Raw genomic sequence first — 72,089 nt, 5'->3', positions numbered from 1 at the left:
TCAGAAACTTGGTAAGAACGACGAATTCATCTATTTACAGGTAAGATTCCTTCGGAATAATCTACGAAACCTTAAACAAACCCTATTTCTACATATTGTATGCATACAAGGCTCCGAGATCGAAACCTGGCCGTGAGTTGACCACTCAAAGTCAGAAACTTGGTAAGAACAACGAATCCATCCATTTACAGGTAAGATTCCTTCAGAATATTCTAAGAAACCTTAAAAAAAACCTATTTCTGCATATTGTATGCAAACCAGGCTCCGAGATCGAAACCTGGCTGGGAGTGGACTACTCTAAGTTAGAAACTTGGTAAGAACGACGAATCCATCCATTTACAGGTAATATTCCTTCGGAATATTCTACGAAACCTTATACAAACCCTATTTCTGCATATTAGATGCAAACCAGGCTCCGAGATAGAAACCTGGCCGCGAGTGGGCTACTCTAAGTCAGAAACTTGGTAAGAACGACGAATCCATCCATTTACAGGTAAGATTCCTTGGGAGTATTCTACGAAACCTTAAACAAACCCTATTTCTCCATATTGTATGCAAACCAGGCTCCGAGATCAAAATCTAGCCGGGAGTGGACTACTATAAGTCAGAAACTTGGTAAGAACGACGAATCCATCCATTTACAGGTAAAATTCCTTCGGAATATTCTACGAAACCTTATACAAACCCTATTTATGCATATTAGATGCAAACCAGGCTCCGAGATCGAAACCTGGCCGCGAGTGGGCTACTCGAAGTCAGAAACTTGGTAAGAACGACGAATCCATCCATTTACAGGTAAGATTCCTTGGGAGTATTCTACGAAACCTTAAACAAACCCTATTTCTCCATATTGTATGCAAACCAGGCTCCGAGATCGAAATCTGGCCGGGAGTGGACTACTATAATTCAGAAACTTTGTAAGAACGACGAATCCATCCATTTACAGGTAAGATTCCTTCGGAATATTCTACGAAACCTTAAACAAACCCTATTTATGCATATTGGATGCAAACCAGGCTCCAAGATCGAAACCTGTCCGCGAGTGGACTACTAAGTCAGAAACTTGGTAAGAACGACGAATCCATCGATCTACAGGTAAGATTCCATCGGAATATTCTACGAAACCTTAAACAAACCATATTTCTGCATATTGTATGCATACCAGGCTCCGAGATCGAAACCTGGCCGCGAGTGGACTACTAAGTCAGAAACTTGTTACGAACGACCAATTCTTTTGTAGGTAATATTCTTTCGGAATATTCTACGAAACCTTAAAAAAACCTATTTATGAATATAACATGCAAAACAGGCTCGGAGATCGAAACCTGGCTGCGAGTGGACTACTCTAAGTCAGAAACTTGGTAAGAACGACGAATCCATCAATTTACAGGTAAGATTCCTTCGGAATATTCTACGAAACCTTAAACAAACCCTATTTCTCCATATTGTATGCAAACCAGGCTCCGAGATCAAAACCTTTCCATGAGTGGACTACTCTAATTCGGAAACTTGGTAAGAACGACGAATCCATCCATTTACAAGTAAGATTCCTTCAGAATATTTTGCGCCTTAGTCACCTGAGCCTTTTTTTTGGACATAATATTTTGTTTCACAACTCTTATAAAGGGTTGTCTTAAAATTAGTATATTAAATAACCACAAACTTGACAGAACTTGTGATAGTGTAGGAATGGTTAGTGGTGTAGACTTTCATGCAGGAGGCTGAGGATCAAATCCCCCAATCCTCATTTCTGCCAACGTTCTATATTTTTACTTCAACAACACTTATAAGTGTTGTTATGCATTTTTATTAAGAAAAAAAAACAACCAAAACTTGTGAACTGTAAGGATGGTTGATGTGCTAGACTTCCATGCAGTAGATTCATGTTCGAATCTCCCTTATAATCTCATTTTTTCTAACATTCTATATTTTTACTTCAACAACACTTATAAGTGTTGTTATACGTTTTTATTACAAAACAAACAAAACAAAACAAAACAAAACTTGTGAACTGTAAGGATGGTTGATGAGCCAGACTTCCATGCAGTAGGTTCATGTTCGAATCTCCCCTCTAACACTATTTTTCATCATCATATTTTGGTGTTCTTCAACAACTCTTGTGAAAATTGTGATAGGCTTAGTCACTACCTTTATGGAACAGAGTTGTTATAGCTAAATGTCGTCACAACGTTTTTGCTTAAGGAGTTGTCGTTTGTTTTCTTAGCGCAAACCCTTGTTTCCTAAGGGTTGGCAGTGATGATATACGACAACTCTTCCTTTGATACCAGTTGTAAAACATATGACTTTCTACGATGTTTAGCGAAGAGTTGTAAATCTCCAGTTGTAGATGTATATTTTTCCCGTAGTGTTGGTTTCATGGACATTTTTAAAAATGTGGTCATGGATTACCAAATCTTCAGGTACAAATCTCCCACCTGGTCCGGTTCCTTTACCGATCATCAGAAATCTATTCAGCCTCGGAAAAAAACATCCTGAATCATTGGCTCGGCTCACTGAAGTTTATGGACCATTAATGTCAATCAAACTTAGTTCTTCAACAACAGTTGTTATTTCCTCATCAACAATGGCAAAAGAAATTCTTCAGAAGCGTGACCATTCGTTTTCTAGTCGTACCGTTTCTGACGCAATTGCGGCATATGATGACCATAAATCTTCAATGATTTGTCTATCTGTGTGTCTTCAATGGAGAAATCTTAGAAAATTAACAAATTCACACATTTTCAATGCTCAGAAACTTGATGCAAGTGAGGACCTAAGACAACAAAAGTTAACTGACCTTGTTTCTCACGTTCACCAAAATGCAAGCATTGGTTGTGCGGTTGATATTGGTCAAGCAACTTTTCTTACTATTCTTAACTTGATATCAAATATAGTTTTTTCAATTGATTTAGCTGATTTTGATTCAAATTTTATTTCTACGTTTAAAACTGTTGTTAAAGGAGTTATTTTGGAAGTTGTGAAATCAAATCTTTTTGATTATTTTCCGATTCTTAGATTTTTGGATGCGCAATGTATTAGACGTCGTATGAGGGATAATGTTCGAATATTGGAAGACATATTTAATAAGATAATAGATCAGAAATTGTTATTGTTGCAGTATAGAGTGGGGAAAAGTAGTAATTCCGGTGACTTGCTTGATAGAATTCTTGATCTATCTTCTGAAAATGATATTGAGCTTTAGCATCATGAAATCAAAGATTTACTTAAGGTATGTTTTGTGTTCATTTGTTGTTTGATTAATGACGTCCTTGTAGGAGTGAAATATCGCATATGTTATCAAGCATGCGAAGTAAAGACTATATAACTCAAACAAGGGAGATCGCACACAACAAGGTTGAGATGACGCACCGGATGATGTCAGCAAAGTCACGAGTAAAATGTGAAGATCTGTGCGAGAACGAGTGATTTTATATGAGCGAGTGTATCGCATAGTGATTCCGAAAATAAAGGATCTCTTAGCTGTCATCCACTATGTAAGATCTTATATAAAGAGTAGAGGTTATTACTTGTAGGGGGATTCTTTTAGTGAGTGTTGATGAGTGCCAAATATTGTATATATTTATCCCTTTTTGTTGGCATTTAACTCATCTTTTATGCATTAATTCTACATTTTATCCCATATTCTGTATTTTCATTGTTTTCAAGAATAAATATTTTTCTTAATTAATTTTGCATTTTTAGGTAATAAATAAAGTTCGGATGAGTCGCGGAGCAAAAAGAGCAGAAAAGTAGTGAAAAGCCGGGAGAAATCACGAAAGGAAGCCGCGAAGAATGGTGCGCACAACCTCATTTTCTACACACAAAAACGCCTCCGTTCTCAGCCATCAGATCAGTTCTCAGAAGAATCCGACGGTCGCTCCTTCATAGAGCATCAAAATATGAAGTCTCTGCCAAGCACCACAGCGCTGAAATTCCAAGCCTTCAGATTAGATGGTAGTTGAATCCAACGGTCGCTCCCTTGCTGTGCATCGAAGTTCGATATCTCCGACTAACACTACAACACCTAACTCCATCTGGCATCGTTGATTTTGTTGTATTATATAATCCAGCGGTCGCTACAAGCTTCACTTCACATCACCGTCCGATCTACCTACCAGCTCCACATCTCACGGCTTAGTCTCGCTGAACATCAAAAATCGATGAAGCCGCCACACACTGGAGCACCCGAGCCCTACCACCTAACCAAACACCCCCCTTCTTCCCAAAACAGTCGAGCCCCTCTTCCTTCCCCTCTGCAGCTCTGCAAACACCATGTCCTGCCACCACCAGAACACCACCTCTGCCACTGCCACCACCACACCTCCACCATCATCACCCTATCGACCAACAACCAAAACCCATCTCCCCCTAGCCCTCTAGTTCCCTATTTTCTCACTTTTTCACGCTTCTTTTCCTGAAACCCTAGGCGTGAAGAACTGATAAATTAGGTAACCTAGAGTTGCAATTGGCGCATGAGAAGAGGTCAGGGAGCAATTACAAAGCATGGGTCGAGTTTAATTTGATGTTGCTACATCAAATTAGGTAAGAATTTACCAAACCCTAACTGTACTGTCATTGGAGAAATTTGGGGATTTTTATTGTAAACCCTAATTGGGTATTGGGTATAAATATGTAGTGTGGGATTGGTGTAGAAACTTTATGCTTGGATTAGCCGGCATCCAGGACTTTCATGTCCTGTTAATGTTAATGTTTTTTTTCTCTTTAATGTGTTTCAGTTCAATTTCATGTTCATGTTAACTATGTTCTGTTAAGGTTCTCCTGTTAATGTTCAATTTTAGTTTCACTGCATATGTTAAAAGTGTTATTTTCCTGTTAATGTGCTTATGTTAAATGTGTATGTTTTAATTTCTTGTTTTCAATTCCTGTTAGTGTTGTTCACTGTTAATGTGTGATGTTCCTGTTGATAGTTATCCTCATTGCTTTGTCACTGTTAGTGCCATGTCTAGTTTAGTGTTAAGTTTGTGCACTGTTAGTTTGATGGAATGCTAGGCTAGATACATTTGAAGCTTTGATTTGATTGTGCAATGGAAGAAATCAGTGCTCATAGCAAGCTGATTATCTTGCCATTCCTTGTGTATGCTTAGGTTGCACTGTTGATTGAGCATTGGGAGAAATTAGTGCTCATAGCAAGCTAATTCTCTTCCCATTCTTTTAGTATGCCTGTATTCTTGCCTTAGTTTTCCTCACTTTCAGTTTCTCCACATCCCTGCCCTTGGCCTTAGGCCTTGGTTCACTTGCTTTGTTCCTTGTTTTTGCCCTGTGTTGCTTTTGTTTGCTATTTTCTCCTGTTGTGCATTTTCTTCACTGCCTTGTGCTGCTGCTGCTTGTACATTCTGTTGCTTGTGCATTCATCTTGCACTGTTTTCTGTTATTTGCTGATTTACCTCTATTGCTGCTACTTCTTTTGGCTTGCTGCAACTCTGTTGCTTCTCTTATTCCACTGCCCTGCAGCTGCTGTGCAGCACTTGTGCTGCTGCTGCATTGCCTTCTCTACTCTTGCTGTCTGCTACCCTGCTGCTGCTGAGCCCAAAACTCACTTCAAAAGCTGAGCCCAATTCAGTTCATTGAAACCAAAGGTTTAAAGCCCAAGGCCCAGTGCAATTCCAAAGATACAAAGCCCAAGGTTTAGTTCATTAAGGCCCAGAAATAGGTTCAGAACAAGAAAAGGCCCAGTTCAGCCCAAGCCTAAGTTTAAGGCCAAAGCCTAGTGTACTGATAGGCTAAAGCCAAAGCCAACTTCAATCAAAGCCCATTTACACTTCAAAGACCAACTGAGCCCAAGCTCAGTTCATTTTATTGTTATCAAACCCATTAGTACACTAAGCCCAAAGCAAATTTAGAGCCCAATAGCAATTTAGGAACCCAAAATAGCTAAACACACAAAACACACCCGATCTCTGTGGATCGACCCGTACTTGCACGAGCTACAACCGACGACCGTGCACTTGCGGTATTACTGTAGGCCCCCGTTTTTATTGCGCTTCATTTTATATACTTCTCTGGGCCCACCAAGTTTTTGGCCGGGGATAATTTTTAGGAACTTTTACAAGCCTACCAAGTTTTTGGCGCCGCTGCCGGGGATTGGTGCTGTGTTTTATCTGTGTTTTTCTTTAGCTATTTTGTATTTCATTTCATAGCATTTGCATCTGCATCTGCTTCACTTCATTTGCTGTTGGACCTGCTGTTCTGAACCTGTTTTTCCTCTGCTGGGACGCCACCAAGGAAAAGAACCAAAACCCAACTGGGTTTTTGCAACAATATCAGAGCAGCTGGGCTGTGCTAAAAAGGTAAGCCTAAACCCATTCCATTGAGAGAACCCAACCTGTGGGCTTCCAAATTTCTTTAATTGTGGGCTTGTAATAATTAACCCAATTTTTTGGGCTTTTTATTTTTCTATTTTGGGTTTGTAATAATTTATTTGTGGGCTTGTTGTTTAATTTGTGGGCTTGTATTTATTTTGTGTGGGCTTGTTTAAATTCTTTCATTGGACTTGTATTTTGGACTCTGGGTTTAAACCCAGCTGAGCTTGTAACCGATTGTGGGCTTGTTTCCACTCAAGAGTGGACCTCGAAACCAAAGTTTTAAAACAAACGTCGGGCCTTAACCAACTGGGCCAAATTAAACTTTCAAAATTAAAACTTAGTGTTTCCTGGGCTGCAGCCTTCCTTCCATTCCATTAGAGACAAACAGTGGGCTTGCTCCCATTTCAAAAACCAAATTTTATTTTCTTCTTTTTATTATTAAAAAAAAAAAAAAAAAAAATTACGTTACTTTTTCCCTTGTTTTTTTTAAAAAAAAAAAAAAAAAAAAAAAAAAAAAAAAAAAATTCTTTTGCTCCCAATTTTTAAAACCAAATTTCTACTTTGCTCCCATTTTTAAACCAAATTTTCTTTTTCGTTTTCCCATCAAAACCAAAATTTGTCTTTTTCCCAACAAAACCAAATTTTTCCAAAAAGTCCAATCCCATTAAAAAACCAAATTTTCTTGTAGATAATGTGTTAGTTTAAATTTCCTTTTGTATATATTTTGCTAATCCAATTGATCTCGGCTGAAATATGTTGGATTTTTGCCTTGAATAACGGAGTTTTAATTCTGCTTTCGCCGAAATCGGGTATTCTCTCTCCTTTTACTCTACTCAGCATGTCCCTTTCCATATGTTGCACTTTAATTCTTTCCATATTTTGAAACATTGAGGACAATGTTTAGTTTAGGTTTGGGGGTATAGAGCAGATACCATGATATTTCATAATTGAAAACGACTCCTTCTTCTTTTTGAAAAAATTGAAAAATTCCAAAAAAATTGAAAAATCAAAATTCAAAAAAATTAAAAAAATAAAAAAAAATCATAAAAAATGGAGCTCATTTACCTTGAAATGTTGACTCTTGTGCAAATATGTAATTATTAGGAGTCTTAGTCTAGATATTTAGGCACCCTGATTCTAGCACAATTCACATAGTGATAAGAAATTTGCACGCGCACGATCTACCAATACATGTATGGCCTCGATCTTCAAGGTGTTTGATAGGAAGTTACGATTGCCAATCACTTTAGAATACTGAACGAAACTTGACTAGCTTGTTCTTTGGTTGGTTGGGATAGAAGGTGGAGGTTACATTAAGAAAGACAACCATCGAATTTAACTGGGTGCATCAAAAGGGCTACCTCTTGCAAAGTTCATGTAATCTTTTGTTTCCTTTTGTTTATGTATCAAAAGTGTTTCCTAAAAAAAAAAAAAAAAAAAAAAAAAAAAAAAAAAAAAAAAAAAAAAAAAACGATGTTATATTCAGAAAAAAAAAAAAAAAAAAAAAATTTATCAGAAAAAAAAAAAAAAATCAAGTATTTATCAATTCCATCCTCTCTTGTTCCAAAAATAAAAAGAGAGTAATCAATGTAAATAAGAGTCATGTAATTTGTCATCTTTTGTTGTTTCATTGTAATAAGCAAGGAAGGGTGTATGCCATTGATGTACAACGCGAGTAATTGTGAAATACCTCCAACTCATTCACAATTCTCGTAAAGTCCGGACAGCTAGCTAGATTTCGACCTCAGTTCTTAGCCTGAGAAACTATCTCTTGGTGATTAGTAGTCATAACTTCAGATCTTTCTTTACACATGTGTAGATACACTTTACACTCTTATCACATGTCCTTATTTGTTATCAGTGCTAGGATTGTGCCTTCGATAGCTAGATTGACATCTCCATTTTCTGTGAGCTTAAACTGTTTGCACATGTCACGTTTGATGGAATCTGAGCTTATATTTGTCCTTAGGTTTTGTAGGCACACCTCTGGTAAACCTTCACGAGACTTCAACTCGTCCACTAGGGACACTTAGTGGTTTAAAAGGCTTAGTGCATACGCTAAATGCATTCGAGAGACCAGCGACAATGGTATAGTTAGGATTTCCTTAGTTTTGTTTACTTGAGGACAAGTAAAATTCAGGTTTGGGGGTATTTGATGAGTGCCAAATATTGTATATATTTATCCCTTTTTGTTGGCATTTAACTCATCTTTTATGCATTAATTCTACATTTTATCCCATATTCTGTATTTTCATTGTTTTCAAGAATAAATATTTTTCTTAATTAATTTTGCATTTTTAGGTAATAAATAAAGTTCGGATGAGTCGCGGAGCAAAAGAGCAGAAAAGTAGTGAAAAGCCGGGAGAAATCACGCAAGGAAGCCGCGAAGAATGGTGCGCACAACCTCATTTTCTACACACAAAACGCCTCCGTTCTCAGCCATCAGATCAGTTCTCAGAAGAATCCGACGGTCGCTCCTTCATAGAGCATCAAAATATGAAGTCTCTGCCAAGCACCACAGCGCTGAAATTCCAAGCCTTCAGATTAGATGGTAGTTGAATCCAACGGTCGCTCCCTTGCTGTGCATCGAAGTTCGATATCTCCGACTAACACTACAACACCTAACTCCATCTGGCATCGTTGATTTTGTTGTATTATATAATCCCGGTCGCTACAAGCTTCACTTCATCACCGTCCGATCTACCTACCAGCTCCACATCTCACGGCTTAGTCTCGCTGAACATCAAAAATCGATGAAGCCGCCACACACTGGAGCACCCGAGCCCTACCACCTAACCAAACACCCCCCTTCTTCCCAAAACAGTCGAGCCCCTCTTCCTTCCCCTCTGCAGCTCTGCAAACACCATGTCCTGCCACCACCAGAACACCACCTCTGCCACTGCCACCACCACACCTCCACCATCATCACCCTATCGACCAACAACCAAAACCCATCTCCCCCCTAGCCCTCTAGTTCCCTATTTTCTCACTTTTTCACGCTTCTTTTCCTGAAACCTAGGCGTGAAGAACTGATAAATTAGGTAACCTAGAGTTGCAATTGGCGCATGAGAAGAGGTCAGGGAGCAATTACAAAGCATGGGTCGAGTTTAATTTGATGTTGCTACATCAAATTAGGTAAGAATTTACCAAACCCTAACTGTACTGTCATTGGAGAAATTTGGGGATTTTTATTGTAACCCTAATTGGGTATTGGGTATAAATATGTGTGTGGGAGTGGGATTGGTGTAGAAACTTTATGCTTGGATTAGCCGGCATCCAGGACTTTCATGTCCTGTTAATGTTAATGTTTTTTTCTCTTTAATGTGTTTCAGTTCAATTTCATGTTCATGTTAACTATGTTCTGTTAAGGTTCTCCTGTTAATGTTCAATTTTAGTTTCACTGCATATGTTAAATGTGTTATTTTCCTGTTAATGTGCTTATGTTAAATGTGTATTTTAATTTCTTGTTTTCAATTCCTGTTAGTGTTGTTCACTGTTAATGTGTGATGTTCCTGTTGATAGTTATCCTCATTGCTTTGTCACTGTTAGTGCCATGTCTAGTTTAGTGTTAAGTTTGTGCACTGTTAGTTTGATGGAATGCTAGGCTAGATACATTTGAAGCTTTGATTTGATTGTGCAATGGAAGAAATCAGTGCTCATAGCAAGCTGATTATCTTGCCATTCCTTGTGTATGCTTAGGTTGCACTGTTGATTGAGCATTGGGAGAAATTAGTGCTCATAGCAAGCTAATTCTCTTCCCATTCTTTTAGTATGCCTGTATTCTTGCCTTAGTTTTCCCCACTTTCAGTTTCTCCACATCCCTGCCCTTGGCCTTAGGCCTTGGTTCACTTGCTTTGTTCCTTGTTTTTGCCCTGTGTTGCTTTTGTTTGCTATTTTCTCCTGTTGTGCATTTTCTTCACTGCCTTGTGCTGCTGCTGCTTGTACATTCTGTTGCTTGTGCATTCATCTTGCACTGTTTTCTGTTATTTGCTGATTTACCTCTATTGCTGCTACTTCTTTTGGCTTGCTGCAACTCTGTTGCTTCTCTTATTCCACTGCCCTGCAGCTGCTGTGCAGCACTTGTGCTGCTACTGCATTCCTTTCTTGTGCTGCTGCTGCATTGCCTTCTCTACTCTTGCTGTCTGCTACCCTGCTGCTGCTGAGCCCAAAACTCACTTCAAAAGCTGAGCCCAATTCAGTTCATTGAAACCAAAGGTTTAAAGCCCAAGGCCCAGTGCAATTCCAAAGATACAAAGCCCAAGGTTTAGTTCATTAAGGCCCAGAAATAGGTTCAGAACAAGAAAAGGCCCAGTTCAGCCCAAGCCTAAGTTTAAGGCCAAAGCCTAGTGTACTGATAGGCTAAAGCCAAAGCCAACTTCAATCAAAGCCCATTTACACTTCAAAGACCAACTGAGCCCAAGCTCAGTTCATTTTATTGTTATCAAACCCATTAGTACACTAAGCCCAAAGCAAATTTAGAGCCCAATAGCAATTTAGGAACCCAAAATAGCTAAACACACAAAACACACCCGACCTCTGTGGATCGACCCGTACTTGCACGAGCTACAACCGACGACCGTGCACTTGCGGTATTACTGTAGGCCCCCGTTTTTATTGCGCTTCATTTTATATACTTCTCCGGGCCCACCAAGTTTTTGGCCGGGGATAATTTTTAGGAACTTTTACAAGCCTACCAAGTGTTAGACAAGAAATTAGGAGAGAGAAATTGAATCTAGGAGCAAGTAAGATTGTTGTAATACTTGTATCCATCTTGTAAACCGACTTAAGTCTTTATAATCAATGAAGAGTTTAATGATGATTACCTAATATTGATTATAGTTATAGTGGAGTGTGGTTGTAAGGAAACTTGCAACTACATTTTTGGCGCCAGAAACAGGGTTGGGTGATAAATCCTGTTAGAAAGTTTACAAAATCTTGAAAAAGAAGATAGATCTGAAGATTTAAAAAAAAACTAAGAAAGAACAATAAAGAATCTATGGAAAAAGCAAGAATCATAATAATACAAAGAAGAGGTAGAGATATGCAGTGTAATTCTATAACCAAAGAATCAATCTCTGATGCGGATTTTCAAGCGGGAATAACTGGAAGGATTCATAAGCGAAATCACGAAGGAAAGAAGGTGGAAACGGTAGAAAATGAGTCTCCATTAAAAGAATGGGAAAAAGTGGAGATTACATTTGAAGCAGATGAAATTCCATAAGAAAATCTAAACCAAATAAATCCATTGGTAATCACAGTTACAGCTGAACGAGGAGAAAATATTGTGATCAAAAAGAAATCAGAGGAATGGATGATCGATAGAACGCTGATAGATACAGGAAGCGGAGTTGATATCTTATTTTATCGCACATTCAAAGCAATGGGATACGAAAATGTAGAGATGAAACGTCCAACTTATAAGATACATGGATTCAATAAAGCAGTCACAAAACCAAAAGGGGAAACTGTGATGCGAATATTACTGGGAGAAATAAAAACAAAGATAACACTATGTGTGATTGATATAGAATCACCGTACAACATGTTATTGGGAAGGCCATGGGTGCATGCGATAAAGGCTATAACATCAACATTGCATCAATATATCAGATTCCCAATTCCAAGTGGTATAGGTGAAATTAAAGGAGATGTTATGAGTGCGAAGATTTGCAATCGCACAGATGTACGAAATTATGAAGGAAGAGCAAAAAAGCGAAAAAAAAAACGATGCAAAAGCAAAAGAACTAAAAATGGAGGATGAGCTTCGGACATATATGATCAGAGAGATGGAGGGAAAAGGAATACCAAGTGAAGGAAGGTGAACAGATTAAAGAAATTAAAGAACCAACACCATTGGGAGAACAAAAAGCAAGCTTTACTGTAGTTGAACCAACGAAAGAGATAAACGTTGGATCCAAAGACAAGCCAAAGATATTAATAATAGGAATTAAAATGGATAAAGAAGAAGAAGAAAAAACGATAAATATCTTGCGAGAATATAACGAGATCTTCGCATGGAGTATGGAAGAAATGCCAGGAATAGATCCGTCTGTCGCATGCCATAAATTGGACATTAATAAGAATGTAAAGCCGTTCAAACAAACAATACAAAATATTACAATTTATTATCATCCTCAAATAGAAGAGGAGTTGCAGAAGATGCTGGATGCAGGAATTATAAGGCCAGCAAAATATCCAGAATGGATAGAAAACATGGTAGTCGTACCAAAAAAGAATAAGGGGATAAGGATCTGCATAGACTTCACCGATTTAAATAAAGCGTGTCCTAAAGACAGTTTTCCTTTACCAGATATCCCTCAAATGGTAGAATCGGCATCGGAAAATGGTAGAGTCTCGATGCTGGAAGGGTATAAAGGATATAATCGAATCCCTTTGGCTGAAGAAGATCAAGAACATACTGCTTTCTTCGCACCAAGAGGTTTATACTGCTATACGAAAATGATGTTTGGATTGAAGAATGCAGGTGCGACGTATCAAAGAATGGTAGAGAAAGTATTTGAAAAGTGGATACATAAAACATTAGAGGTCTATGTAGATGACATGCTAATTAAGAGTAAAGAAACGAAGGATCATGTTGACAATTTGCGATAAATATTTGAACAGATGCGTTAAATATTAAAGTGAATCCAGAAAAATATGTCTTTGGTGTATCATCAGGAAAATTTTTGGGTTACATAGTATCCAAAAAAGGAATATAAGTTGATCCAGAAAAAGTACAGGCAGTTAGAGATATGCCACCCCCTGCAACGGTGAAAGATGTTCAAAAACTAAATGGGTTGATAGCATCGTTGGGAAGGTTTATCTCGCGTTCTTCGGATAAGTGTAAACACTTTTTCAACATATTAAAGAAGGGAACCAAATTTGAGTGGACAGAAGAATGTGATAAAGCATTACAAAGCATAAAAAATTACTTGGTGAATTTATCCATTATGCAAAAGGCGAAGCCAGGAGAGGAATTGTTACTCTATTTAGCATCAACATCGCATGCATTAAGTGCAGTATTGTTATGTTCAGATGAAGGAATAGAAAAACCAATATATTGTATAAGTAAAACATACAACTCAGCTTAGAAAAATTATTCAAAAATTGAAAAATTAATTCTCGCACTAGTGTATGCATCATTCAAGCTTCGCATTTATTTTCGAGCTCATAAGATAAATGTATTAACAAGAGTACCAATTGAAGCCACAATGAAGAATTCAAAAAGAGCAGGGAGATTTGAAAGGTGGAATACACAATTAGGAAACTATGAAATTGGTTATGAAATTTTATCTTCACCAAAATCTCAAGTTATCGCAGAGTTTCTCGCAGAGTTTCCAATAGAAGAAGATGAATATGTAGAAGATATGATGGAAGTGGATGAAGAAAATGGGAATCCTAAAGACTTATTAACTGATCGAAATCCAAATAGATGGGACATATTAGTCGATGGATCATCTAATGGAGAAGGGAATGGAATTGGTATTGTACTCATTCAGGTTGGAATTCGCATCCACAAATAATGAAACTGAATATGAAGCAGTGGTGCGTGCACTAAAACTAGCCATTGAAATGAAGATAGAAGATGCGCGAATAACTAGTGATTCCCAGTTGGTAATTCGTCAAATAGAATGTACATATAGTACAAATGAACTATCTTTACAAAAATACAGGAAGCTGGTTATGGAGTTAGCAGTGCGAATTCCAAAAATAAGATGGAGACATATAGGCAGAAAGGACAATAGACTCGCATATGCATTGTCCTTCATACCATCCATGTTAGTATATCCGGTTGCAAGGGACACCAAAATACAAACACTTCTTTTACCATCTATAGAAAATGGTGAAGAAAAACAAACAGATGTGATTCTAGTAAAAGATACGGAGGAGGAAAATGTGAGTAAAGATAAGGATTGGAGAACTGAGATCCATTTGTATTTATAAAAGGGAGAAGTACCAAGAAAAATTTTAGAAGCACATAAATTAAAAAGACGTGCGACAAATTACGAATTAAGAGATGGTGTGATTTATAGAAGATCATTTCTTGGACCTTCGCTCAGATGTCTTACGCGAAAAGAAGGCATGGAAATCTTAAAGGCATTACACTGTGGAGATGCTGACAATCATAGTGGAGGAAGGTCACTCGCATACAGAGCAAAGATTCAAGGATACTATTGGCCGTACATGCATGAAGACGCAAAACAAGTCTCAAGACGATGCGAAGAATGTCAGGGTCATGGAAAAAAGATACATGCACCCGGAGCAATGTGAAATACATCAACAAACATATGACCCTTTGGAAAATGGGGAATAGACATTGTTGGACCGTCATACCAGGAACAAGATAAAAGAGATACTTAATCGTCGCAACAGATTACTTCACAAAGTGGGTAGAGGTAAAGGCGATTCAACATATTCGAGCCAAGGACATATTCACGTTCATTTTTGAAAATATTATATGCAGATTTGGCATTCCTGCACAGCTGGTATCTGATAATGGGAAACAGTTTGAGGGAGAAAATATAGAAATGTTGCTTAATGCGTTCAAAATTCAAAGTGGAAAATCTACTCCTTTATACCCACAAAGCAACGGACAAGTAGAGGCAACAAACAAAACGATCGCAGAGACTTTGAAGAAGAAGTTAGAGGGGCATAATAAAGGGTGGTGAGAACAAGTACATAATGTAGCATGGACTTACAGAACAACAAGGAGGGAAGCAACATGAATGTCACCTTTCTGTTTGACATATGGGGTAGAGGCAGTGTTACCAACATAAGTCATTATTCCTACTACAAAGAAAGAAGCCTGAGAGAAGAATCTAAGCGCAGATCTAATTTTAACAAAACTGGATGATCTAGAAGAAACAAGAGAAGCCGCTTTACAACATATGAAAAATTATCAAAGAAGACTAGCCCGAGAATACAACAAGCGTGTTCAAATAAGAGAGTTTCATCCAGGTGAATTAGTGTTACGCGAAATTCCAATTTACCAGAAAGGAGGAGATGAGAAGTTTTAAAAGAAGTGGGATGGACCTTATATAATAAAACGGGTAGTTGGAAATGGATCTTATCAGTTAATGGATCCAGAGGGAAGAGATACAGGTCGTAAACTAGATCGACCTTGGAATAGGCTATACTTAAAGAAGTATTATCCATAGAAGCTTGCGAGATAAATCGCACAGATACAAAGTTAAGCAAGGATGTAACATCGAATATAATAAATGAATGCACATATTTTATTCAAAATTAAGAAATTTTTCTTAAAAGAAAAATAAGACATTGATATAAGGCAACAGAAATAACAATTATTATCAGATAGACTAGGAATCCGAATGTGGCGTGCAACCTAGTTCGCATACATGCAAGAGGCAAAAGAATATATAAAAATAAAACCTATAGCACGTCATAGTTGGATAAACCTAGAAAGCATGACTCAAGGGAAAGCAACACCGACCCTGGAACTTGAGTTGTGGAGATTTGGGGTGAGAATAAACGAAAATGCCCATCCGGGAGAGATACCTTAAATTTTCAGTCTAAGATAATAATCTTAGATTGAGATCCTAAGTTGAGAAATATCTCTCAAGGAGTGCGGAAACTCGATCAGGGCGCCGAGGTACCCGGTTAAGTCAAGAGTGCCCGGGGCGTCTGGAGCGTACCTTGCCACTCTTGACAAGTCCTGACTATGATGCGCTCGGCCCGAAGATACCCCACCTAGGGTGAAGTCTCGCAACCATAAACCTCATCGGTAGTGTATGCGAGACTGCAAAATCAATTGGTTTTTGAATTACCTGATGGGAGGAGCCATAACCTTAACCCGGTAGACGTAAGCTTCCTTGAAAGGGTAATCAGAGAGGAAGATAAGGACGACACCCTCCACGGGAGTATTAAGACTTGTCATATTTATGCGATAAAACTTGAAGAGGTAATAATACAAGAAAAAGGTAAGACAAGATCAATGGGTCGATACACTACAGTGTAAAGGCTGCTTGCAATCTCGTCGCACAAAAATAAGGCAAGCTAAGACCTTTACATAGGAAGGCAAAATAAGACCTCATAAGAAAATTTATATAAGTTAATTATCATTTTGCAGGTAATTCAAATACATAATGCTGCACACTTTTTTCATACAAGAAATATAATAAGAGGCAAGTATGGGAATTGAAGTAACAAAATATTATCTTTCTTATAACAAACAAGTTTAAAACATAAGTACATCGAAACAAAGAAGGGAAATATGGATGAAAATAAAATTAAGAATGCTCAACAACGACATTTTGTACATCCAAGGACTTTTCAGCATCCATACTGGGCCTAGGTTCCTCAATTTCAGCATTCGTTTCGCTCACAGGCTTGTCCTTCTAAAGATAATCTTATTCACTCTCTTTCTCTCGTTCATCATCACTCACAAAGTCATAATCACCGTCTTCTTCGGGATATTCTTCATCTTCTCCTATGGTAAGAGAAGGGAGCTTTACTGCAGGAAGAGAGTTGCTTAGAAGAATTCCATTGATTACAGATTGGGAATTGGCATGAGCCTTGCGAATAGCTCCTCCTTCAAGGTTTCTAGCATTGATCTCCAAAATGTTTTGTTGATATGCGAGTCTTCTTCACGCTCTGCCACGAGAAGCAGAAAGACAAAGCTCCAGGTTCGTACATTCTTTGCGAGCCTTGGATAAATCAGATCTCAATTGGGTAACAGTGGATTGATGCAATCTTTCAGAATCTGCGAAGAGTAATAAATAATACTCAATAAAAAATCTACATCAACAAGATGCGAAGAAATGACTAAAGAATAATGAGGCAGTCAACTATAGCTGACTACCTTCGCAGAAGTTAGAAAGAGCAAGGGTATTATCCTTCATATTTTCCATAGTCTTGTCAAACTCATCACCAACTGAACCACGAAGACGGGATCGAATCTTCTTTTCATCAGCAGAGAGAGACTTATTCTTTTTCTTAAGGACATCGTGGGAATGCTTTAGATGATCATATTGTTCTTGAAGCTGATTCTTCTTCACATTCAAATTTATTTTACTTTGGATAATTTTTTCATTCTGGGACTTTATCTCCTTAAACGATGTTTCATACTGCTCCTTTAACGAGCGAAGAGTTCGTGCTTGGTTCTCGTTTATTTCATGAAGAATTGAATATTGGTGCGAAAACATCGCTTCCTTCTTCAAGAAAGAACGCTTCTCCTTAGAAAGAATACGATTTTCTTCTGATTAAGTTTCGTGTACCAGATCAGCTTCGCATGACAATTTAGAAAAGTGGGATATTTGATTATTTAATTCTTTTATTTATTGAATGAGAAGATTATTTTCATGGGTTAAATTGTTAATCTGATCAAGTGAATATGAATGATGGTTAGGCAATTGATCTAGTTGAGTCTGCAACTTCTTATTATTCGCTTGGGTATCCTCAGCAAGATATTGAAAATTATATCTTTCCCATATTCGCTTATGGTTTAAATATTAATAAATGCATGGAGAAATTTACAAAAATGTGGAAAGGGGAAGTAATGTATAATAGAGTACAACAAGCAATTTGGATATAATGATAAATACCTCTAAGATTTCGATTTTCACTACGAAGATTCTCGGCATCAACATTCGCAACTTCGAGTTATCCTCTTAACTTTTACACTTCCTGGAGTTCCCCTTTTAGTCTAGTGACTTCCTTTTCTAAAGAAGCATTCTGTTGCGAAAGTCCCAGCTGGGAACAACTATATTCAAAATGCCCTTCAACTAAAATCATGCGACGATGAGAGTCCTAAATAAGAAAGAAGATAAAGGTAAGAGATTAAGAAGTCATAATTAAAATAAAATGAAAGAAGATAAAGTAAATATATGAGAGATAGTTACCAAGACATCTAGAGCAACGTGGAAACTAGGATCAATTTGAGAGAGGATCTCATTCCTTGTAGCTCTATCAGAAGGGAATTCGCACATAAGCTTACTCAAAGATGAACATATGCGAAGTTTGAAAGGATAATTAGTTAAAGATTGAGCAGAATTGATAATATCGGATAGATCTTGAGAAGCAGATTTCACACTATCCAAAGCTTTCTTACTTAGAGAAAGGGAATTTAGTAAAAAAGGAGAAGATGAAGAAGAAGGAATAGACATAGAAGGAGAAGGCATGGAGAAATATATAGGGATAGACAAATCAGCAGGGTTTGATTGAGAATCGGTATTGATGAATGAAGAGGAAGTTTGATCCATATTCAATACATTTGCAGAGGCAATAGTAGAAGAACCTTTTACCCCTTGATCAGCAGCAGGTTCCTTTTCAGGAAAAAGTTCTTCAAAAGTAACAGAGGCATTCGCATCAGAAGCTTGAACTGGAGAAATAAAAATATTTTCCTTAGGAGTTTGAGTTGTTACAGGAGCAACGGGAGAATTTGTGTGCAAAGGTTGAACTGTTGTTATAGGGGTGACATCTCCGACATTAAAATCGATAATAGAGAGGTTCGACTTACTCACAGTAAGCTTGCGAGATTTCTTAGTTTTAGGTCCTTTGGCATCACCCATCTCAGAATTGGAAGTCTGTGAAAACAAAATAGATAAGAAATAGAGGCAACAATATTTTTTTTCTAAAAAAATTGGGTATTTCTTACATCTTTGTTATGCGAAGCCTTCCTCTTATACGATTCTTTACTCTCGACACCAGAAGAAGATTTAGAGGTTATTCAAAGAGCACTTAGAGAAGAACTTTTCCTGCAATAGCATGGGAATTGGTTAGCCAAAAGTAACAGTTGTAATCAATAAATCATGATAGAAAAAAACAAACTTTGATTCAGGATTCATGATGATAAAATAGTAGCAGGTAGCAGAAATAAAACAACACCAGCAACAGCAAAAAGGAACATCAGCGGCAAGAGAGAGAATAGAAGAAAAGTGTAGTTGCAGACGATGAAAGAGGAAAGGATTATTTTCCAAGAAGAATCAATAAATAGGTAAAAGAATATGACCGGTTGCAAACGGTTGAACCAGTAAAAAGGAAGAAAATCAACACGTGTAAATAGATAAACTTGGATTCCGGAAAATTGTCTGAAAGTAAAATGTGAAAAGACAAGCATATACGATAATATAGGGTGGAAGTTTCTCATATCGCTCACTCTGTAGAATAAGCGAAATGAGAAAGAGGCAAAATGTAGGAGTGAAATATCACACATGTTATTAAGCATGCGAAGTAAAGACTATATAACTCAAACAAGGAAGATCGCACACATCAAGGTTGAGATGACGCACCGGATGATGTCAGCAAAGTCACGAGTAAAGTGTGAAGATCTGTGCAATGTATAGACTGTGCGAGAACGAGTGATTGTATATGAGCGAGTGTATCACATAGAGATTCCGAAAATAAAGGATCTCTTAGCTGTCATCCACTATGTAAGATCTTATATAAAGAAGAGAGGTTATTACTTGTAGGGGATTCTTTTAGTGAGTGTTTGACAATAAATTAGGAGAGAGAAAGTGAATCTAGGAGCAAGTAAGATTGTTGTAATACTTGTATCCATCTTATAGACCGACTTAAGTCTTGGTAATCAATGAAGAGTTTAATGATGATTACCTAATATTGATTATAATTATAGTGGAGTGTGGTTGTAGGGAAACTTGCAACTACAGTCCTAATGGTGGAAAACCATACTAGAAGAAACACAGACTCAGTGTCACCCTTAGGTGGATTTAAGAATAAGTGTTTCTCATAGTTAATTTTGATTTTTTATTTCCCATGCATAGGGGAATTAAAAAAGCTAAAATAAAATCATATCTCCCTCCAAAAAAAAATGGTTTATATGAACTGAGGCTTTTTTTTTTTAGTTGTTGTGCCGATATAACATAAAATGGTTTATATATCAGGATTTATTTATTGCTGGTACCGATGCTATCTGATCCACGGTAGAATGGGTAATGGCTGAACTACTTCACAACCCATGTAAGATGAGAAAAGCCGGACAAGAACTCTTAGAGATCATTGGCAATGATCGACCCGTAAAAGAACAAGATATTGTTCGACTCCCTTACTTGCAAGCTATTGTAAAGGAAACACTACGACTTCACCCGCCTGCTCCATTCTTACTTCCTCACAAAGCAGAGATGGACATTAAAAAATTCATGATCTCGTTGTCCCTAAAGCTGCCCAAGTAGTAGTTAATGTATGGGCAATAGGTCGAGATCCTGCCATATGGAATGACCCAAGTTGTTTCAACCCTGAAAGGTTTTCGGATTCAAGAATTGATTATAAAGGTCATAATTTTGAGTTCATTCCATTTGGATCAGGACGTAGGATTTGTCAAAGTTTACCATTATCACATAGAATGATACATTTAACTGTTAGTTTGCTTGTACAGTCATTTGACTGGAAACTAGAAAATGGATTGAAACCAGAAGACTTGGATATGGAGGAAGAATTTGGGTTTACATAAGCAAAGGCGAATGGTCTTCGAGCTATCCCTATTAACTTAAACTGATATTTATCTTGTTGTTCGTCGAGGAGATGAAAGTTTCAATCTTACCTTAGTTATTATTTGATCCCAATAATTGTTTCAATGTGGGGAGAGTCTCTTGGTGGGATTATTTTGTACGGAAAATGGGTCATTCGTCCAAATATTTTTTAAACATGGTTCAAATGGACGAATAAAAATTAATATGGGTGAAATGGACACCAAAAAAATAGTAAGGATGAAACTGGATTCATCCTGACTTAAACTTAAATAATAACAAGGATGAAACTGGATGCATCCTGATGTAAATTAAAAATAAGAAAAAGTATTTGAAAATGGGTAGGATGAAACTGTTTACATCCTGGGTATTTTTACAATTTTTTCTATTTAAACAGTATCGATTTCTAAATGTTCTTTTTACTCAGAAATTGTTGATTTTTGTCTTTTTAACCAATTTTGTGTATTTTGTATTGTATGCGTTCGTGGCTTTTTGTTGTACATTTATAATCACCATTTCAATCAGTATGTTTATCATTATCAAGCAAGTAAAAATAAAAATAATACTGTATAAGAAATCATTTAATACGGCGACTTCCCAATTTGTGGCTGGTGGGATTATGAATATACTACTTCAACTTGATCACCTATTCAAAGTTCACACCCAGCTAACGTACTAGAAAATTGGCAACTTGACCACCCTAAGTATTCAAGCTAGATTAGACACCAGTTCCATTCGGTTGATAAATAGCCAAATTGAGCCATTTTGGTAAGTCTATATATATTCATGACTTCGGTTGATAAATAGTCAAATTTGTGAGTTATCTAATCCGGTTGGTGGCTTTAACCTTTGATCGACCGACAAATCAAGAAGCCTTGCGTCGCATGCCACTGGTGGCATCATTAATACAATTTATATGTCTTAACGGCTGAATAAGAAATTTCTAGATTTTTAAGCCGGGAATTCGCGCTTCCAAGTTGACATTTTAATCTCCAAAGCTTGTCTTTGAGTTTTCTCTTGATTTAGTTCATTGGTACACGCAGCTAATTTTCTAGTTGATTCGTTCTCATTGCAGCTGGGATCCGCAGGAGCCAACCCTGCCTTCAATATATCGAACCTCTCGGAATGGAACCGATGAAATTGGTAGACCATAGCGGGACAACATATATACCTCGTGCGACTAGAACCTTGTTGCTCGGCTCAACTCAAGTCAGAGAGGAAGCTCTATCTCGAATCAGTTAAGGAAACAATATGTCGCCGCTTCGAATATTACTTGCCAATTGATATAGAGAATCATGACAACTACAACTCACTCAATCATAGATTAGTTAAAGAAACAATATGTTGCTCAGCTAGAAGAAAATTATCTGGTGATGTATACTGAAATTTATTACAAATCAATCCCCTAATGCAGGGGTCAGCACCAATCAAAGCGAACACACTGTGTCTAAATTACATTGCGATTGATCTGAAACTTCTTATTGTAAAGTTTACTACTGCACATTCTTGATTAGACTGTAATTACATTCACTGCAATCGGACTTCTAACTTGGTATAGATCACTTCTCCAACTCATGGATCCGAAAACAAAACTTCCATTACTAGCTTTGGAAGGAATGAAACGAACCCGAAATGACTTCCTTTCACCAGTTCTTTTGAATCTTAGCACACTTGGTTTTACTGTGACTTTAACACCAGATGGGTTCTTAGTAAAAGCTCTGAAAGTTGCTGGGCCACGACCAACATATGTCACTGTTCGTTTAACCGTTACCTTTCCGTTCATACTGGCCACACCAATTGAAGGATAGTTTAAATTGTAAGTGGGAATTAGTGGGTTTTTACAAGTGATTTTCGTTCCAGTGACCATTTGAATTTGCGAAGAGTTTGCACGAGCACCACATAAGAAGTTGAGTATGTCATTGGAGCCAAATTCATATACCAGTCCAGGATCTAGTGCTGCTATGGGATTTACATGCCCGGATCCGTAGTTGAATGGTGACGCTGGAGAATCGGTGGGACTTTCCAATATGGGTCTCTTGGTATTATCCATGGCATTTGCTGTATCATCACAATGCGGGAAAGAATTTGTTAGAAGAGGAAAAATGTAATGACCGATTCCGAATTTAGTTTCAAAATTGAACAAGAGTACTGGTGATTTTAATATTAACCTGTTGTCATTATGGCAGATTTTATAGCTGATGGACTCCACGAAGGGTGGTGACTTTTAATGATGGCCGCGATTGCAGAGGCATGTGGGCAGGCCATGGACGTTCCTGAAAGAACATTATAGTCAACAGATCGTTCTGCTCTCAAACCTACTGGAGTCCAGGCTCCCAATATCCTCACACCAGGTGCTGTAATGTCAGGCTGCAAAAGAAAAAAAAATATTCCACGCTTAGACCTAAACTCTCAACTCCTCCGTCAATTTTACTGTTTAATGGTGAACATATATTCATTAGGCTTTCATGAAAACCTACTTTGATAATGTCAGGGGTGACAGTATTTGGTCCAATCGAAGAAAAGCGTGCCATTTTTGGTGCACGAGTGGTGTTGTTGGCAATTGCTGTCGTTGATGGGAATATTTTAGCGATTGGGCTCCTGTTAACAAAATCAAATATATTTATTATACGCAAACATTGATACAGTTCAAGAAAAACCTTGATCCATTTGAACTGCAGATAGATTTATTTTTCAAGTGATGCTGGAACTTACTTCGCTTGGGTTGCGTATTTTCGAAGAACTTGTATTTCTTTTGTGTCAAGAACAGTAGTTGGAATGACGTACTGAGGGCTGCTATCACTTAGTAGTCCAAGTGAGGGGGCGAAAAGTATCATACCACCACCACCACCATCTCTTACAGCAATATCTTTCCCACTACCATTTCCCCTGCACACCACTATCTTCCCCTTAATCAACTTATGGTCTAGCGTGCCTTCGATGCATGAGCTTAAAAACAGACATGCAGCATGGAAAAATATCAGCAAACATGAAGAATTACGTACAGATTGATATTTATCCTATGAAATGTAATAAGCATATTATATACCTTGCGTTTCCTGCTGAAACACCTGCAGCAGCTGCATCACTTGCAAATATTATCCGGTGAAATTTATCCATTTTTAATGGGTTTATAGAGGATCCCTGAAAAGTTGAAGTTCCCTTTTGGATTATTTGAGCACGGCATATGTATGTGTACTGTGTTCATGATACGGTTAAAGCTTACCTTCAAAATCTTTGAATTTCCAAGCTGAACGTTGGAAATGAATTCTCGGTCGATAGAGCTAGCAGCAACAGTTAGGAGCCAAGGAGCGCATTTTGTTGTAGCAACACCTGTATTTCCCGCTGAAGTAGAAACAAGAATACCTTTCTTGAACGCATGGAAAGATCCAATTGAAATGGGATCATCAAAGAAACCATCTGGAGAAGCAGCTATAGAGATAGAAATGATATCAACTCCATCACTAATGGCATCATCAAAGGCTGCTAGATTATCAGCGTCTGTACATCCACCACCAAGCCAACACGTTTTGTATATGGCAAGTCTAGCACTCGGCATACCGCCCCTTGCAGTTCCACTTGCCATACCAAATAAACTCACATTATTGACAACTGATCCAGCAACTGTTGATGCAACATGAGTTCCATGGCCATCGCTATCACGTGCAGATCGAAAGAATGTTAGATTTCGAGACTCAAACGGTCCTGTAGCTTTTTCATTTCCTTGAGAGTAATACCGAGCACCGATTATCTTCCTACAAAGTTAGATTCCATAAACCAAGCACCGATTATTATTCTACGTGCGTAGATTCAACAAAGTGCATTTTGAAGTTTTTTAATGGATAAGTGCTTACCTGTTGCAGTGCTCAACTGTGAACTGATCTCCAGGAACACATTCTCCCTTGAATCTTTTCGGGACAGGCCCTAATCCGTTATCGTTGAAGCTTTCTGACTCAGGCCAAACTCCTACAAACGCGCATTCAAAACCAACCGTCTCAAATATCTCAACATCATAAACTAATTGTAATAAGCTTAGAATTTCGTAGTCCTCTTACCAGAATCAATGACGCCAACGATCACGTCTGATTTCAATTCAACGTTTGCGTTATTTTGTGGAACATCGTCGATGCCAAGGAAATCCCAGGAATGGGTTGTATGGAGTTGGTTGATCTTACTTTCAAAAACTGATATAACCGATTCTGTTTCTGTAATCCATAAAAAAGAAAGATTAGTGAAAAATGGATTTACTTGTTAGCTTTTCTATGTAAAGTGACTAATGAATTTTCTTACCGCGAAGCTGTTGTGCTTGATCGTCTGTAAGTATCGCTGAGAAGCCTCTAAAGCTTTTACTGTAATGGTGGACTGTTGCTTCTTTGGCTTGATGGATGCTAAAATGAAAGCATAACTTAAACTGTTAGTGTTTTTCTTCATTTAAAATCCAAGATTGAGCATACAACTAGAGGATCTCATTACCTGCAGCCAGTAACTGATGCAAGCAAATCATGGTTTGACGATATAACCGAATTCGAATTCGAGAAAGAGTGATCTCCCATATATACTATATAGTGCTGCAAATTTTTAACAAAATATAAAATAAAATAAAATTATCTGTCTTCAAATTTCATCTCAAAAGTGCACGAACAGAACATACCAAACGAAACTGAGAGAATTGTATCTACCTTCTTGGTTATGGAATTGGCTTCATTTGTGACAACAAACGTGAACAAGAAAACCGCAAGAGTTGTAGCAATCAACTTATTCATGATTTTCACTCAAAGATTTGAATGCAAGAGACAGTATTAATTGATAATAAACATGCACATGATGCACCTTATTTATACCTGTAAGCAAGTGTTAAGACTTTTTCATAGTTGCGAGGACACGGCTTGTCACAGTGGGCAGACCTTCAATTTTAGAAATATAAATAATCCGAGCCTTGAGAGTCTTAGATTGCAACTATTTTCTATTGATTTTTTTGCGTTGTATAACATGGAAACTGTCAAGGTTGATCTGAATCATCCGGGTCGCCACATTCTATGAACGCGCCAAGACATAATTAATTTGCTCTCTCTGGTAGGTTGACTTTTACTGATTAGCGTGATTGATATGCCTGCCACATACGTATACAGCTCTGATAACGATCGCCTCTGAAGAGCGCGTGTGCCACAAGTGCGAAGTCATGGACTATCATCTGATGACCTTTATCTAATCATACATTACATTTTACAATTTCTTTTCTTCATAATTTTTTCTTTGTCTCGCACAATTTTCTTTTTTGCATTCTTCCTAACCACTAAAACCACCGAGCATTATATTATCGAACTATATTATACTATATGAAAAAAATACCTCTGAAAAAGAAAGGAAAGGACTTAAAAAATGTACACATTTTTTTTACATTTCTTTATCATGCTCTTTGACTGTTTCTCATTTCTTCCGATTGGATTGATTTTGATTTTTTAATTGTTTGTCAATTTTAATGTCCAGATTTATTCCCCCAATGAGGGCCTTCAGCATGAACACGCTGATTGGCGCGGAGTTGCGCGAAAGTCGAAAGAAGACTCAGGTCTCAGGTCAATCATGGTGTAAAATTGGTTGTTAGTCCACATATGGGCAAGCCCATATGTTTAGATCAACGCATAGCCCACATTGATACAAGTTCACAAAAGTCAAAAACAAACAAACTCCACTCTTCTGATAAAAAAAACAGTCCACCAGTTATAACTTCAAAGATGTCACTATCCATTTGGGTTGCGCGGATGCTGCATTTGAGCCGTGTTCGTGTCCAACTCGAATCGGAAACGGGACGTGCATTGGATGCTGACACGACGCGTGTCCGACTTACCAATGTGCGCGTCTCGCACGCATCTGATTTGGACGCACTGATGACTCGGATTTGAAGCGTTTTTTTTTTCACATTTTATTTAAACTTCTTCCTTTATTTTTACTATTATTAACTAAATGAAGAAGAGAAACACTTAGGTCTTTATTAGGGTTTTTTAATTGGGAATGACATCATATATACTTTTGGTTGGGCATGTGTTGTTCTAAGAATGCATTTTGATTGTACCATGCGTTTAATAGTGATTCATTGCTTGACCTTCGGCGTGTATAAGCAAACGATCTCTTCTTTTCTTTTGAAATTTATATACATGTAGCATATATTCTATTTTTTAAGATCGAAACACTTAACTTTGCTGTATAAATACATGATTATATATATAAATAAAATATGTATATACGTGTCCGTGTCCTAATTTTTTGAGAATTTTGTAGTGTCATGTCCGCATCTACGTGTCCGCGTCTGTGCAACCCAGCTATCCATCCATAAAAAAACCCATCAAAACAAAAGTAACACAAAAACCCCATCACAACAAAAGTAACACAAAAATCCCAAAGAATTTAATGAAACCAATTTTGGTTTCATCATAAAATTTGATGAAAATCATAGAATTTGATGATTCATCATAAAATTTGATGAAACCAATTTTGAAATTTGGATTTTTGTATAAATTTTTAAAAATTTATGAGTTTTTGTATCAATTTTGTTTAAGATGGAATTTTAATGGATCCCAACATTTGAATAGGGTTTTTGTACCACAAGTTTGGTTACCTTGGATTTTTACGACCAGTTCTGAAAAAAAAAAAATAAAGAAATTCCACTCCTTCATCTTCATAATGCTTACCAATTCTCAAGCTTTGCGCGGTTAGCCAGAAGGCTCTTTTGAAACAATTTCAATTCTCAAAACCGCTTGCATCATATGTCCAAGAAAGAACTTCAAATAGTGAGAAAATACCATGTAGAAATATTGAGACAGGTGTCGGTAGATATCTGGAATGATTTATAGGTATGGGGTAAATGGGTTCAATAGGGGCTCTGCTGCTGCTATAAGTTCCAAGCAAACGCAAATATCCTTGCATGTTACGTTTATCCAGACTACCATGTTGATATCTGATGCCATGCAAGTTAGTTGCAAAAGGCAAACCTTGAGGCGCAGCTAGCTGATCAACCAAATAGGCGAGTCTTCCACCTATTACGGTAAGTTCTCGCAGGTAATTTAAAAGCTGTATATTACATGTACCCAATTGGTTTTGATCTAGCTAGATGTACACTGTACAATGTTATTAAGAAAAGATCTCGATGAGATATGATCATCACATGGTCTGGGAACTTGTTGATCGATGTACTCTAAACGTGGATCAAAAAATGTCACGATCTTATTAATGACGAAGACATTAAATATTTGAGCTCGTACGTAAATGGAATAAGAAAATAGATTTTATAACGACGGTGAATATTATAGGAAGCTAATAGCGAAAGAGAAACTACGCAGAAACAACCTCTTAATATTAACTGATCCATGATAATATACTATATATGTTTGTCACTCTATACTCTTTACAAATTGAAAGTTTGCGTTTGAGAGACAAAAAGAGGAAAAATTAAAGATGATTACTTCAAAATTTCTTTGTTGATTTTGTTTTCTTGTACATTTATCAAAATAATTTCATGGGTAACCAAATCTTCAAATACGAGGAGGTTTCCACCTGGTCCCATACCTTTACCAATCATTGGAAATCTTTTACAACTCGGGAAAAAACCTCACGAGTCACTTACTCGGCTCGCCAAAGTTTACGGACCCTTGATGTTGTTAAAGCTTGGTTCTGTGACAACAGTAGTTGTTTCTTCTCCTGCAATGGCAAAAGAAATTCTTCAAAAACATGATCAGTCTTTTTCTAGTCGAACAATCTTGGAAGCAATTACGGTGTTCGATCACCATAAAGTTTCAATGGTATGGTTACCTGTTTCTCCTCAATGGCGTAATCTTAGACAATTTACAAATTCGCATATCTCCACTAGTCAAAGACTTGATTCAATAAAAAGCCAAAAGTTGGATGATCTATTCACATACATTTGTCAAAGTGCAAGCTCCAGTTCCGTGGTTGATATTGGTCATGTTGCTTTTACTACTGTTCTTAATCTATTATCAAATAGTTTTTTCTCTATTGATCTAGCTGATTATTATTCATATTCTACATTTGAGATCGCGCTTAAAGAAGTGGTATTGCAAGCTGCAAAACCTAATCTTTCTGATTATATTCCTATAATAAGCTTCATGGATGTGCAAGGTATTAAACGCAATATGAGAAATTATGCTAGAATAATGGATGGCACATTTGGTAAAATAATAGAGCAAAAATTGGAGCTTGCTAGAGAGGGGAAGAGTACTAACTCTGCTGACTTGCTTGATATAATTCTTGATGCATGCCATGAAAACGTTATTGAGCTTCATCGTCGGGATATAAACTCTTTACTTAAGGTTAGTACTATATTTTCTTTTCTCCGTGGTCTTGTTAGCCGGTATAAATTAATTTAGCTTTAATTTATAGTTTTGATGTAAAATATATCTTGATGTGGGTCTGATGTGCTCTTAGATTATTATAAATATATATATACACATATGTACATATGTACATACACATTCATTCTGATCCGGACGAAAAAACTTTAGTCAGAAGGATCAGCCTAATGGTGTTGATATTCATTGTTAGAAGGATCAGCCTAATGGTGTTGATATTCATTTTCAGAAATGACTAAATTGTCTTTTTCTTAAAAATGACTAAATTGTCTTTTTCTTAAAAATGACTAAATTACCTTTTTCTTAAAAACTTATAGTGTTTAGGGATAAAAAAAAGGTGTCGTAGTGGTAAGAAATGGCTAAATTATCTTTTTCTTAAAAACTTAATCCAACAAGATAAAATAAAAAATTCAAATCCTCCTCCTGGCTTCTTTCTATTCTTGCCAAACTTTAAACGACTTAATCATCGTGAATAAAAAAAAAACAGTCCATTAAATTTAAAATAATTTTTTTTTTGGTGATTCTTGAAAAACCTAGTATTATTTTAGATTGACCAATTTAATTGGAACCCTAAAAAATGGATGACCTCTTCAGTGTTGGATTTGACGAGTAAACAATATATCCTTTACATAAAGAAAAGGAATATCACAAACTCCTTGATCCCGATCACGTAAGCAGGAAAAAATGACATGTGGTCCATCCACAAAGAAGAAAGGACGGTACTTTCTATCCGGGATTAAAAAAATACTGATTGGCTCATCGAAACGAACTTTTTCCATTTCATGTTCACCGATAGAGATTATTTTGAGGTGTGATAATTATTCTATTTCGATGGGCCAACCTATTGTGTGACTATAGCCAGAAGACGAGAATGATTAAATGAAAACTATACAAATTTTTAGATTTCGCAAGTTTTGTTATTCTCATTCGAATAACATATTAAGGTTCAGATATAAAATATATGTCAACTTAGGCAAACCTCCTACGAAAAAGAAGTAGTCGAACCTTAACATTATTCTTCGTACACGAAGTATACAAATTGAAGTTCAACTAGGAAAAGAAACCCGACTTAGCCAAACATTAAGGTTTACCTAGGAAAAAGAGACCAAACCCCGGTGTTGTTCATCATATGCGAAGAACAAACTGAGGTTCAACTAGGAAAAGAAAAACCTAGCCGAGCCTTAGTGTTACCTTTCATATGCGAACAACAGATTAAGGTTTGGTCAGGATTTTTTTCCCTTCAATGTTTCGGTGTCGCATAAGCTTTAACCTTATAAACTAACAGTAATTTTATTGTTTAAGTTCATTTCGCTTAATCGAATCTGGATATTAACAATCTTATTGTTATATTAATATTAAGTTTTAACCCATAATAGTAAGGACATTTTATCCATTTACATGAACATATGGATAAGTGCCTTTGAAATTTACTTCAAGAAAATGTTATATAGTTTTATTCCAGCATTTCCCAAAAAGAAATAAGAGCATTAATTATTTAAAAAGTGAATAATTTTTTGGGCACCATGGCAGTTTTAGGTGAACCCTTGTCCACTTAGGGATTTTGTTGTGATGAGATAAGGGTATCCTAGTTATAGTAAATGACCTAGTTATCCCTAACTTAAATTAACCTAAACCTAACTCAAAACTAGACTAAACTTATACACTACAAGAAAATTAGGGTATTGCAACATGTGCTCTGCATGGCAAGAACCCATGTTTCATGTGGCAATAGCCTTCTGCAGCATCAAAATCTTTTGCCACACATTGGGCAACAACCTGTGTGATAAGAAGTTATTGCCACACCTTATGTGTGTTGTAGCAAAAAGAAGGTTTTAGCAACAACATATAGTGAGGCAATAATGTGAGGCAAAAGAATATTTAGTTCATTTTAATTATTTAAATATTTGATTTTATTTTTTGTGAAAATACTTTTTCCACACCACTTAGGTGCTATTATAGGCTTCTCTTGCAACAACGTCAAGAAGACCTGCATTAAAGCAACATTTCTTCTGCAAAAGCCTATTAAGAGAATTGTTTTCTAATATTGTTTATAGACCATTGTTGTGGTATATGATTCATAGACGGTAAAGTAATATCTAAATCAAGCATTTCATAAACAAAAACTGATTTCCGATCAAAGATTTCAAATTTCATAAATATAAATATGTTTCAGAGTACAGTGATTTACACAATAATAAAAAATTATAAACTAAATCTACACAATCTCAAACTCTAATAGAATTGATACTTCAAATTACACCTTTTTTGTGCTAAATCCACACCAACAGTCCATTCCCAGGCCACAAAATCCTGCTAAACAATCAAAACAAACACCACCAAGCAGAACACATCAAAAAGTGGTCAAGTTTATTGAAAGCTTGAACTGTAATTAAGATATTATCATAATAACATGCAGACTCAATTAACAGATTAAAGACAAAATAGTGCAAATCAGTTCAAGTTCAAAAATTGAATACCAAAAGTTATACTTGCATTCATGGAAAACAATTCAAATTTGCTAAAATGTACGGAAATTACAATACAAATGACAATTATAACCCTAATTCACATATTTGTTTAAGAAAGTTTTCCAATTTTATAATGCAAAATTAAGGAAGAACAAGTACTTACAATTAGTCTGAGGTCTGTAAAGCTGCACCCTGGGTTTATAAAGGTGATCTAAAGGTCCTAAAAGTTGTTCGGGAGTTGTTAATAGTTGCACTGACTAGCATACTCCATCATTAGACCGCAATGTTAGTAGTTGCACTGACCTGAATACTCCATCATTAGACTGCAGATGATTTGGTTCATGTTGGATGAGTAGCACAAAGGAGAACCGTGATTTAATCTAGGAAATGAAGACCGCTTATAATTCTGGCAAAGGTACAAATTCATATCCACGCAAGTAGGAATCAGTTTGCAATGATATCCCAAATCACATAGGAAATGCTACATCTGCTCCACTTCCACAACATTATTTAAACTACGATCTCTGACAGCTACAGTAAAATTAAAATGAAAAAATCTCCTTAGTCCCTACGAATGTGTACCACAGATGATTGCAGATTAGCAATAAACTGACCACGACTTTAAGGGAACATATTTAAGGATGCCAAAAATGCAAAAGTTGAGGGAAACTGAGAAATTATATTGCAGAGAAGTGCATCATAGAGAAAAACAAAAAACAGAAGTAACGTTAATGTAGGGATGTGTGCATAGTCTTATGGATACATTTTTTTGATGCTGCTGACCAGACCAACCTCATTGGTCTTAACACCGAGAAAAATTTATGTTCTTGTCAGCATTAAAAAGCAAAAGTAAAACAAAAACTTCTTATTTGGGAGACAAAATTAGACACTCCACTTACTGACCAAGATACTATCCTCAGTCTGTTCAAAATCAAATATGTAGTAGCATTGGACACACACAAGAATTTTCCAGTAGGATAAGAAGTATATTAATCATTTGACACCAAATCAGAGCTATCACTTAAGCTACCACCACCACTATGATAGTGTCATGTTAAGCCAATTTTTTCTTTTACAAAATTACAATCCCTACACTATTACTTCTACAATCCCTACACCAAATCATACTGACAACATTTGAGACAATCAAATTTGCATCAAATTGATAAAATCGAAGAACAATTTCACAAACAAATGCATGCATAAGGCCATGAACAAATCCATCCATCCAATCAAAAAAATTTGGCGAAAAAACGAAAAATACCTCATAAATGACTGAACAGGGTAACAGTTAAAAGATCAATATGATTCTTGGACGACCTTCACTGGTATATTGCGGTATATATTCACCTAGATCTTCCAAACCTGTAAAAAGAGGAAAATGTAAACTTATAATTAAATATTGCACAACTCAAATCCTGTATTCACTAGTATTACTTCCGTCGCCCCAAAAAATCCAACACAGAACACATAACACATCAATTAACAGATGAATAAAACCTATAAAAGATTAAACTAACATTAAATCACTAAATAAGTTACAAAAAATTATTTGGAAAACCCATAATCAAAATCCCTAAACTTTGCTCCAACCCTTAACCAAAATCCCCAAATTCAGAAATTGAAATCATAACAAAAACAAACAAAAATAAAAGATTCAATAGATTATACTTGATGAAGTTGATGCTCGAGATTGTAACGAGAATGATGAAAAAAAGAACAAAAATGCTGAAATTTGAAGAAGAAAAGAGTCATCGGTTAGAAAGAAGTTAGGGTTTGATTGTTAATCTAGATGCGATGAGAGTGGTGAAAATAATAGTTTTGTATGCAACGAGAGATCTGGTGTTGACGGAAAAAATGAAACCCATAGGATTCTGATAATCACGAGACGAGAGAACACCACTTGTTTTGGATGAAAACCCTCCATTTTTTCTTTGTGAGATGGTCAGTTTTAAGGGGAAACCTAGCAGTTGTTTTAGGATCCGTTCAAAAAAAAAAAAAAAAAAAAGTTTTAGATGCGGAATTAGTGGGGGGAAATTTTGATTTTTCACGAATTCTTCTTGGAAAATAATTGTCTACGAATCTTTTTTTTTGGAAAATTAGTGATGGACCCAATGTAGTTAATATCGGATATCGGTTCATCTCGGCCGGGACCGATATACTGGTACGATTTTATATCGGGGATATTATCGTTGAAATATCGGTTCTATATTTAGAGACTATAATTTTATATTAAACATTTCTCCACACATTTTCGGATAAGATATAATAGATAACATCAATTTTATCAAAAAAACAAAAGAGTAACTTTAGTAGACTTGCTTCGAGAGCTACATGCACCTCTACTACCACCTGGAAGACTTTCTTCGCCAAAATTACCTTTAAACTTTATAGAAAACGACCAATACCGTCTCATATCAGGAAATGTAGGAAAATTTCGTATCGACCGATACGGCCGATATTTGACCGAAACGGCCGATATTCGACCGATACAGCCGATATTATCGGGCGAATATCGTATCCCCGATATCCTTCTTATCGTATCGTTCTGGACCGATATCCGAAATATCCCCGATATATCGGCCGATACGGCCGATATTGACTACATTGGATGGACCTTGGAGTTTTAGTCGTAATCTTTTTATAAAAATAAAATTTTAATAAAGAAAGACAGTTAAATATTCAATCTTTTTATATGTTTCCACGGTGATGTGGAAAGAATATAATATATTTCCACACCACATAAATATATATAGCAAAAAAATGACTTTTTGCCTCACCTACCCTTGGTTGTGGCAAGATGTCACCCTTTATGCGACACTCATCATCCACTGAGACTAAAATCCACATATTGCCGCATTGTTAATAGGTGTGTGGCAAAGTGTTGCGGCAAAATACTCATTTTCTTGTAGTGTTAATAACCTAATTATTATAACTCTAATTCATAAACATAAAAGCACAATTCTTTTTTTCTACTAACCTATTTTCATTTCAAACTCTTCCTTCTCCTAGTATTCTCTCTTCCACTTTCATAATCGCTTTAAATCTGGATTTTATAAATTTGTACATGAGAAGATACTTTCCAACTAACCCATGTCTTCTTTATACATTTGTGATTGATAAACTGAGTAGTAATCAGAAAAATTAAAGTTGCACAGAGAAGTTAGGTAAGGAATTTTTTGAAAAAACTCTTGTTGAACTAGCCAAGCCTGATGGAAATGAAAAACATGAAGAATAGTTCGGCTATTTTAGAAGAAAAAAAAAATCCTAGGCCAAACTTTCTAATTTTCTAACCGAACTTTCTCTAAATGTATGATCGGCTATTTCCAATAAAAAATAATCCTAGCCAAACTTTCTAACTTCCTAGGTTAACCTTCAAATTTTCTAGCCCAACATTCTATAAATGTATGATTTGATTTTATCTTAGGTTCAGCTAGGAACATGGTGGTCACGACATTACCTAACATAAGTCTGTTAAACACAAAATAGTAATTTAGATAGCTATTATTAAGTGTTCCAAGTCGAACCTAGTCCACACACCATCAAAGAGAATGTTCGTCCACCTGTACTTCTGTTTTTCTAGCCGAACCTAGTCCAAAACTCCATGAAAGAGGATATTCGGCATCATGTAGTTCCATTTTCCTAGCCGAATCTATAACCACTTCGTCGATCTACGCTTTAAAGATTTTCATTACCCTTTTAAAAGTTTTCATTTTAGCAAATCACTCGTTACCGGATCGTTATGAAAATTGAAGATTTGCATTCCTTAAAAATGGCATTCAAATTACTCATTTTGAGTACAAAAATTCCAAAACCTAGTTTTTGAAAAAGTATTCCCATAAACTCTTCTTCTCCTTCGAACGATCTTTAATCTTAATTCTCTTATACAAATCCTAAATTAAATATATAACATAATATTTCTAACATGATAAATTTAAAAGGGTATTTTGGCCATTAATAAAAATATGTAGATAAACGGTGTTGAATTTTACTAAATAATGACCTAGTAAAACTGTGAGAATGGTTGAAAATTGCCAACATCTCACAAGCCCAGGTCCAATTCGCTTGGAGATTTCGTTTTTGGACTCCTCAGAGCAAGGGCTATGGATAGTGTCACCCTTTCAAATAAAAGAGTGCACTACCAATTTGAGCAAATTAAGCTCTCCTGTGGGTAGGTTTCAACCCACTTTTTCCCAAAATCCTTCCAAACACTCGTTCAGACGAACGAGTAGTTGAGAGTTTCACACTAGACGGGGGACTATCCCCCGTCAGGAAAAAGAAACTTTTAGTACAAAACGGGAGACCGTCCCCCGTCAAAAACTTTTTTTTTTCGTTTTTTTTTTGACGGGGGACTATCCCCCGTTTATGTAGCATATTTTTAGGTTTTTTGTTTGACGGGGATTGTCCCGTCTAAGAAGATTTTATTTTTTTTAGACGGGGGACAGTCCCCCGTCTGGTCCAAAATCCAATTTTTTTAACTAAACGGGAGACTGTCTCCCATGTAGTATCTTTTTTTTTGTATTAGCCCACGATAGCTTCGCTCGTTCATATGGACGAGTAATCTTTCATATGGAAGAGTTAGTATTTGGAGACTACCCATAGCCTTTGCTGTCAGTATCAACAATACATAAAGTCCTTCAACAAAAATAATGCAAAACTTGTTAGCGTTGCTGGCTCGATTACTAGCATTTAATATTTGACGGTATGTCATCAATTTTACTTGCTTATATATGAGAATTATTCTTGAAAGCCTCGCCAAATTTATATTGGATCAGGACTTATTAATGGCTGCCACAAATACTGTATCAGCCACGATAGAATGGGCACCGGCTGAACTACTTCATAACCCATCTAAGATGTCGAAGGCACAGAAAGAACTTTCAAACATCATTGGTAAAAACCAGCTACTTGAAGAATCAGATATTGTCCGGCTTCCTTATTTGCACGCCATCGTAAAAGAAACATTACGACTTCACCCACCAGCTCCATTCTTACTCCCCACAAAGCAGAAATGGACGTTAAAATCCATGATTTTGTTGTCCCAAAAGGTGCCCAGGTAGTAGTCAACGCATGGGCAATTGCTAGAGATCCTGCTATTTGGACAGAGCCATCTAGTTTTAAGCCCGAAAGATTTTTAGGTTCAAAAACTGATTATAAAGGTCAACACTTCGAGTTGATTCCGTTTGGATCAGGTTGCCGAATTTGTCCCGGTTTACCTTTAGCACATAGAATGATACATTTAATAATTGGTTTACTTCTACAATCATTTGACTGGAAGCTGGAAAATGAGATGAAACCTGAGGATATGAATATGGAGGATGGTAATGGGTTTGCCTTGGTGAAGGCTACTCGTCTTCGAGTGATTCCTATCAAGTTGTAAATCAGATAAATCATGGGTATCATGCATGAAGATTGAAGCTTGCTTCTATCAGTTTACAAATTCGTAATATTGTGGGGTTAAACCGAGAGTGCGAGAGTTTGCTGCAATCTCACTTCTAATCTATGTAATAATTGTTCCATGTCTCCAGTGTTGGGAAAAAATGTGAAAGGGTTGATAATTGAACTTCAAGGCACCACAAATCAACCCAAACATGCCCTTCAACAATACTGTTTTCAGTAACAATTTGCATGACTTTTGTCGGGTGGTAAATAATACCAATCCAAACATGAAATTCAACAGCATTACGTGGGAAACTCATATCCAATTGTGTCAACATGAACGAGTGGACAAGAAACATTGTACAATAGCACTTATTCATGAGATGGACCATCATAATGCAACTGCACATGTAGGGATGGGAATTTCCGATTCATTTCTCCAATAATTATTACATTTAGAAATAAACCATATCTGGTAGATCTTGAGAGTATACTCCTAGCTATCTTGCTCGGAATCAATTTTTATTAGACCCAAAGAAAATCACTGAAGATGGATGAGAATCATATCCGATTTGGTATAGTAGGATGTGCTCAAATAGCTAGGAAAGTTTCAAGAGCTATTGGTTTATCCTACAACTCTACTGTCTATGCCGTCGGCAGCCGTTCCTTTGAGAAAGCAAAAAAATTCGCCTTAAACAACAAATTGCCAGATTCCGTTAAGATTTATGGGAGCTATGATGAAGTTCTTGATGACCCAAATGTCGATGCTGTGTATATGCCACTTCCCACAAGCCTGCACGTACGATGGGCTGTCTTGGCTGCAACAAAGAAGAAACATTTGCTTTTAGAGAAACCGACGGCTTTAAATACGTCGGAGCTTGATCAAATATTGGAGGCTTGCAGATTGAATGGTGTACAATTCATGGATGGTACGATGTGGCTTCATCACCCAAGGAGTCCTAAGATCAAAGAGCTTCTTGCTGACACCAAACTCTTCGGTAAACTCAAATCGGTAAGACATTTTTCTAAGTTTTAACGTTTTCAGCTCACTAGGTTATCACGCTTTAGGCGCCTAATCGCGCCTAAGGCTTCTAATGCGACACAAAAGAGGTAACAGTGTTCTGGTACCTCCATAGATGTTTATTTTTTTTAATAGAAAAGAAACTTTTCATTCCACTAGTGGTTATAATCAATTACATCTGCCTCATGCGAAGCATTGTTTCCTACCATGCGAATGAAAGTGCATTTCCGGTTCTCTAAAAGAGTTAAGAAAATAAATTGCATCAACTATTAAACTACTTGTCCACTTGATAGAATGTAAAATGTCTTATTGCATTAACTATGTTGAGATTGTCCCCTTCAAGATGCAGATTTGTGATTTCTTTCCTTGCTGCCCACAATATTGCTTTAAGGGCCGCTTTTCCTTTAGCTTGCTCTGCATCTAGAGAACTCCCGGGACAATGTCTTCTCCTTTGCATTTCACCTGCAGCATTTCTAATGATTAGTCCAATGCTTGAAACATTGGTATTTTGATCAAAAGCCGCATCAAAATTAATTTTAATATGATTATAGTAAATCATTATAAATTCTTACATTAGATGATTTATTTGCATTTTTCATAGCACACCTACCATCTCCTGCCTAAATGATAGAATTCTCTTTTCTTTCTTTTGTATATTTGTTTGGTTTAGATACACTCGACATGCACATTCTACAATGGAACTCCTGATTTCTTAGAGAACAACATTAGAGTAAAGCCAGAACTAGATGCTCTTGGAGTACTCGGAGATGTGGGATGGTACTGCATCGGAGCCATCTTGTGGGCAACCGACAACCTACTACCAAACACTGTAATGGCTCTACCAGGACCGACTCGTAATGAAGCCGGTGTCCTTATGGCATGTGGCGGTTCCTTAACTTGGTTGGCTGGAAAAGAAGAAGATGATCAAGAGGAAAAAGTGGCAACGTTTTACTGCTCATTCCTCTCTAACGTGTGTCTTGACTTATCTTTACATGGTACAAATGGCACTATTCATCTCAAGGATCACATCATCCCTTGTAAAGAAAGTTCTGCTTCACTTGAATTCACATCCGGTGCACAGTTTACAAAACTTCATTTGGGATGGACTGTGGAACCAAAGAAGATTGAGGTTGTTTCTGAGGTTCCTCAAGAAACATCAATGGTACAAGAGTTTGCTAGATTGGTGGGAAATATTAAAAACCATGGGAGCTGTCCAGAGGATAAATGGTCTGAGAGTAGTAGAAATATTCAAATAGTTATTGATGCTATTAACAAATCTCTTGACCTTGGTTGTAAGAATGTTGATATGTAAAACTTGTATGACTTCCCTTAATAAAAACTTATGCAACAAATCTTAGAGAGCATTATTCAGGGGAGGAGCCACATTGAGAGGTGGATGTGCAATTGCACCCCCTCAAATGGTGAGCTTCCAAGGCCAATTTAAGGGAATCTTCCCCCATCTTAGCCATTTTAACCCTTTTGCACCCCCTAAAATGTGCACTGATTGGTAACATCCCATCTATTTTTAAAATTCTGGCTCCGTCCTTGGTACTATTTGATCCACGTAATAGGATGTTTTGTGTGCCACAATTGAAAAGATCGACTCTAATGTTTTTCTGGTTGATGAATAAGTAGTTTTTGGATTTGAGATTGAAAATCTTGGCTTATGAAGGGGCAACTCTTTTTGATACGAAAACCTTGACATTGTTCTCTTGTATCCCGGAGGTTGGCAGCTTGAAGAAGCTTGACATTGTTCTCTTCTTGTACCATAAAGATATACTTTTGAAAAAGCTATCTCGAATTGCGTTTATTTTATTTTGTAAGAATGTAAAGTCTTATAAGATAAATATATCATCAAACTATTACACTTAAACTCATTATCGTCTGTGTTTTACGGAGAAAATGACATAAATCTTGTCTGACCTTGTCCATCTAAGAGTGTCCATGGATCCTCCCTCTCTTTCTCTCTATATATATATATTATTAAAAAAATAAATCAAAGTAATGTAGTAATACACAAGTTTTACTTGAAATTAATAATCAAATACAAGATCGAGATGGGAACAAAATGAACCAAACTTTCTATAATTTTTCTTGAATTGAATCATCAGAAAAGGAAACTGCCATAGATTGTGCTCAATATTTTCTCTATATGGTTAACAAATTTAGATTCGTATGCAGTAAAAGTTAAGAAATATATATAAGAACTATGAGGGTTAACTGTATAAAGTATATGTACCAAGAATATTCTAGGATAAAAAAATGGGAACAGTCACTTAAGCTAGGTAAAATGGATAACATTGACGGGCTAATAGAGTGGGTAACATTGTCGGGCTAATAGGGAGGGTATTGATCCGGGCAAGATAATTTGACTTGTGGCCTGTGCCCACCCTCTTATTTAAATGGGCTAGGGGCCTGCTCGTAATGGGCCACGGGCACCCATGGGATGTCATAGGACAGGGCGGACGGTACTGGACATTGGGATGCCGGGCAAAATTTAAACCCCTAACATCACATAATTTTCCATTTGCTTTACTAGACTGTATCCAGTATTGAGCATGTGGTCAAAATTTTGTTGCTTTTATATGAGAATTAGTGTTTGAAAGTCTTACGAAATGGATCATGAATCGGGACTTATACCATGTTTGTTTACTCCCGAATCATCTGAGTCGTCTGGATCTAAGTCATATGGATCTGAGTGAAATCACCTGACTCATCTGGATCTGACTCGATATGTTTGTTTTGAGTCAGATCTGACTCAAAAAAGCGAGTCAGTGGTTTGGTCCCGTGAGTCAGGGTTATTTTATTACTTCACTCAAATGGGTCTGAGTCAGGGATTATGTTTGAGTCAGAGGTCGAGTCAGATCTAACTCAAAATGCAAAACAAACGGTCTGATTGCCGAGTCAGGGGTTGATTCAGATCCAGACGCTGAGTCAGCTACAAGCAAACAACGTCTTACTAATGGCTGTGACAGATACTATATCATCCACGGTGGAATGGGCACTGGATGAACTACTTCATAACCCATCTAAGATGACAAAGGCGCAACAAGAGCTTTCAAACATCATAGGTAAAGACCTGCCGATCGAAGAGTCAGATATTATTCAGCTCCCTTATCTGCAAGCAATCATAAAAGAAACATTACGCCTTCACCCACCAGCTCCATTCTTACTTCCTCATAAAGCAGAAACGGACGTTAAAATCCATGATTTTATTGTCCCTAAAGATACTCAGGTACCAATCAATGCATGGGAAATCGGTAGAGATCCTAATATTGGACAGATCCAACTAGTTTTCAGCCTGAAAGATTTGTAAATTCGAACACTGGTTATAAAGTGAAGAAATATTGGTTTTGGATTTTAATCTCATACAACTGTATTGCGATTATTTTCATTATTTTGTATATATACTACTTGTACAAATACATTGAATGAGTGAGGATCCTAATACTATAATAACATCAAGAGAATTAAATTTATTCCTATAAATAAATCAAAGAAATTAAAACTAATTACATCAATATTATTCTTTGCATGTACTAATCTTGTTTCCATATTCTTCATTGCATGTACTTAATATGTGTTGATCTTCTTATATATTTGCATGTGTTAATACCCCCCTCAAGTTGGAGTGGTAGAGCCTGAACGAACGCCCAACTTGCCAACTAGACGACCAAATTGCGGAGCTCCCAAAGGCTTAGTGAAAACATCAGCCAGTTGATCAGACGACGGAAGATGTTTTGGTAGAATCAATCCACTTATTAACTTTTCACGAACAAAATAGCAATCAATCTCGATGTGTTTAGTACGCTCGGGAAATACCGGATTTTGAGCAATATGAATTGCTGCTTGACTATCACAAGAAACAGTGATAGGAAGAGGACAAGAAATGTGCATGTCTTTGAAGAGATAAACTAACCATTGAAGCTCAGCAGTTATATTTTCCAAAGCACGATATTCAACTTCAGCTGATGAACGAGCCACAGTAGGCTGTTTTTTTGATTTCCAAGAAATTGGACTATTACCAAAGGTAACAAAATATCCAGTGGTAGAACGACGAGTAATTGGGCAGCCTGCCCGATCAGAGTCTGTGTAACCATGAATAGAAGGAGAACTGGATGAGGTCAAGAATATTCCATGTCCAATGGTTCCCTTGAGATATCTTAGAATACGATGAGCAGCATCCATATGAGTTGATCTTGGATGTTGCAAAAATTGACTCAGATAATTTACTAAGTATGTGATATCTAGTCGTGTTACCGTAAGATATAAAAAACGACCTATTAAACGACGAAAGCAGCTTGGATCAGTCAATTCAGTACCATCTGTAGGAAGCAACTTGAGTTTTGAATCCATTGGAAAAGCTGATGTACGAGCCCCTGTGAGGCCCGAACCCTTAAATATATCAAGAATATATTTTATTTGACATAGAAATATGCCCTTGGATGAGCGAGAAACTTCAATGCCCCAAAAATACTTCAAACAACCAAGGTCCTTGATTGAAAAATGAGAAGCGAGACGCAATTTTAGAGAATTAATGAAGTTATTATCTGTACCAGTGATGATAATATCATCAACATAGACAAGAACAAATATAGAGGTTGTACCATGATGATATGTGAAAAGAGAATTATCACATAAGGATTTAGTAAAACCTTCAGATAACAAAACTGAAGAAAGTTTCGCAAACCATTGACGAGAGGCTTGCTTTAAACCATAGAGAGACTTTTTGAGTTTGAAAACTTTGGACTCACCTGGACGTGCGATACCTGGTGGAATCTTCATGTAAATTTCTTCATCCAAATCACCTTGAAGAAACGCATTGTTGACATCAAGTTGATGAAGAGACCATTCCTTAATAGCTGCAATAGATAATAAGACACGAACAGTAACCAACTTAGCTACTGGTGCAAAGGTATCATAGTAGTCTATACCCTCTTGTTGTGTGTAGCCTTTGGCTACCAGTCGAGCCTTGTAATGTTCAACGGTACCATCAGCATTGAACTTGATTTTAAAAACTCATTTGCAGCCAATGGTTGTTTTACCAGGTGGTAAATCTACTAATATCCAAGTATTGTTGGCTTCCAAAGCAATGATTTCCTTAGCCATGGATGCGCGCCATTTGGGACATTTATTTTCCTGAGAGAATGATCTTGCACTACACCAAATTCTCGGATCGGTAACAGACCTGAGCCGTTACTAAAACGGATTGTAACGGCTCCTGCCTGTTGCAAAAGTGGGTGCTACATTTTTTGTAACGGCAATAGGGCCGTTACGAATTTTGGTGGTAACGGCTCTAGGTACAGCAAAGGGCCGTTACGAATTGTACACGTGGTAACAACTCAGGGCCGTTACAAATTATTTTGTAACAACGTAGTCGTAACATCCCCGAGCCGTTACCACGTGGCACGTTAGTAACATGCCAGAGCCGTTACTACGTGGAAGTTTGAAACAGCTTACAGCCGTTACGAATTTTTTCGTAACAGCAAAAAAATTACTGCCAGTCAACATTGACCTAGTCAAAATTGGTCAATATGACCGGCAGTTCAAATATCTTGCATACATCATTCATTCCATCAATAATCCACATTCAATACTTCCTTCAATCAATCAATTCATATCAACATTCAATCAATCAATTCGAAAAAGAATACAAATTCTTTTCAAGTACCAAAACAAATCTATTAAATATCAAATTATGAGGGAAGTCATAGAAACCTACTAAGTTCCTAAGTTCAGTTCATTCTCACTTAAAATCACTATAAGAAGAAACTACATAGAAACTTACACAAAACTTGCAGCTGCTAAGGGACATAATGGCTGCCAATTAATGGTAAAACCTCTTTCTTGAGTGTGATTTCAAGGGTATAACCGTACAAGCCCTCTTGTTCTTCCACCAACTCAAGTTGCTGCAGAAACACCAACGGAGCCAACCATTCAATCCCTTAAGTTTTCATCAGTTGGTTAATCTTTAATCACTCCAGCTGCATCAAGCAATGCCTTCCATGCATGTCCTGTGAAAATTGTAATCCACATTGAATCAGTTGAAACATCCAAAAAGAATTTAAAGAGGAAAGGAGAATATGATGAGCAGGAGAAATGCTAAACTACATCAAACCGCTGAAAGGTTTACCTTGATTTGAACCTGAGATTGGACTACAGGTTGTAGAAGTTATTCCTCCAACTCAGCTCCTTCCAACTCCTCAAGTTCAGGTTGAAGAAATGCTGTAACACCCTGTGTTTTTAGCATGGCGCATACTAAAATATGCTCCATGGCTTGAGATGAAGCTTCATCTAAAGCTTCTGTTCCGTGGTACACGGTAGATTGGCTTAAGTCAAATGTCGCGCCAAAATGGCGCATTATGTTTGGCATTTGGCCAAGGGTCTATGTTGCATCATCATGATGCATTAGGCCAGTTGGGTAGGTTGCCTTGAGCTTGTAGCGTAATCATTTCGCATTACGAAAGTTATTGGCCTAGAGACAATATCGCATAATCATTGTGCATCAGGACATATAGGCTGACAGAACGAGTAGAGCACAATCATTGTGCATCAGCCAGAGAGGGATGGCCAAAGAAGTGTTGCGTAATCATTGTGCACAATCATTGCGAAGTAACACAATCATTGAAAAATAACGTAATCATTGCGATGAACACTGAAGCATGCATGTCATTTTGGTCCCCAAACATACTTGTAGAAATTCCATTAAGACATATATAGGGAGGGGTACTTGGTTGAAGGTGCATATGCGGACTATGCACCAAGTAAGCTTCATAGCTTAGCCGGAAGAGTATAAATGATGTCTAAGGATCATTTATAGCTGCGTAGCCTTGCGAAGAGGGCATTTGATGCTTAGGCATCACCATTCCATGTAGCGGACCCGATGATGGATAATAATTGTGCATCTTGACAGAATGGCCTACGGACCAGGCGATTACCATTTTTGCTAGCTACGGCCTTGCAAACGAGTTGGTTAAGTTTCTTTCCCTTCATAGATGAACTACGGTCTGTGTTTGATCCCTTTAGAGTAGGGAAGGGTACGTAGGAAGCCGCAATGAGTTGCAGCATTGCAGATCCAACACTTTGTCTCCCATATCATCTAATTGTAAGATGATTGCGACATTCTGTCCTCTCATATCATCTGGATCGGTAGCTCGACGCAAGAGATGATTGCGGCCATGCTTGATGAGGCTTAGTTGCATGCCAGAAAATGGATGCTCATACTTCCTATCAAGCTACGTAGAGTTGGCAAACGAGACAATATAGGGAATGACAAGGCCTTGGTGCGGCTTATGCCAAAGTCCAAGGCTCACGCCTGGATAAGACTCCGCGGTATGACGGTTTCTCAGCTAGATAGGAAATTCAGTGATGAATTCCCTGCGTAGAGGCGAGCTAGTGATGCATGCATCAGCGTTGGACTTATGGCCCTAGACCCTTTAGCGTACAAGGGTAAGTTTTGGAACGGTGTGGAAGCTAAGTTAGCCGCATCATGCTCAACGAGCATGGTTTCAAGGGCAGATGGGCGTGCATTTTCCTAACTTTGAGGCCCGGATCGTAGCTTTATCATGGCGCACCGGGGGAGTTACGGCCTGCGGGGCAACGCGCCAAAGGCGTAATTTTCCGGTCCGTCACAGTTGGTATCAGAGAAAGTTCCGAGAAAACTGTAGGGACTTGTGTGGAGTGGATTCATTGACGAGTATTTTCCTTAATGGAAACTTAAAGTTGGAGAGTAGGCCAACTTTTGCGCAGATTGAGTTTGTAACTACTTAGCCAGTTACTGTGGGAATCGAGTCGAGCTTGTTCAAGTACTGTGAGTTTGCCTGGCCTAAGAGGCACCCCACTTACGAGAGCATATCCGGACGACCTTCTGGGACAGTGGGTAGACAATGGGACTGATCATCCCCACACGTTAGCAACTAGCCAAGGGTGTGCGTTATCAGTCCCGGCTAGCATCCCACTTACGAGTGGCAACCTGGATGACCGTCAGGGATGGTGGGCAACTGGAAACTGTTCCACACAGTACTGTGCTAAAATATTGTCATTTCGATGATATCTTTAAACTTGTGAACCTTAGGGATTCCTGGGTGGTAGTATGGGATGCCATATAGGATACCTGGTCTAGATATCCTCTTGGTACTGGGAAATTGCGATTTTTGGTATTCTTGTGGGAACTTTTGGATCCCTGGGAAGGAGGTATGAGACGGTTGCTCAGAAGGTCTAAATTGTTGTTCTCGATAACTTGAAGAAACCGTGATTTCTAAGCATCTGGTATGGGACTTTTGTTCAGGAAATCCAAACCGAAGAGATTTTCCACAATAGTTTTTGGTTATGAATTTCGGGGACGAAATTCTTTAAAGGGATGAAGAGTGTAACACCCTATGTTTTTAGCATGGCGCATGCTAAAAGATGCGTCATGGTCTGAGATGAAGCTTCATCTAAAGCTTCTGTTGCGTGGTACGCGGTAGATTGGCTTAAGGCAAACTTCGCGCCAAAATGGCCCATTATGTTTGGCATTTGGCCAAGGGTCAATGCTGCATCATCATGATGCATTAGGCCAGTTGGGTAGGTGGCCTTGATCTTGCAGCGTAATCATTGCGCATTACGAAAGTTATTGGCCTAGAGCCAATATCGCACAATCATTGTGCATCAGGACATAGAGGGCTGAGAAAACAAGTAGTGCACAATCATTGTGCATCATCCGGAGATGGCTGTCCAAAGGAGTGTTGCTCAATCATTGTGCGCAATCATTGTGAACAATCATTACGAAGTAACGCAATCATTGCGATGAACAGTGAAGCAGGCATGTCATTTTGGTCCCCTAAACATACTTGTAGAAGTTCCATTAAGACATATATTGGGAGGGGTACTTGGTTGAAGGTGCATATGCGTACTATGCACCAAGTAAGCTTCATTGCTTAGCCGGAAGAGTATAAATGATGCCTAAGGCTCATTTATAGCTGCGTAGCCTTGCGAATAGGGCATTTGATGCTTAGGCATCACCATGCCATATCGCGGACCCGATGATGCATAATATTTGTGCATCTTGACGGAATGACCTACGGACCAGGATATTACCATTTTTGCTAGTCTACGGCCTTACAAACGAGTTGGTTAAGCTTCTCTCCCTTCGTTGATGAACTACGGTCTGTGCTTGATCCCTTTAGAGTAGGGAAGGGTACATAGGCAGCCGCAATGAGTTGCAGCATTTCCGGTCCAACACATTGTCGCTCATATCATCTAATTGTGAGATGATTGCGACATTCTGGCCTCTCATATCATCTGGCTCGGTAGCTCAACGCAAGATATGATTGCGACCATACTTGAAGAGGCTTAGTTGCATGCCAGAAAGTGGATGCTCATACTTCCTATCAAGCTACATAGAGTTGGCAAACGAGATAATGTAGGGAATGACAAGGGCTTGGTGCAGCCTATGCCAAAGTCCAAGGCTCACGCCTGGACAAGAATCCGCGGTATGACGGTTTCTCAGCTAGATAGGAAATTCAGTGATGAATTCCTTGCATAGAGGCGAGCTAGTGATGCATGCATCAGCCTTGGCCTTATGGCCCTGGACCCTTTAGCGTACAAGGGTAAGTTTTGGAACGGTGTGGAAGCTAAGTTAGTCGCATCATGCTCCACGAGCATGCTCTCAAGGGAAGATGGGCGTGCATTTTCCTAGCTTTGAGGCCCGGATCGTAGCTTTATCATGGCGCACCGGGGGAGTTACGGCCTGCGGGGCAACGCGCCAAAGGCATAATTTTCCGGTCTGTCACAGTTGGTATCAAATCAAGTTCCGAGAAAACTCTAGGGACTTGTACGGAGTGGACTCATTGACGAGTATTTTCCTTAATGGAATATTAAAGTTGGAGAGTAGGCCAACTTTTGCACAGATTGAGTTTGTGACTGCTTAGCCAGTTATTATGGGAATCGAGTTGAGATTGTTCAAGTACTGTGAGTTTGCCTGGCCTTAGTGGAACCCCACTTACGAGTGGATACCCGGAGGACCGTCTGGGACGGTGGGTAGACAATGGGACTGATCATCCCCACACGTTGGCAACTGGCCAAGGGTGTGCGTTGTCAGGCCCGGCTAGCGTCCCACTTACGAGTGGCAACCTGGATGACCGTCAGGGATGGTGAGCAACTGGAAACTATTCCACACAGTACTGTGCTAAAATATTGTCATTTCGATGACATCTTTAAACTTGTGAACCTTAGGAATTCCTGGGTGGTAGTATGGGATGCCATCTAGGATACCTGGTCGAGATATACTCTTGGCAGTGGGCAATTGTGATTCTTGGTATTCTAGTGGAAACTTTTGGATTCCTGGGGAGGCGGTATGGGACGGTTGCTCAGAAGGTCTAAATTGTTGTTAACGATAATTTGAAGAAACCCGTGATTTCTGAGCATCTGGTATGGGACTTTTACTCAGGAAATCCAAACCGAAGAGATTGTCCACAATAGTTTTTGGTTTTGAATTTCGGGGACGAAATTCTTTAAAGGGGTGAAGAGTGTAACACCCTGTGTTTTTAGCATGGCGCATGCTAAAAGATGCGACATGGCCTGAGATGAAGCTTCATCTAAAGCTTCTGTTGCGTGGTACGCGGTATATTGGCTTAAGGCAAACTTCGCGCCAAAATGGCGCATTATGTTTGGCATTTGGCCAAGGGTCAATGCTGCATCATCATGATGCATTAGGCCAGTTGGGTAGGTGGCCTTGATCTTGCAGCGTAATCATTGCGCATTACGGAAGTTATTGGCCTAGAGCCAATATCGCACAATCATTGTGCATCAGGACATAGAGGGCTGAGAAAACAAGTAGTGCACAATCATTGTGCATCATCCGGAGATGGCTGTCCAAAGGAGTGTTGCTCAATCATTGTGCGCAATCATTGTGAACAATCATTACGAAGTAACGCAATCATTGCGATGAACAGTGAAGCAGGCATGTCATTTTGGTCCCCTAAACATACTTGTAGAAGTTCCATTAAGACATATATTGGGAGGGGTACTTGGTTGAAGGTGCATATGCGTACTATGCACCAAGTAAGCTTCATTGCTTAGCCGGAAGAGTATAAATGATGCCTAAGGCTCATTTATAGCTGCGTAGCCTTGCGAATAGGGCATTTGATGCTTAGGCATCACCATGCCATATCGCGGACCCGATGATGCATAATATTTGTGCATCTTGACGGAATGACCTACGGACCAGGATATTACCATTTTTGCTAGTCTACGGCCTTACAAACGAGTTGGTTAAGCTTCTCTCCCTTCGTTGATGAACTACGGTCTGTGCTTGATCCCTTTAGAGTAGGGAAGGGTACATAGGCAGCCGCAATGAGTTGCAGCATTTCCGGTCCAACACATTGTCGCTCATATCATCTAATTGTGAGATGATTGCGACATTCTGGCCTCTCATATCATCTGGCTCGGTAGCTCAACGCAAGATATGATTGCGACCATACTTGAAGAGGCTTAGTTGCATGCCAGAAAGTGGATGCTCATACTTCCTATCAAGCTACATAGAGTTGGCAAACGAGATAATGTAGGGAATGACAAGGGCTTGGTGCAGCCTATGCCAAAGTCCAAGGCTCACGCCTGGACAAGAATCCGCGGTATGACGGTTTCTCAGCTAGATAGGAAATTCAGTGATGAATTCCTTGCATAGAGGCGAGCTAGTGATGCATGCATCAGCCTTGGCCTTATGGCCCTGGACCCTTTAGCGTACAAGGGTAAGTTTTGGAACGGTGTGGAAGCTAAGTTAGTCGCATCATGCTCCACGAGCATGCTCTCAAGGGAAGATGGGCGTGCATTTTCCTAGCTTTGAGGCCCGGATCGTAGCTTTATCATGGCGCACCGGGGGAGTTACGGCCTGCGGGGCAACGCGCCAAAGGCATAATTTTCCGGTCTGTCACAGTTGGTATCAAATCAAGTTCCGAGAAAACTCTAGGGACTTGTACGGAGTGGACTCATTGACGAGTATTTTCCTTAATGGAATATTAAAGTTGGAGAGTAGGCCAACTTTTGCACAGATTGAGTTTGTGACTGCTTAGCCAGTTATTATGGGAATCGAGTTGAGATTGTTCAAGTACTGTGAGTTTGCCTGGCCTTAGTGGAACCCCACTTACGAGTGGATACCCGGAGGACCGTCTGGGACGGTGGGTAGACAATGGGACTGATCATCCCCACACGTTGGCAACTGGCCAAGGGTGTGCGTTGTCAGTCCCGGCTAGCGTCCCACTTACGAGTGGCAACCTGGATGACCGTCAGGGATGGTGAGCAACTGGAAACTATTCCACACAGTACTGTGCTAAAATATTGTCATTTCGATGACATCTTTAAACTTGTGAACCTTAGGAATTCCTGGGTGGTAGTATGGGATGCCATCTAGGATACCTGGTCGAGATATACTCTTGGCAGTGGGCAATTGTGATTCTTGGTATTCTAGTGGAAACTTTTGGATTCCTGGGGAGGCGGTATGGGACGGTTGCTCAGAAGGTCTAAATTGTTGTTAACGATAATTTGAAGAAACCCGTGATTTCTGAGCATCTAGTATGGGACTTTTACTCAGGAAATCCAAACCGAAGAGATTGTCCACAATAGTTTTTGGTTTTGAATTTCGGGGACGAAATTCTTTAAAGGGGTGAAGAGTGTAACACCCTGTGTTTTTAGCATGGCGCATGCTAAAAGATGCGCCATGGCCTGAGATGAAGCTTCATCTAAAGCTTCTGTTGCGTGGTACACGGTATATTGGCTTAAGGAAAACGTCGCGCGAAAATGGCGCATTATGTTTGGCATTTGGCCAAGGGTCAATGTTGCATCATCATGATGCATTAGGCTAGTTGGGTAGGTGGCCTTGATCTTGCAGCGTAATCATTGCGCATTACGGAAGTTATTGGCTTAGAGCCAATATCGCATAATCATTGTGCATCAGGACATATAGGGCTGGCAAAGCGAGTAGTGCACAATCATTGTGCATCATCCAGAGAGGGCTGGCCAAAGGAGTGTTGCTCAATCATTGTGCACAATCATTGAAAAGTAACGCAATCATTGCGATGAACAGTGAAGAAGGCATGTCATTTTGGTCCCCTAAACATACTTGCAGAAATTCCATTACGACATATATCGGGAGGGGTACTTGGTTGAAGGTGCATATGCGGACTATGCACCAAGTAAGCTTCATAGCTTAGCTGGAAGAGTATAAATGATGGCTAAGGCTCATTTATAGTTGCGTCTTGCGAAGAGGGAATTTGATTCTTAGGCAACACCATGCCATGTCGCGGACTCGATGATGCATAATAATTGTGCATCTTGACGGATGTCCTGCGGACCAGGATATTACCATTTTTGCTAGTCTACGACCTTGCAAACAAGTTGGTTAAGTTTCTGTCACTTCGTGGATGAACTACGATCTGGGCTTGATCCCTTTGGAGTAGGGAAGGGTATGTAGGCAGCCACAATGAGTTGCAGCATTGCCGGTCCAACACTTTGTCGTTCATATCATCTAATTGTGAGATGATTGCGATATTCTGACCTGTCATATCATCTGGCTCGGTAGCTCGACGCAACATATGATTGCGGCCATACTTGATGAGGCTTAGTTGCATGCCAGCAAGTGGATGCTCATACTTCCTATCAAGCTACATAGAGTTGGTAAACGAGATAAGGTAGGGAATGGCAAGGGCTTGGAGAGGCCTATGCCAAAGTCCAAGGCTCACGCCTGGACAAGACTCGGCGATATGACGGTTACTCAGCTAGATAGGAAATTCAGTAATTAATTCCCTACGTAGAGGCGAGCTAGTGATGCATGCAATATGCATCAGCCTTGGCCTTATGACCCTAGACCCTTTATCGGACAAGGATAAGTTTTGGAACGGTGTGGAAGCTAAGTTAGCTGCATAATGCTCCACGATCATGCTTGCAAGGGTAGATGGGCGTGCATTTACCTAGCTTTGAGGCCCAGATCATAGCTTTATCATGGCGCACCGGGGGAGTTACGGCCTGCGGGGCAACGCGCCAAAAACGTAATTTTCCGGTCCGTCACAAATGCTAAACTACAAAGATAACATCATTCTCCGGTACAGAGGAAAGGAGATATGCGGACTAGAAGAAATGCTAAACTACATGAAACATGTATCCCCCTCGAACTGTCCCCGAGCAGTTACTTTAGATACCCGAAAATTGGAAGAAAAAAAAACTCTAGAGTTATAGAAGAAGCAAGAAAATCCTGGTATACCTCTACGTACCTTCAAGGCCTAATTCCTTAATCATCTCAGAGAGTGCCATGACAGGCTCTGTAACAATGTAGGTAGTATGCTTTGGAGTAGCACCATCAAAAATATCGTCCTCTGTGCTCTGAAGAAATGATATGATATTTGGATGCCTGACCTTCAAATAAGCCCACAAATAAGATCGCATTAGTAGAAAAGAATCCAACAAATGGCGACAATAAATTTTCCCCAAGCACATGTGTATATGTATTACCGTTCGTAGTCGTTTGACACCATTTCGGCCAGCAGATAAATGTCCATCTTGATCATTACTCCCCGTAAGTGAAAATATCAATACCAAGGAACCATCATCCTTGTAGACCAACAATCACAAAAAGTTAGCAAACAGCAACAGAACATTGCATGATTTAGTCAATGCAAGAGCACATTGTTTCACCGATGCTAATCAAAACCAAATCATGCATTCAAACTTTCACATAAACTGGAGCAGTTATGAAGTTATTGATGCAAGTGAAAATATCCACAACTTGGAGGTCATGCAACACTTAACATAGAATGGACAATATGAGAGAGGATCAGCAGTCACCTTCCACGCAACGCTGGATCCACAAAAGTTGCTTCTTCGTCCTCTTCCCTTTACTAGATTAGACTGTCGATAAGGAGGATTGAATAAATTACTTAGCCAATTGCAAATCCATTGAACACCATAGTCAAATCTAACTCAATAGTTCTGGAAGACTTACTGTTCTTCCACCGCTTACGAGAGCCTTAACAAATACATCATGTGAAAGAATATCCAGTTTCTTTTGCTCTCCCCCCCTGCAATAAAAGAAGAACATATCAGTTTCTAGTAGCTAGATCCAACAAAAGGTGATTAAGAACTCAATTTGCTGGAAAGAAAATTAATAATTAATAACATACAAGCAGAATAATTAACAACAGACTAAAAACTTACTCAAAACTTGCAGCTGCTAAGGGGCATAATGGTTGCCATTTAATGGTAGAACCTCTTGCTTGTGTATGATTTCAGGGGTATAAGCCCTCTTGTCCTTCCACGAGCTCAAGTTGCTGCAGAAACACTAAGGGAAACCCCCTCCAAAGACATCTGCCATAGCATAGCTGAGGAGATATGAAAACAACAGTAAGACATCTGAGACAGAGAGAATTCAGAGAGACACTCAAACTGGTTTAGATCTTCCTAAAACATCAGCATAAAAATATGGCAAGGGCTACTGCATCAATGAATTCAGTTAAGTTAGACTTTTCGAAAATAAATGTGGCAAGCATCTTCCATTATACACAAAAATAAATGTATTTAATCTGACTACCTACCTGCTTCTAAAGACTTTTCAACTAAATCCTAGTTAAGTTACACAATACACATGATGGGTTTACTGCCAAATATTATACCAACAACAAATACTAATGTCAGATCTTGAATACTACACATAGGTGTTGGACTGCTCTCTTTCACCAAGGCGTAGAGCAAGGTTTCAATAACATCATGGATTTGACTATATTACGAGAACTGAGTACAATTGTAAGAAACATGAAATCTATCAAGTATATAAGTGAAGTACTTACCAGGTAATCTAGAAGGTACACAAGTTGATGCCAACCAAAAAGGTAATATAAGGATCGTCAGTAGATGCTCTTAAAGACCACATTCCTTTAATGCCTTGAAGTTCTACTGATGCCTGTGAAACAAAGAAAACATAAAAAGTTACTTCTAGCCATACTCTTGAATTGCCTAACACCTCAAGAGCTTAAGAGTTAAAAAAATTAAAGACTTGGGATGATATGGGAACAGAACCTTGTGATTAGAAAATAAATCCCTAAAGACCAAGCCTAAAGAAAATAAATCCTTGCGAGAAATAGTCCTAGTTAGACAATGTTGGTACTGTCCTCCACTAATAACAGGGACAAGCCTGCAACCTTCTTCCAGATCTGAGACCTTGACATTTTTAACCCAGCTAACGAGTCTCTGAAGAAATTTCTCTGCAATATTTTCCTGAAATGTAAAATGAATATTTCTTTCTTATTTCAGGATCAATATAAAAAAGTCAAATGGAGAGGGACAAAAAGGCAACATGGCATGAAACGTAGCCTTGCAGACATAGAAAAAGGTTTCAGTATTGCTACTTACGTGTACAATAAGTCGAGATGTTGCACTGCACATTTGACCATTTGTCCAGAAACAACAACATAGTCCACTTGGCAGCTGTTTTAGAATAAAAACACAAGCAACAGAAACATTAATATCCACACAAAAGGGAACACTGCAATCTTATGATTCAACTTCAAGTGTTATGACATAACTCAAGACACCACAAGCTATTCCATACGATTTTATGTGTCGGTAACTATTGTGCAGATATTCGGATACTATTCAAGCAAAATAAAGTTGTAAATAAGATATTTACCTTTGTCAAGGTTTGTATCCTCAAATATAACTATAGGACTTTTACCACCGAGTTCCAAAGTGACGGGCTGTAGATCAATCAAATACATCAGTGAGAGGAAGGAATGATATCAAAAGAATCAAATACTAATAACTGATGAGTTTCTCTGTTGACATATGAAGCTTACGTTTTATCTTATCTCCAATGCCTCTAAATCAGGGTCCTTACTATGGAATAAAACAGACAGGAACATCGAAAATTTGAGGGAAAAAAAAAAAGAAAAAACGAGTCTATTTCGATACCTTGACGAGCTGAGATGCAGCTATCATTATTCTGCTTCCTGTTGCAGTACTTCCGATAAATGAAATCTGGTAAAAAATCAGATGAATTAGACAGTACAAATGGCGAAAGTTGTAAAAGAAGAATTACTCAAGAATTTAAACAGTTTAAAGTTTCACGACTAAGAGATATATATGTACCTTGTCGACATGAGGATGAGCTGCTAAAAGAGCACCAGCTTCTGGACCTAATCCAGTTACAATGTTGATTACACAAGGAGGTAGACCAACTTCTCTACATATATCACCCAACTCTAAACAAGTTCTAAAAAATGAAGATGCGATGAGCTGGTCGGGACAAGTAAAAAATTTCACGAACATCCACACAGACAAAAACGGAAAAGAAACATAAAAATAAATAAGAAGGAAAGAGAAGTATTACATGGATGTTGAATCGGAGGGCTTTAGTATAGCTGCACACCCAGCAACCAGGGCTGGAGCCACCTTCCAGATAGCTATCAGAAGAGGGTAATTCCTTCAATAAAGAATAATCCAGCATTAACGCCAAAACAAGTTTCACAGACATGATACTCTGGTCGTATAGATTGGATTGTTATGATGGGTATGTACACAAATACAGTTGTAATACAACAAGATAACCATGGTTTCACAAAATTCAGGAAGAAACATATATACCATGGAGTAATCAGACCAACGACTCCAATGGGTTCTTTGCGAACATGACTCTTAAATGTCTCCATTGGGACGTTAGTAGGAACCTTTTTATTTGCATCTAAGCCTTCAGCAAGATCTGCATAATACTCAAAACATCCAGCAACATCATCCTGGATTGAAAAAAAAAGGTGAGGCAAATATTCATAATAGATTAAACCTCTAGAATTCTTTTGAAAAGGTGCGTTGTTATCATACCATGTCCCATGCTTCTTCATCCAATGGTTTTCCACAATCAAGGGCTTCTAGCCTAGCTAACTCAGATTTTCTTTCAAGTACCTGAAAAGAGAGGTGAAACAAAAATTTCAGCACACCCTACTGCTGCAGCAACTAAAACAATTTGTACTAAATAACCTGCTCCAGATACGCGCTTACCGTCAAAATCTACATTATCAATCACTCAAAAACTAATATAATAATAACTAGATTCCAACCTGGGACTGGGGGCATCAGATTTTTCTTTTTGTCTTCACAAGATTAGGTGGACTCTAATAACTAAGATGATATCATCTTTCTAAGTCTCAACTTATTAAACCCCAGAAGTAATGGAAAATTGACATGAATAATAAGGGAATTAATCTCAAATACCTTAGCTGCAATTGCTCTCAAATCCTTAGCACGAAAAGCTCCAGTATCCTTTGGACAATCTTTCCCTTTGTTCCTAGATAAAGCCTTCCTTGCAGCATCAACTGCAAGCTCTACATCTTCAGCTGTTCCTTCTGCTTTATCACCTGCAACAACAACAGAACAGAATACCCAAATTCAACAACTAACAATCAAATTCGCAGTTTCAATCAATACAAAACAAAAATTATCACTAGGTTGTATAAGTAAATGAAACCCTGGATTATAAAGTGAAAAGAAAAGCCCTAAAAATGAATTTACTTACCACAGAATTACTATTATCACCACCCTCTTCACAGATATGACACACTTTACCACTGATACCTTTCAAACCCTAAAATGAAATCAGAAAATCAGATTAGGTCAGTTAGTATACTTAAACCATATATCCTTTGGACCCTAAATTTGATTTAACAAATGATGAAACAAATACTTTCGAAGTTCTTCAACAGATAATTAAAACCCTAAAACGAAATTAAAAAAAAAAGAAAGAAATCGTATTCGATTAGTGAAAAACTTACGATCGCAACTATTGTCAAACTATAATCTCTAATCTCTTTGATTGATTTATCAGATGACTGAAACCCCAATCTCTTCAGGGGAGGCGGTGAGAAGAGGAGGGAAAGAGAAGAGAGGCAGAAGCAGAAGAGAAAAAAAGAGAAATGAAAAATGAAAACTCGATCTGGATTTCACTAGGGTATATCCTCAAAATCACGCATGGGAGGAAATATCCCTAGTGATACTGATCTTGGGTGGAAATACAATTGTAAGGGTGTGAATGACACACGCACTAATTCCAGCTGTTACGACCCATGTGTGACGAAGCGTGTGCATGGCACGCCTATAAAAAAGAATAGAAACAGCTGGCCTCTGTTACGAAATTTTGAAATATTAGCAACAGAGACCCCTGTTACAAGTTTTTCGCAACGGCCATTTGTAACGGGGATTTTGTAACGACCTTAAAATCGTTACGAATTTCTGTTACTAATCTGGGAATTTGGTGTAGTGTCGGTTCATCAGTGAGAATAACTGAAGCTAAAAAAGCTTTGTGTCAAGGAGTGAATTTGTCGAAGGACAAATAATTTGTCATTGGATACAATGATGAAGACGCATCCGTAGTAGAAAAACAATGGTAATCTTTTAAATAAGATGGTGGATTACGAGAACGAGATGGAGATGAATGTATTGCTGATGATGGAATCGCTGTAGAGATAGGCACCTGACTAGGTGGAGATGTTGCTGATTGGCCTGGCAATATGACAGGTGACTGAACTACCGGAACAGTAGTAGTATCGACAGAAATTGATTCTGCAGGACGCACAGAAGAAGAACAACTCATGGAATTCCGTGTAGCAATAGTTGGTTGTGCAGCGGAATCATGAAAAGGTATGACAGGATCTGAATGTTCAGAATGCGACTGAGACTGAGAGCATGGGATAGAATGCTCAGGACCTAGAATATCACCAAATGATTGGGACTGAAATATAGAATTGTAATAAGAATAATCAGGTTGTGAAGGCTCAACAGGAACTGATGCTAATGAAGAAATATCTTTAAAAGGAAATGTATGTTCATGAAACACTACATTGCGTGATACGTATACAGATTTTGATGACAGATCAAAAGTTTTGTAACCCTTCTGTCCATGCAGATATTCGATGAAAATGCCAGGCTTAGCACGTTGATCGAATTTGTTACAAATACATATATTTCTGTCAAAACAAAGGCAACCAAACACTCGGAGATGTGAATAATCTGGTGGCGAATTGAGAAGTAACTCTTGTGGAGATTTATGAGATAATACCGGTGTTGGAAATTCTTTAATGAAATATGTTGCAGCTAAAGCGCAGTCTCCCCAAAATTGGATGGGTAAATTAGCTTGAAAGCGTAAATACCTTGCAACATTGAGCAAGTGGCGATGCTTGCGTTCAACAATACCACTTTGTTGTGGCGTGTATACACAACTGGTTTGATGTAGAATTCTATTTTGATGAAACCAAGATTGAAGTTCATGTGATTTGAACTCAGACCCATTATTAGACCTGAAAGTTTGATGGAGAATTCTATTTTGATTTGAAACCAAGATTGAATAACTAATGAATTGATACCAGAGGAGATGCTGGTAATGTGATGCCCAAATTGTTTTATAACAAAGGCAAAGAAATATTTGAGAAACTTTAAAGTTTCAGACTTTACTTTCATAAAAAATACCCATGTACATCTAGAGTAATCATCTATTATTGTAAGAAAATATTTTGCACCAGTTAAAGAGGCAGTAGAAAAAGGACCCCATATGTCAGGATGAATTAATTGAAATGGATTCTTTGATAAAGAAACACTTTTATTAAACTTTGGAAGAAATTGTTTTGCCTGTGGGGATACATTACATAAGTGTTTAAATGAAGAACAAACATAAGAAAAATTACGAGCTAAAAAATTAAAACAATCCATATGTGGATGACCGAGAAGACAGTGCGATATATCCACTGGTTTATTAGAAGCTAAAGATGAAACTGATGGTTGGAAACTGAAATGATAGAGGCCAGCGAAACACCTACTCCATCCAATCTCTTTGTTCGTGAGACGGTCCTGAAAGATGCAAGACTCGTGTGAGAAATTGATACAGCAGTTTGATGTGCTTGTAAGCTGACTTATAGAGATCAAGTTAAATTTAAAACTTGGAATGTGAAAAACATTGAGTAGCTGAATATTGGGAGATAAGTTCACAATCCCAATATGAGTGACATATATATTCGAACCATCTGGTAATTGAACCGTGATTGGGTTCATAACCAATGTGTAAGAAGAAAAACAAGAGAGAGTGGAGAAAATGTGATGAGTTGCGCCACTGTCTATAATCCAAATATTAGAAGAACAAGTTAGAGAAATACCCGTAAAATTGTCAAATGGAGTGACAGCAGTGTCTCTGTTGTCTGGTTCCAGTCTAGACATAAGTCTGGCATATTGAGCTGTAGTTATACCAGGAGCAGACTGTGTATTAGGAACAGCAGCAGCATATGTCGGAGTTGCAATATCTCTGGATCTCGGCGGATCTTTTGGGTAGCCATTGAGCTTCCAGCAGGTAAGCCGAGTATAACCATGTTTATTGCAGTGGTCCCAAAAAGGTCATGGTCTCTTGTTGGTACCATTTCCAGCGTTGGATGTAGTACCGGGATTGAAATAAGACCTTGGATTTGGTCTAGCTGAATAAGAGTCACTGCGAGAGATATTGAGTGTTGCAAATTCAACATGAGTAATGGATGATGAGTTTATACCTTGTTGTGATTCCTCCTGCCTTACAAGATTGTTTAACTTTGCTGCAGATGGCATTGGCTCCATTAACAGACATTGACTGCGGAAAGCAGAAAAGCAATCATGAAGACCCTGGAGGAATTCCATTGAACGATCTTGATTGTGGTGATCTACAAAATCCTTTCCTGCTCCACATATGCAAGGGACTAGAGGCCTGAATGAATCCAGTTCATCCCAAAGAGACTTGAGCCGAGTGAAATATATTGCAAAATTCAGATTTTCTTGTTTCAATGAAGATATTGATTGTTTGAGAGCAAAAATCTTAGGAGCATTGGTATGAGAGAATCGGTTTTTGATCTCTAACCATTGATCTCTTGCAAATGGAAATGATTGAACACTTCCACGGATTTCTGGATCAACTGAGTTGGCAACCCAGCTACCAACTTTTACCGAAACAACGGCTTCCTCCATAGCCCCAAGGATTGGGTTTAGCTCCGCATGTTGGAAACACACTCAGAATAATTTTTCATTTCTCAAAAGTGTTTACAAGTGATGAAATGGGAAAAAATAATAATTAAACCGGGTTTGCTCTAAACGATCCCCAAACTCTACATCCCCTCACTGATACCCAAGACACTCTTATTTATACTGTGAAGCCAATCTTAGGTCGACAATCATCTCAATTACTCCAAAAGATCTTTGCAGTTAATGAAAGTATTTCACGGGAATATTTCCTCTCCATTTTCACACGTCTTCTGAGTTGTATGGTATATCCAAATCTTCTCATTTAATTGATCCAAATAATGAAGAGAATATCTTCAATTAATTCTGTGAATAATTCCTTCCCTGTGTTCGAAAATATCCAAAAGTATACGATTTCCTTCCATTCAAGACACGTACAAAATCTTACTATCATGGTAAGAAGATAATCATGTCTTAAAGACACAAATATCCCCATAATATCATGACTAGAATCTCACACAGTTGAGATTTCTTTTCCCGCCAAATATCTTTCCCGTGAAGAAGAAGATGGGTGCCCCTTATCCGGTCCTGGGGTGCGAATAGCAGATGCCATGAGGGGTGTCTCTGATCAGCTGCTTGGGTGCAAATATCCTTTGGGTACCCCTTATCATTTGGGAGCCCCTTATCCACAAGTGAGAGTCTGAATAACACGTTCCTTCCGGTGCTTTAGACGACTTTTCGAGCCGATTTTTACAAGAATGTTTATTTCCAAAAAAACCTAAAAACACATAAAATACCATAATAAGTACAAAAAATCGAGTACCAACAATACATGAAATTAAGGACAACGTAGACACAAAAATGTGTCTATCAAATACCCCCAAACTTATTATTTGCTAGTCCTCGAGCAAATCTAGAAAATAAAAATGACTACACTTAGCACGTGCAGCAAGCCGTTAAACCGCTAGGTGGCCCTAGTGGCGGAGTGTTGTCTCCGGAGGGTTTACCTGAGGTGTACCCACAAAACCTTTACTCCAGACCCTAGCTATCTACGCAGAACCTTGGAAGGCACTAAAGAATCTCCTTGGTTGGCATACAATCATTGACTATAGGAGGAAGTACCCTGATGCGAAATTCCAATTGATGTACACGAGTTTGCACTCAGCATACTAAAATTCATATATAAGTGACAGAGCTCTACTCAGATAGTTTATGTACATCATAACCGGAGTCAACCAATCACATGGAAAGATTAAGAAGATGGATAAAGAGATGGTTAAAAGTGAACAGTGTTTCCCATATCTTTCTGAAGGCCTCTACCAAGGTGAACCTATCCTAATGTACTGAGATACCGGTCTGACTAATATCAACACATCTGGCATATACAAGGGGACCAGTGGTCGATAAACCTAACTCTAGGTCAACACAACTGGCATATACAAGGGCACCAGTGGTCGACTTTATTGAATTTATTCCGGTTGGTCTAATGGTCTGGTCTTTTTTTTTTTTTTTGGTATCTCAATCACTCTATTCCACCCTAGCAAAGGTAACAACTTGAATCGTGTGCCCCACCAAATCACTTAAAAAAATAAAAACAGAAGGATTAGGATTCAACGAGATATGGCGAAACTACCATGTTTTTTTTAATTCTAACACCTGAGCTATGTGCTTTTATGAATAGACTCTTTAGATGTTTCCATCTAATCAGATTGGTTCCTCAACTCCTACAACCAAAATGCTTCCATCCACTTAGACTGGTTAGTGCCATCCTTAATAAACATAAATTTCTAGGCTCTGGAGTTTATTTTTTTTACTGCAACTAAAAAGTTTCTCCCATACCCCCAAACTTAAATCTAACATTGTCCTCAATGTTCTAAAGATAAAATTAAAAACATGAACAAGGAGAAACTGTTACCACTTGATGGATGGAAAAAGAAATAAGGAAGGATATTACCGTAAGCATGAGTACCTCCCAGGAAATGCTAAATTTAAAGTCTTTAGCTAGACATCAAATACCTCAAAAAGGATTGTCACCTTCCAAAGTCATATATCAATAGTCGAAACAATTGTGGGTCCATAAGACCAAATAGAGCTGACACCAGTATGAGACAACTGCACTGATTCAGAAAAATGAAAAGAAGGAGCACGTCCTCATCTAAGGTTTCTGTCAAGACAACTGGGTTTATCTGCGGCGCGTAATTGAACTTCATATGTGTGTCTCGATAAATAGATTCATCCGAAAAAGGGTCTCTAATACCTGGGTTACCTCCTGGACAGTATCAGGAGGATCGGGTTGCGGAGTCTGAAAAGACTCAAGTAATATCTCAGATGTACAAGGCTCGAGTCCCAAGTTAGGGACTCTAATTAGGGATACGATACAATCACAAGAACCATCACTACCCCCGAACTTAGGGTTCACAGACAAACCTCTAACTATTTCTTGAATTTCCGGATCTTCAGAGTCCTTAAAATACTCAAGAGATTCTTCTAGTTCTCTACCCCCAAACTTAGGGTCATCATTATTCTCAGAAAAACCTAAAACTATTGCCTGAATTTCTGGGTCCATAGAATCTTTAAAATACTCAAGAGCTTCTTCTAAAGATTGATCACATATCTGATCTAAGAGAATGGTTTCCTCAAAATCATCTAAAGAATCTACCAGTAAAGTGTCAAGCCAATTATCCTGAACCAAATCCTGAACTAAAGTGCTAATCATATTCACTTCTTCTAAATCATCGTTCTCAGAAGGTTGTCTAGTAACATTAAAGACATTTAGTTCAGTGGTCATATTACCAAAGGATATGTTCATAAGCCCAGTCCTACAGTTGATGACAGCGTTAGCTGTGGCTAAAAATGGGCGACCTAAAATCACTGGGATTTGACGACTTGGGTCCTGAACAGGGGGTGTCTAGAACAACGAAATCCACAGGATAAATAAACTTATCAACCTCAATCAGAACATCCTCTATGACACCACGAGGGACTTTGACAGACCTATCAGCTAATTGTAGTGTCATTTTAGTCGGTTTCAACTTACCAAGACCTAGCTGGGTGTATACATGATACGGGAGTAAGTTAACACTAGCTCCTAAGTCAAGTAAAGCTTTATCGACCATGTGATTACCAATCGCACAACATATGGTGGGGCATCCAGGATCCTTATACTTAGGGGGTGTTTGGTTCAGAAGAATGGAACTTACCTGACCAGCTAAAAAAGCTTTCTTATGGACATTAAGCTTACGCTTTCGTGTACAAAGATCTTTAAGGAACTTGGCATAAGCAGGCATCTGCCTAATTGCTTCTATAGCGGAATGTTGATGTTCACCTGCTTAAATGTTTCCATTATCTCGTTGAAAGTCGACTCCTTCTTTGTTGGGGCTAACAAATGTGGATATGGGGCTCTAGGCACAAAGGTAGACCTATCAGGAATTTCTTGGGAATCCTTAGAGACTGTTTCAGTTTCCTCGTCTACGGGCTCCTCTTGGGAAGTAGAAGGTGGAACTACAGTATGTCCACTAGGCATGGCTACCTTATTGTCTACCGTTTTACCACTCCTAAGGGTTGTTATCGAGTTCACATGGTTTGATGATTTCTCACCAGCTAAAGATATTTGATGGACTCCCCTAGGGTTGGGTTGTGGTTGACTAGGAAACTTTCCTTTTTCTCTCAATGTCTCATTTATCTGACTAACCTGGGTTTTCAACTCGGAAATAGCCTGAGAGTTAGCCTGCCTATTCTCTTATTTTCTTCTAAACCTTGAGCAACAGATTGCTGAAACTGCACAGTGTTAGTTAACAAAGCAAGAGACTCTTCTAAACTCATAATTCTTATCCGAAGGGTTCTGAAACTGTGCCGGAGCTGAAGGATTCTTAGTATAGCCAAAACCTGGGGGAACCTGAGCATTACTAGACTGACCTTGATTCTGGCCCTTGGACCAAGAAAGGTTTGGATGGTTTCTCCCCAGGGTTATAGGTTTCTGAATATGGGTCAAACTTCTGTTGGTTATCAAACCTAGTGTTGTTATAAAGAGCATTGGCTTGCTCTTCAACAGCATGGCCTTCCCAAAAAGGCTCATTTCTTCCACTACTACCACTAGAATGACCTAATTCTAAGGCTTCTAACCTTTTGGCTATAGCTGCTATTTTGGCATCTGACTCATAAGATCCTTCTACCCTATTAACATTTCCTCTACTTAGAAGAATTGTTTTCTGGGGTTCCCTACTATTTTCCCATTGTTGGGTCTTATCGGCGATTTCATTCAAAAATGTCATCGCTTCATCAACAGTTTTATTCTCAAACCCACCTGTGCATAAGGACTCAACCATGGTTGTTGTTGAATAATCTAAACCCTCGTAGAGGATCTGAACTAACCTAACCTTCTCCAAACCATGATGAGGACATTGAGATATCAAGTCATTGAACCTTTCTAAGTACCTATATAAAGATTCTCCCTCTTGTTGGGCAAAAGTACATATTTGTGTCCTAATAGACGATGTTTTATGCCTTGGGAAAAACTTATGTATAAAGGAAGAAGTAAGTTGGTCATAGGTTTCAATTGACTCAGAGTCCAAACTATACAGCCAAGATTTGGCTTTATCTTTTAAGGAAAAGGGGAATAACCTAAGTTTCAACGCATCATCACTTAGGTTTTTAATTTTCAGAGTACTACAAACTTCCTCAAATTTCCTAACATGAAAATAGGGGTTCTCATTCTCCTTCCCTAAAAACATTGGGAGCATCTGTAAAGTCCCAAGTTTCAGTTCATAATTTGCCTCGGTTTCATCTAACTTGATACAAGACGGACGAGAGGTCCTAGTTGGGTTTAGCAAATCTTTCAAAGTTGCCATTTCTGGCACTACCAAAGGACTAGGAGTACTAGGGGTACTTTCCTCACAAAGAGACAAATTCTCAAAACTGAAGTTTCCAAAAACGGGGCTCTCAAAAGAAGAGTCTTCGAGCTCCCCGTCTTCACAAGAAGAACTGCTAGGTTTTTCACTAATCAAACGACCTAGAGTGTTTCTTTTCTAAGCCCGTTTAAAAACTTCGGGCATACACTAGAAAAACAAAATCAAAAAGAAAATCCCTAAAAATGAAGGGATGTTCTACGTAAACACAAACAAGGCTGACTCCACCACAGCAAACCTACTGATTTCTAGCAAACAAATAGCATGATGGCTCTACTTAGATTGTTTCTAGACCAGCTTCTAATATTTCGAACTGGAATTCGTTACAATTTAAGCAAACCCCTCTGGAATCAATCCGGGTTAAAGTAAGTTGAATAGAGGCGAGGGAAGCTCGGTGGAGCTTTGATACCCAAGGCCTCACCGGTATTACAAGGCGGCGCAGTCACGCATTCAACTTACAGAAACCGTCAAGAACTTCAAAGTATGCTTAAAAGAGTAACCAATATTTTCGAATGACTTTCCTGTTAAGCTCGTTAACCTATCGGTCTCGTTCTAGTCAAAATTTTAGGCTTAGGTTCGCGTTTGGTGTCGTTTTCCTAAGGAGGGCAAGAAGAGAACGATGATGAAATCCGAACCCTTATCTTGTATGGCCAGTCCTTGCCCTTTACTAGGAAATTAAAGCAGCCGTTTTCAAGTCCTCAACATATATGCATACGAAGGAAGACAGTAACTCGCTGACAGGGGATTCGCGAGTGTTTCGACAAACTTACCTCCCGTACCAGACGGGGGATGAACCTTTGTAGTCGACTCGAGCCACGACTCCTATGTCATGTACGAACCCGAGGGGCCGAGGTGATATCGTAATCACTGTCCTTCTATGCAAACAGTTTATATTTAAACTAACCTTCCGTAGGGTTTAAAAATAATGTCCCAAAATTTAAAGTCCAAAGTCCAAAAATATAAAGTGCAAAAGAAAAATAAAGTCTAAAAAAATAAAATGTACAAAATAAAAATGTCTCTCCTTTTTTATAAAAGAAATCTTCTTCTTTCGCTTTGCCTTTTACTCCAATCTTTAAGTATTCACCAAAAGCTTTGGCAAAAATTTTATTGGCTCCAAATTCCAAAATATGAAAGAAAAAGACAAAAACACAAAAACGTAAAGAAGAACAAATAAAAATAAAAACCTAAAAAAAAAAAAAATCTAAAACTCTAGCCTAAAGACAAGTCCGCTTCGGCGGCGCCAAAAATTTAATGTGTTTTCAAAGTTGTTGCAGTAGTATGATTCGTTGAAGACTTGTGAAGGAGGATTTTTATATTTTTTTTAGCGAACTAAATTTTCTATGTCTGCAAGAGATTCCATTTTGTGGCAGTGTAACCGTGTTAAGCATGCTCAGGATTATCTATTGGCTGTCTCCATTAGTGGGCTTAATCAGTGCCTCGGGTCTAGACAGTTCAGCGTTGTATTTTGCTATCTCCTTGGCATCCCACTTTTTGTTGAGAATGGCTTATGTTCTAGTTGTAACAAATCTATGGACATTTTTGGGGACCATGCGCTTCATTGTGCTAAAGATGTTGGAAGTAAGTTTCGACATGATCTTGTTCGAGATGTTGTAGTTGATATTTGTTACAAAGTTAACGTGCCTGCGCGCAAGGAAGTCTCTCTTGGTATGGTGTCAGATGATGGCAAGGACTTGAAGCCTGCCGATATCCTTGTTCTCAACTGGGAGAATGGTCAAGATGTTTGCATGGATGTCACAGGTGTCTCGCCCTTCACTGGTGAAGGCATTCGTTCTTTTGTCCCAGGTAAATCTATTTCTAAGGCGGTTTCGCGTAAGCAAGCTAAATATTTGGAAAAGTGTGCTTCACTTGGATATGGTTTGGGTGTCTTAGTGTTTTCTACTCTTGGGGAACTTGGTGAAGATACTTTGTGTTTTTTCAAGCGCCTGAAGAATTGTATTGTTAATAACGATGCTAGTAGTGGTTTTGGTAATTTTATTTTTCATAGATTAGGCATTGCTATTCAAAGAGGTGTTGGAGACCAGCTTGTTGCTAGGTTACCAACTAAAGGCTTTGTATAAGTTTTATTCCTTAAATACAATTATCTCTCCTTTTTTTTCTAATTAAAAAGATGTTGTGAAAATTATGGAGAGAATAGGACTAGGATTCCACCATTGGTTGATATTAGTGATTTAATAAAACAATAATTATGCAACTCAACATTCAGATTGATTCTAATAGTATTGCCTAGACATGTAGATTTCCAAAAGAATAGATGTTAATCCAAGCATAGAATATCAAAACCCTAAAGCAAGCATATTCTATCAAGAGAAAATACACCTAACTAATCAAAATCATATAAACAATTTTTAGTTCAATGCAAAAATCATAATAGAGTTGTTGTAATTAATTAATAAAAATATATCACTTTTACCGAAACAACGGCTTCCTCCATAGCCCCAAGGATTCGGTTTAGCTCTGCATATTGGAAACACACTCAGAATAATTTTTCATTGCTCAAAAGTGTTTACAAGTGATGAAATGGGAGAAAATAATGATTAAACCGGGTTTGCTCTAAACGATCCCCAAACTCTCCATCCCCTCATTGATACCCAAGACACTCTTATTTATATTGTGAAGCCAATCTTAGGTCGACAATCATCTCAATTACTCCAAAAGATCTTTGCAGTTAATGACAGTATTTCACGGGAATATTTCCTCTCCATTTTCACACGTCTTCTGAGTTGTATGGTATATCAAAATCTTCTCATTTAATTGAGCCAAATAATGAAGAGAATATCTTCAATTAATTTCGTGAATAATTCCTTCCCTGTTTTCGAAAATATCCAAAAGCATACGATTTCCTTCCATTCAAGACACGTACAAAATCTTACTATCATGGTAAGAAGATAATCATGTCTTAAAGACACAAATATCCCCATAATATCATGACCAGAATCTCACAAAGTGGAGATTTCTTTTCCCGCCAAATATCTTTCCCGTGAAGAAGAAGATGGGTGCCCCTTATCCGGTCCTGGGGTGCGAATAGAAGATGCCATGAGGGGTGTCTCTGATCAGCTGCTTGGGTGAAAATATCCTTTGGGTACCTCTTATCATTTGGGAGCCCCTTATCCACAAGTGAGAGTCTGAATAACACGTTCCTTCTGGTGCTTTAGACGACTTTTCGACCCGATTTTTCCAAGAATGTTTATTTCCAAAAATACCTAAAAACACATAAAATACCATAATAAGTAAAAAAAATCGAGTACCAACAATACACGAAATTAAGAACAACGTAGACACAAAAATGTGTCTATCACCAACTAAATCATCTGCTCGAGTCCAATGGGAAAGATCAGTTGGATCAGTGGGTTTCACAATGGATCCATCAACATAACCGAGTTTGGCTTTAGCACTTAGGGCCTTTTTGATTCCTCTTTCCCAAATGCAATAGTTATCACTGGTGAGAAGAAGGGTGAAGATGGCAGTGGTAGGATTGTCATCCGGATGAACGTAATAGGGGCTTGATGGGGATAAACCCGATTCCCTATTAGGTGGATTATTGTTGGGAGGTGGAGGAGGTAGAGTTTCATCCTCAACAACCATTGTTGATGCAGTTGCAGAGAATTGAGAGGAAAAAAAAAATCTAACCTAGCTCTGTATTACCATGAAGAAATATTGGTTTTGGATTTTAATCTCATACAACTGTATTGAGATTGATTTCTTTATTTTGTATATATACTACTTGTACAAATACATTGAATGAGTGAGGATCCTAATATTATAATTACATCAAGAGAATAAAATTTATTCATATAAATAAATCAAAGAAATTAAAACTAATTACATCAATATTATTCTTTGCATGTACTAATCTTGTTTCCATATTCTTCATTGCATGTATTCAATCACATATTATTCTTTGCATGTACTAATCTTGTTTCCATATTCTTCATTGCATGTACTTAATATGTGTTGATCTTCTTATATATTTGCATGTGTTAATACCCCCCTCAAGTTGGAGTGGTAGAGCCTGAACGAACGCCCAACTTGCCAACTAGACGACCAAATTGCGGAGCTCCCAAAGGCTTAGTGAAAACATCAGCCAGTTGATCAGACGACGGAAGATGTTTTGGTAGAATCAATCCACTTATTAACTTTTCACGAACAAAATGGCAATCAATCTCGATGTGTTTAGTATGCTCTGGAAATACCGGATTTTGAGCAACATGAATTGCTTCTTGACTATCACAAGAAACAGTAATAGGAAGAGGACAAGAAATGTGCATGTCTTTGAAGAGATAAACTAACCATTGAAGATCAGCAGTTATATTTTCCAAAGCACGATATTCAGCTTCAGTTGATGAACGAGCCACAGTAGGCTGTTTTTTTGATTTCCAAGAAATTGTACTATTATCAAAGGTAACAAAATATTCAGTGGTAGAACGACGAGTAATTGGGAAGCCTGCCCGATTAGAGTCTGTGTAATCATGAATAGAAGGAGAACTGGATGAGGTCAAGAATATTCCATGTCCAATGGTTCCCTTGAGATATCTTAGAATACAATGAGCAGCATCCATATGAGTTGATCTTGGATGTTGCAAAAATTGACTCAGATAGTTTACTAAGTATGTGATATCTGGTCGTGTTACCGTAAGATATAAAAAACGACCTATTAAACGACGAAAGAAGCTTGGATCAGTCCATTCAGTATCATTTGTAGAAAGCAACTTGAGTTTTGTATCCATTGGAAAAGATGATGTACGAGCCCCTGTGAGGCCCGAATCCTTAAGGATATCAAGAATATATTTTATTTGACATAGATATATGCCCTTGGATGAGCGAGAAACTTCAATTCCCAAAAAATACTTCAAACAACCAAGGTCCTTGATTGAAAAATGAGAAGCGAGACGCAATTTGAGAGAATTAATGAAGTTATTATCTGTAGCAGTGATGATAATATCATCAACATAGACAAGAACAAATATAGAGGTTGTACCATGATGATATGTGAAAAGAGAATTATCACATAAGGATTTAGTAAAACCTTCAGATAACAAAACTGAAGAAAGCTTCGCAAACCATTGACGAGAGGCTTGCTTTAAACCATAGAGAGACTTTTTGAGTTTGAAAACTTTGGACTCACCTGGACGTGTGATACCTGGTGGAATCTTCATGTAAATTTCTTCATCCAAATCACCTTGAAGAAACGCATTGTTGACATCAAGTTGATGAAGAGACCATTCCTTAATAGCTGCAATAGATAATAAGACACGAACAGTAACCAACTTAGCTACTGGTGCAAAGGTATCATAGTAGTCTATACCCTCTTGTTGTGTGTATCCTTTGGCTACCAGTCGAGCCTTGTAACGTTCAACGGTACCATCAGCATTGAACTTGATTTTAAAAACTCATTTGCAGCCAATGGCTGTTTTACCAGGTGGTAAATCTACTAATATCCAAGTATTGTTGGCTGCGAAAGCAATGGTTTCCTTAGCCATGGATGCGCGCCATTTGGGACATTTATTTTCCTGAGATAATGATCTTGCACTACACCAAATTCTCGGATCAGTAAGAGACCTGAGCCGTTACTAAAACGGGTTGTAACGACTTAAAAACACAAATATCCAAAAGTATACGATTTCCTTCAATTCAAGACACGTACAAAATCTTACTATCATGGTAAGAAGATAATCATGTCTTAAAGACACAAATATCCCCATAATATCATGACCAGAATCTCACAAAGTTGAGATTCCTTTTCCCGCCAAATATCTTTCCCGTGAAGAAGAAGATGGGTGCCCCTTATCCGGTCATGGGGTGCGAATAGCAGATGCCATGAGGGGTGTCTCTGATCAGTTGCTTGGGTGCAAATATCCTTTGGGTACCCCTTATCATTTGGGCGCCCCTTATCCACAAGTGAGAGTCTGAATAACACGTTCCTTCCGGTGCTTTAGACGACTTTTCGAGCCGATTTTTTCAAGAATGTTTATTTCCAAAAATACCTAAAAACACATAAAATACCATAATAAGTACAAAAAAATCGAGTACCAACAATACATGAAATTAAGAACAACGTAGACACAAAAATGTGTCTATCACCAACTAAATCATCTGCTCGAGTCCAATGGGAAAGATCAGTTGGATCAGTGGGTTTCACAATGGATCCATCAACATAACCGAGTTTGGCTTTAGCACTTAGGGCCTTTTTTATTCCTCTTTCCCAGATGCAATAGTTATCACTGGTGAGAAGAAGGGTGAAGATGACAGTGGTAGGATTGTCAGCCGGATGAACGTAATAGGGGCTTGATGGGGATAAACCTGATTCCTTATTAGGTGGATTATTGTTGGGAGGTGGAGGAGGTAGAGTTTCATCCTCAACAACCATTGTTGATGCAGTTGCAGAGAATTGAGAGGAAAAAAAAATCTAACCTAGCTCTGTATTACCATGAAGAAATATTGGTTTTGGATTTTAATCTCATACAACTGTATTGAGATTGATTTCATTATTTTGTATATATACTACTTGTACAAATACATTGAATGAGTGAGGATCCTAATACTATAATTACATCAAGAGAATAAAATTTATTCCTATAAATAAATCAAAGAAATTAAAACTAATTACATCAATATTATTCTTTGCATGTACTAATTTTGTTTCCATATTCTTCATTGCATGTATTCAATCACATATTATTCTTTGCATGTACTAATCTTGTTTCCATATTCTTCATTGCATGTACTTAATATGTGTTGATCTTCTTATATATTTGCATGTGTTAATACAAAGGCCACCATTTTGAGTTGATTCCATTTGAGTCAGGTCGTAAAATCTGTCCCGGCTTACCTTTAGCACACAAAATGATGCACCTAATAATTGGTTTACTTTTACAATCATTTGACTGGAAGTTGGAAAATGGATCAAACCTGAGGATATGAATATGGAGGATGGATTTGGGTTTACTTTAGTGAAGGCTACTGGTCTCAGAGTAATTCCTATTAAGCTATAAATCAAATAGGTCATTTGGTATCATGCATGAAATTGAAGTTTGTTTCTATAAGTTCATAAATTCCGAATGTTATGTATTTTTATACAATGATAAGATTATCAGGTGTTGATACCAATGACCAGACTTTCCTGTAATCTCTACTTTGTCTGTATGCTTTACACAACTTTATGCAAAAAAAATTGGATCTTTATATTACATCCAATTAGAC

General features: G+C 38.1%; 5 protein-coding genes, 2 long non-coding RNA genes and 2 pseudogenes across 8 annotated transcripts; 5 read left to right on the top strand and 4 right to left on the bottom strand.

The window, feature by feature from the left end:
* The first annotated feature begins 2,392 nt into the window (after positions 1–2,392).
* LOC113305267 (geraniol 8-hydroxylase-like) lies at positions 2,393–3,202 on the top strand. Its single transcript, XM_026554341.1, has one exon. The coding sequence runs from the start codon at positions 2,393–2,395 to the stop codon at positions 3,200–3,202; it is 810 nt and encodes a 269-aa protein (XP_026410126.1).
* Positions 3,203–19,507: 16,305 nt separating this feature from the next.
* LOC113305266 lies at positions 19,508–20,751 on the top strand (annotated as a pseudogene).
* Positions 20,752–22,123: 1,372 nt separating this feature from the next.
* LOC113304879 (subtilisin-like protease SBT5.3) lies at positions 22,124–25,561 on the bottom strand. The gene is made up of 11 exons (XM_026554009.1): positions 25,444–25,561; positions 25,238–25,332; positions 25,055–25,152; positions 24,820–24,969; positions 24,619–24,730; positions 23,991–24,519; positions 23,814–23,908; positions 23,480–23,713; positions 23,245–23,365; positions 22,936–23,134; positions 22,124–22,825 (listed from the first exon to the last, which is right to left on the bottom strand). The coding sequence occupies exons 1-11, from the start codon at positions 25,525–25,527 to the stop codon at positions 22,278–22,280; spliced, it is 2,265 nt and encodes a 754-aa protein (XP_026409794.1). The 5' UTR covers positions 25,528–25,561; the 3' UTR covers positions 22,124–22,277.
* A 2,849-nt stretch (positions 25,562–28,410) lies between these two features.
* LOC113305265 (geraniol 8-hydroxylase-like) lies at positions 28,411–29,142 on the top strand. Its single transcript, XM_026554340.1, has one exon. It carries the CDS (start codon positions 28,411–28,413, stop codon positions 29,140–29,142), a length of 732 nt encoding a protein of 243 aa, XP_026410125.1.
* Positions 29,143–31,251: 2,109 nt separating this feature from the next.
* Positions 31,252–33,571, bottom strand: LOC113304483. Of its 2 annotated transcripts, none has more exons than XR_003338220.1 (4): positions 33,264–33,571; positions 32,857–32,957; positions 31,756–32,123; positions 31,252–31,437 (listed from the first exon to the last, which is right to left on the bottom strand). It is a non-coding gene; the product is annotated as an uncharacterized LOC113304483 (long non-coding RNA). The 2 variants fall into 2 exon arrangements; XR_003338219.1 differs by having other exon boundaries at positions 31,252–31,434.
* Positions 33,572–36,376: 2,805 nt separating this feature from the next.
* LOC113305264 lies at positions 36,377–36,972 on the top strand (annotated as a pseudogene).
* Positions 36,973–37,367: 395 nt separating this feature from the next.
* Positions 37,368–39,344, top strand: LOC113304646 (uncharacterized oxidoreductase At4g09670-like). The gene is made up of 2 exons (XM_026553787.1): positions 37,368–37,983; positions 38,663–39,344. Exons 1-2 carry the CDS (start codon positions 37,522–37,524, stop codon positions 39,302–39,304), a joined length of 1,104 nt encoding a protein of 367 aa, XP_026409572.1. The 5' UTR covers positions 37,368–37,521; the 3' UTR covers positions 39,305–39,344.
* A 2,269-nt stretch (positions 39,345–41,613) lies between these two features.
* On the bottom strand, positions 41,614–43,101 carry LOC113305263 (uncharacterized mitochondrial protein AtMg00810-like). Its single transcript, XM_026554339.1, has 2 exons — positions 43,038–43,101; positions 41,614–42,854 (listed from the first exon to the last, which is right to left on the bottom strand). Exons 1-2 carry the CDS (start codon positions 43,099–43,101, stop codon positions 41,614–41,616), a joined length of 1,305 nt encoding a protein of 434 aa, XP_026410124.1.
* Positions 43,102–43,652: 551 nt separating this feature from the next.
* LOC113304527 lies at positions 43,653–44,329 on the bottom strand. The gene is made up of 2 exons (XR_003338232.1): positions 44,126–44,329; positions 43,653–44,006 (listed from the first exon to the last, which is right to left on the bottom strand). It is a non-coding gene; the product is annotated as an uncharacterized LOC113304527 (long non-coding RNA).
* Between the last annotated feature and the right edge of the window lie 27,760 nt (positions 44,330–72,089).

This window comes from Papaver somniferum, chromosome 8 (assembly GCF_003573695.1).
Source record: "Papaver somniferum cultivar HN1 chromosome 8, ASM357369v1, whole genome shotgun sequence".
NCBI classification, from domain to species: domain Eukaryota; kingdom Viridiplantae; phylum Streptophyta; class Magnoliopsida; order Ranunculales; family Papaveraceae; genus Papaver; species Papaver somniferum.
Note: the sequence above shows the minus strand (reverse complement) of the source record. Positions and strands in the feature narration are given on the sequence as shown.

Excerpts from the sequence above, each read along its gene's own strand:
- LOC113305267 (XM_026554341.1), top strand. The coding sequence starts at position 2,393 with ATGTGGTCATGGATTACCAAATCTTCAGGTACAAATCTCCCACCTGGT.
- LOC113305263 (XM_026554339.1), bottom strand. The coding sequence starts at position 43,101 with ATGGCTAAGGAAATCATTGCTTTGGAAGCCAACAATACTTGGATATTA. Across the intron at positions 42,855-43,037 it reads ATTAGTAGATTTACCACCTG|CTATTAAGGAATGGTCTCTT; the intron begins GTAAAACAACCA and ends TATCTATTGCAG.
- LOC113304646 (XM_026553787.1), top strand. The coding sequence starts at position 37,522 with ATGGATGAGAATCATATCCGATTTGGTATAGTAGGATGTGCTCAAATA. Across the intron at positions 37,984-38,662 it reads TCTTCGGTAAACTCAAATCG|ATACACTCGACATGCACATT; the intron begins GTAAGACATTTT and ends TGTTTGGTTTAG.
- LOC113305265 (XM_026554340.1), top strand. The coding sequence starts at position 28,411 with ATGTTGTTAAAGCTTGGTTCTGTGACAACAGTAGTTGTTTCTTCTCCT.
- LOC113304879 (XM_026554009.1), bottom strand. The coding sequence starts at position 25,527 with ATGAATAAGTTGATTGCTACAACTCTTGCGGTTTTCTTGTTCACGTTT. Across the intron at positions 25,153-25,237 it reads GCATCAGTTACTGGCTGCAG|CATCCATCAAGCCAAAGAAG; the intron begins GTAATGAGATCC and ends CTTTCATTTTAG. Across the intron at positions 24,970-25,054 it reads TCAAGCACAACAGCTTCGCG|AAACAGAATCGGTTATATCA; the intron begins GTAAGAAAATTC and ends TATGGATTACAG.